At 40.1% G+C, this 72,089-nt stretch overlaps 3 protein-coding genes across 7 annotated transcripts in view; all 3 read left to right on the top strand.

The window, feature by feature from the left end:
- LOC105917279 (Wilms tumor protein 1-interacting protein) overlaps positions 1 to 10,278 on the top strand; it is a 26,083-nt gene extending 15,805 nt beyond the window's left edge. Inside the window, exons 5-9 of the mRNA XM_021310318.2 lie at positions 1,951 to 2,013; positions 2,562 to 2,692; positions 6,108 to 6,159; positions 6,763 to 6,831; positions 8,909 to 10,278. Of these exons, the coding sequence (XP_021165993.2) occupies positions 1,951 to 2,013; positions 2,562 to 2,692; positions 6,108 to 6,159; positions 6,763 to 6,831; positions 8,909 to 9,043 (450 nt within the window). The 3' untranslated portion in view covers positions 9,044 to 10,278. The remainder of the gene's footprint in view (positions 1 to 1,950; positions 2,014 to 2,561; positions 2,693 to 6,107; positions 6,160 to 6,762; positions 6,832 to 8,908) is intronic.
- Positions 10,279 to 15,059: 4,781 nt separating this feature from the next.
- On the top strand, positions 15,060 to 50,738 carry deptor (DEP domain containing MTOR-interacting protein). 4 transcript variants are annotated; one of them, XM_012852039.3, is made up of 10 exons: positions 15,060 to 15,422; positions 15,637 to 15,726; positions 18,573 to 18,751; positions 21,082 to 21,205; positions 32,561 to 32,739; positions 38,383 to 38,565; positions 39,669 to 39,806; positions 40,589 to 40,659; positions 40,848 to 40,952; positions 45,993 to 50,738. In XM_012852039.3, exons 1-10 carry the CDS (start codon positions 15,409 to 15,411, stop codon positions 46,119 to 46,121), a joined length of 1,212 nt encoding a protein of 403 aa, XP_012707493.2. In that variant the 5' UTR covers positions 15,060 to 15,408; the 3' UTR covers positions 46,122 to 50,738. The 4 variants fall into 4 exon arrangements, with proteins under 4 accessions (XP_012707493.2, XP_012707492.2, XP_021165991.2 ...); XM_012852038.3 differs by having other exon boundaries at positions 15,634 to 15,726; XM_021310316.2 differs by having other exon boundaries at positions 15,060 to 15,461.
- A 17,799-nt stretch (positions 50,739 to 68,537) lies between these two features.
- col14a1a (collagen, type XIV, alpha 1a) overlaps positions 68,538 to 72,089 on the top strand; it is a 201,746-nt gene continuing 198,194 nt past the window's right edge. For both annotated transcript variants that reach the window (XM_036131224.1, XM_036131229.1), the window contains exons 1-2: positions 68,538 to 69,055; positions 71,680 to 71,795. In XM_036131224.1, coding sequence (XP_035987117.1) covers positions 71,702 to 71,795 — 94 coding nt within the window. In that variant the 5' untranslated portion in view covers positions 68,538 to 69,055; positions 71,680 to 71,701. The remainder of the gene's footprint in view (positions 69,056 to 71,679; positions 71,796 to 72,089) is intronic.

Genomic DNA, 72,089 nt, shown 5'->3' with positions numbered 1-72,089 from the left:
GCTAATGAAATCCAAGAATTCAATTCAATTCAATTCAATTCAATTTTATTTATATAGCGCCAAATCATGAAACATGTCATCTCAAGGCACTTTACAAAGTCAAGTTCAATCATATTATACAGATTGGGTCAGATTATACAGATTGGTCAAAAATTTCCTATATAAGGAAACCAGTTGATTGCATCAAAGTCCCGACAAGCAGCATTCACTCCTGGGGAACCGTAGAGCCACAGGAAGAGTCATCTGCATTGTACATGGCTTTGCTGCAATCCCTCATACTGAGCAAGCATGAAGCGACAGTGGGAAGAAAAACCACCCATTAACGGGTGGTTTTTCAGCTTCACAGAGCTTTAGACATTTGAATAAAGACTTTTTTTTACAGCAGATTTGTATGTTAATGGAAAGTTGTGGAAAACAGATTGAGAAGGTGCGGGCGGTGATTAGAGTCGGTGCTTGAGGAGCCCCAGCACACAGCTACAGCCAGGATATGGACGGCACGGCTGCGTTCCCTGAGTTAAGAGCCACTTCTAAACACCGGCCCAACGTTTACATATGACCTAAAGACTGGACTGGTTTCCTCAGTGGTTCAAAGTCCGCTTCCCATTTCTATTTCAAATGAAAATGCAAATTTTTTTTTATTTGTAAATGAATGTCCTGGAGGAATAGGATTCTTAGCTGCTTGAGGTCAGATCATCTGCTGGCGATGCTGAGGTCCACTGTGTTTAAAGTCCAAAGTCCCTGCTGCTGTCTACCAGGAAGTTATAGACCACTTCAGATACCGTCTAATATTAATATTTTTTTTATAAGATTTCCTTTTCCAGCAGGGTCTGGCTCCCGACTACACTGCCAAAAATACCAATACCTTGTTTAATGACCGTTTTATCGCTCTGCTTTGATTGGCTAGTCAGCTGCCCTGACCTAAAACTCGCAGAAACTCTTTGGAGTATCAGAAAGAGGAAGAGGAGGGCCACCAGATCCAACGATGCAGACTGGCTGAAAGCTTCCATTAAAGCAACTGGGGCTTCTTTTAATATTTAGAAATATCAATAACGCCTTTATTTAGCCAGGATGGTCTCACTGAGCTACAGCATCTCACCTACCAGGGAGCCCTGGGGAACACTTCAGGATAAATTCTCACAGCTCTGCAGCGCTGCAGGAATTCATACAAAACGAGCCCCAAACAAACACCCAGGGGTGTTCCTGTGTAAAATTACAATTTCCTGAGAAATAGAATTTTGGATTTTCATTAGCTACAATCAGAATAAGCCATAATCGGACGTTTCACGGGAATTAAGTGTTGAAATGTGTGCGTCTGGGTCTCACAGCCCGTTGGGAAGCGTCTGCAGTCGCTACTTGCGGTGCCGAGGCCTCGCTGCATAAACCCCTGTCTAATTACCGCTCCTCCACAAACTCTAGGCCACACAATCCGATCATGTGTGGTGTTTTCCCTCCCCCTGTAAGACCTTGATTATGCATAACAAATAATACTCGGATTTCAAATTACATCGTTTATTTATAGCATGTGAAAAATAAACAAGCAATGCTTTTCCGGGATTTTCTTTTAACCAAAAAGTTAAAAGTATTTAATAGGTGAAACGTATTAAAAAAACACACCTGAAATAGATAAATTCTATAAAATGTTTGCATTAATATAAAGTCCCGAGCAAGCTAACAGCAGTTCAGCCTTTTAGCAGCTGGGAGGCGTGTTGTCTTGATGTTCTGTCCTTTTTTGTGGGTTTGGGGGGAGGGGGGGGTGAAGAAGTTTTTGAGATGTTATGCTTCGAGGATGGAATGCTTTCAAGCTGTTCAAAGCAGTAGTTTTTGTTTATTTTGACAGGCTGAAGCTCACAGACGGCGCTTGGTCGTTCAGATGTCAGACTAAAAGGTCTCTGCAACCAAATTCAAAAGAATGTGTTTTTTTTTTTTTGTTTTTTTTGTTTCCCCCTGCAGTACTCTGGCTTCCAGCAGTCTGCTGATAAGTGTAACGCGTGTGGACATCTGATCATGGACATGGTGAGTGCCTGTCTGTCCTCTGTCTGGCTGACCGGGTCTGCGACTCAGAACCAGACAGAAACCTCAGATTTCTTCTCCCCTCGGCGAGCTCGGTGTCTGCGCACATGTAGGTGTAAATCTTTGGCAGACAGGTTGTGCACGCAGACACAAAGCAGAGAGAGAGAGAGAGAGAGAGAGGTTGAAATGATGTCATCAGATGAGAAAGTGAGGGATTTCTCATGACGTAGATCCAGGTGTTCTCACTTCAGTGGATAATGTCCGGAGCTGGTTCTCTCTCTACCTCGTTAACATTTACCATAATCACACAACAACAGGGGCTTGTATTATGATCTGACTACAATATGTTCCTCTAAGATTGGCTTATGAAGTTATGAATTATTAAGGACCAAAGCAACAGCTTAGATATGAAGGTAGAATGTAACAATCATCTGATAATGTGGTACCAAAACGTTTTCGCCCGCTTGTTATTGATTATTTTTGATAGAAACCTTGAAGGTGATAGATGTGGGCAAATCACATTGATGTCCCTGATCTGATTCCCCGTGCAGATCCTGCAGGCTCTGGGGAAGTCGTACCACCCGGGCTGTTTCCGCTGTGTGGTCTGCAACGAGAGCCTGGATGGCGTGCCCTTCACCGTGGACACGGAGAACAGGATCTACTGTGTCAAAGACTACCACAGGTGAACCAGTAGGCAACTGGCATACACTTTTTTTTTTTTTACTTTTGTCACATGACAACCACAAATCTTTTTTTCATTTTATTGGGAATTTATGCGATGCACCAGTCATATTGTTGTAAAGTGGAAGTCAACAAGTAGGTCAATAATCAGACATAAACAAACGACCCATTGTGAATCTAGAGGAGCTGCTCAGGTGGGAGAGTCAGGCTTTCGCAATGCTATTCTTCACCAATTATTGGGCGGCGGGTCAGAGTGGATGGATGGAGCTAAATAACAGATACAAAGATTTACGATTGTTGGAAGGATTCCCCCCAAACAGACAGACACAGCTACACAGGGTCAGTTTAAATGGGGGGAAGTGGGGCATTAAGAGATTTAAAAGCAAATAGAAGAACTGTAAAAAGGAGCCTGAAATGTACTGGTTGCCAATTAAGTGAAGATAAAATGGCGGTGATGTTTTCAGACTTTCTCATTGCAGTAAAAAGCGTTTTGCACAACCTGCAGGTATTTCATGGATGCATCACTAACCACAAAATAATGTGTGTTGCAGTAATCCAGCCTTAAAGCTAGGGTCACCTATTTTTCCAGAAGTTTCCCCAAGTCCCTTTTTGAATAATTGCACATGCGCAAGACTATGTTAACTATGACTATGTTAATCTTCTGCTCCACAGAGTGCTCGCTTGAAAAAAAATCTCCCAAATCCACTCTGGTCCTATTTCTTTCTACTGAGTCCTTCCTCTTCTTCTCATAAACATGAACGTGCTTTTCCTCTTGTGACGCTTAGCAATGTTCAAAATCTACGTTGAGAGCAGAGGAGCTACAATGAACGGCTAACTGCTAAGCTAGCCGCTAAGCTAATCGGATACATAAACGCAGCCAGCAAGCGGAAACTCAGAAGGAAAGGGCACGGACAGTGGCGTTACATGAGCGCGTCAGAATGATTGGCATGTGTGACAACCAGTAGATAAGGCGACAGAGGAGGGTGAGAGCAGGAACAAAACTATGACAAATGCATGCCCTTCGGCCCAAACACCAAAGATAGGTTATAGTTTTTACTGGCATGCTCTCACAGAGGATGATTCTTTTTAACCTTTTTTCTCTGTAATGTATAATATATAATGTATTGGCTACTCTCAGAATGGATGGAGCGTTTTACCCAGTCTAGCAAAAACTGTTTCTGAGCAGGAATACCAACTATAGCTTCAATGTAACAAGTGCGTGGATTTTATGTTTCAAAAAGCTGCTCTGATAGAGTGATCTTCATTTTGGCTTACTGCCTCAAATGAAAAAAACTAGATCATACAACAGCCCTAATCTGATTTTCACGTTTAAAGGAGCTATAAATAAGATATTTACTGTAAAATCAACTTAAATCATTCTAACTTGTCACCTGGGTTGGAAGTAATGCAATGTCTTAGTCACGTTTTTCTCCTTTCAAACCTAGAGGTACGGTCCGGAACTACTGGTTCAGAGTGTAGCCGAGTTTACTTCCTGGTTAACTCGGCTACACCTGGTTAACCAGAAATAAAACAGAAAACAACATTATGTACCCATCCTGTGATGGGAAACATTCAGTGTAGGTTCACAGCCTCAGCACCGTTGGGTAAATGGCTGGCGTGTATGTGTTGTTCTGGTTTTAACCACTAGGTGTCATTATTACTTATTGTTCCTTTAAGATCTGGTCTCGACTCAGGGGGACTGAATACTACAGAAACATACAGTTGCCACCCTTGCAGAACGACAATAGAGCTGCACCACGTCATATTGTGAAAACATTTTTAACCACATGTCTTCCATGTTTAGGCAATATACCACTATGTTATCATGTTAGAAATATTTTACTGCAGTAACGTGATAATATATTGAGTGAAACATTTAAAAATTATATTGTTTGAACAATAAAGCTTTCACGTTAAAACACAACGCCTTTTACAAGATCATGAAGCTGTCGGCAGTGCAGTTAAGGAGCGGGGAAAATGTTTGGTCTGTTTGGACGGAGCCGTGGAGATCTTTAGCTGTTGTTTATAGGCTTAGACTGTTTTTTCTATGAGCGCAAACTGAGAAGGAACTTAAAACACACGGGACCGTGCAGGAGGAAGAACGAGCTGGATCCGACTGAGGTGGCATCATTTGTCATTACTTAACTGGAGGGGGTACGGTGGGCTCTGTGGGAACACACTACAGCCCCTGAGCTGCATTCAGGCGGTGTTGGCCCGCAGAGCACCCGTGAGACATTTACTGGACCCATACAGGGCTGAGCGAAGACAGAACCGGCCCAAATGAATGTGTGTAGATTCCCCAGACAGACCGAAGCTTCTTGAATATCTGTGGAAGTACAGACTGATGCCATATCAGAACGTGAAATGTTTCAGTGATAAAACGTTTTGTTTTAATGTTAATCAGTTTCCCGGTTATAACGGGATGTTCTTTCCATACAACACAAATGGATGACATGCTTGTTTGGATTTTCCATCCCCTTTACAGTCATTTACTACTTTGTTTTGCTTAATTCCGTCAAACGTAATAACATGTTTGGGATTGTAACGTGACTACATGTGAATACGTTTTTAAAAGGTTATGAAAAGCTTTGCGAGGCGCTCCGGCCCTGGATGCATACAGAGGCCCCCCGTCTCAGTTTTCTTGGGCCGGATGTCTAAAATGTGACCCCGTATTGGGTATCTGGGGCTTCTGGGGTCCCAGCACAAACTGTTAACTTTGTTATAATTAAACCGTCGGTGAATGGTGAGACTGTGAAGTCCCGACCGAGGGTTCTCCAAGGCCACGTTTGGCCGACACATGAGAACTTGAGTCTGGAATGGCGAGAGGGGGAGAAAGGATCACTGTTCAGTTGTAGGTGTGAGAGAGTGGCATGGACACCGCTGCTCAGGTCCTAAAGGACACATCCAGGTCTCCTCCTGTCCGTTGAAAATAAAATTTCTGTGTAGTTTTGAAGATTGAGTGAAACTTTTCGCAGCTCTTTAGCTGTCAGTGTGGACAGCGGGTCTAACGCCGCGTAAGCACGTGCCTGTCAGCAGCTCCCACGTCTTCTCCTCCCTGATTAAATCAGAACCTTATTACGTGTACAGCGAGTGATTGGAGCCTCGACCACTGGCACCGAACAAGCCTTATTTCCCCCGGGATCAGGTCACGTGTGGAGAAAGTCATTTGCTTTTCATTTCTCCCGCTCTTCCTTGGAGTGCATCTGCAAACCCGCCGTCTCGCTCTGTCAATTAGGAACTTTGAGTCGAGTCTGAGAAGAAACGCCAGGGGCTCAGTGAGTTAAAGGGTTTAGCTATATGAGTCTTTGTTTTATTAAAATTAAAATAAAAAACAAAACAAAGACTAATTGAAATGTCGTGGATCTTTTTGCAGTAATTTTCTAACAATGTTTCCATGTTCACGTTGCTTCTTTCAGGGTCTTGGCCCCTAAATGTGCAGCCTGTAACCAGCCAATCCTGCCCTCAGAGGTAAGCTGCTTCTTTTTTTTTCTTCTTTGTCACACCTTTTCTTCTTTTTTCATGATGTTTAATATGTACGGTCATGTCCAAAATGTGAAAACCCCTTTTTTCCTCATACACTGCAAAAACGGATCTAAAAAATAAGCGAAATGTTCTTAAACAGTGTATTTGTCCTTGATTTGAGCAGGTAAATAAGATTATTTGCCAATGGAATGAGTGTTTTGAGCCCTAAAATAAGATAATTAGACATCCTGCACTTTAAATAAGATGATGGAGATTAATTGTTCCTATTTTAAGTGCAAAAATCTTATTCTATTGGCAGATCACCTTATTTACCTGCTCAAATCAAGGACAGAAACACTAATTTTCAGAAATTTTTACTTATGTTTAGATCCGTTTTTTTCAGTGTAAATATGGTAATAGTATTTCAGAAGCTGTATAAATTTAAAGGTACAGGCAAACACTGATGTAGCAACAGGCGGTTAGCTCAATCCTTCAGCTCCAGCTCTGTTGGCCTTTGTCGAAGTTTTAGTCCATCTGACGTCCAGAACCGAACGCATCTTTTGCTGAGCTGGGCTCCAGCTGACTTCCTCCGTTTGAATTTTCTTCCAGGGCTCCGATGAAACCATCCGAGTCGTATCCATGGACAGAGACTACCACGTCGAATGCTACCACTGTGAGGTGAGTGGAAAAACCTTGTCTCCTCCCTCCCGCGGGGCTTAAAAATGAAGCGTCGTTCCAGAAGGCATGCTCGCTTGGTGACTTTGAGTGCTGGAGTCTGAGCAGCTCATTAAAAGAAGCTTTAATTGGTAGATCGCTAATCTTAATTACGGTGGTAGTAATTATGCAGTGCTGAGTCAAGCAGGTATGTAGAAGGTTTTTTTTTTTTCCCTCTAGTCTGATTGACAGCTGCTTTGCTCTGATTTTATCAGCAGTTCTATCATCTGCGCTGTAAGTGCTGATGATTTGTGTGCGAAGCTGCTGTTCATCAGCAGCAACTATGAACCCGAGATTCTTGTATTTAAAGGAAAGAATGATGCAGGAACATTCACCACTGGCCGGGAGTATCTTCATTACATTTTCATTGTGTTTTTCCAGACATTTAACACCAAAATGCTGTTGACAATATGGACCTAAACTCATTATGGTGGTTTTTGGTAGATATTGTTATGATTATTAAATATTTGTCATAGTTTCTGGCTCTAAAACTGTGACTGTGTGACAGAAACTGCTCCTAAGATAAAACTGCCAATCAGAAAGGCTGCTTCACCACAACAGTTACTGTCAAAGTAGCGCGTGATGATTGAATGAAATCATATTTTAACGGGATACACGGGAAAACGGCAATCCCAAGTCAGTTTTCAGGGCTTTGCTAAAATCAGCAGCATTTTTTTTTCCACTTTAATTTGTTTTTATGAAAACGATAAACAATGCTCTGGTTGCCCATCCTGAAGATTTTTTTATTAGTGTTTAGACTTTTATACGTAGGTAAAAACAAAAAATAGAATAAACTAAACATAACAGTAGCTCTGAAGCACTCATTGCAGAATGTGAACTATTTTTGCCGTATTGCTCTTCATAGAGGATTACAGATTTAGTGAGCGTAGTTTTAAAGCAGCAGGACCTCAGTCCAAGTGATGTATGGATCTCCTCTCGTTTCCACACCACAACCTGCTTGTGTTTTATTGCAACCGGCTATAAAAAGTTACCAAATTTGTCCTGGTTTTAAGGACGGGGGGATGATTTTTAGCAGTGACCTATTTTGAAACCTTCAGTCTCCTCATTCTTCAAAATATTACAAACAGAGGCCTCAGTCCTCCACGCTCGGGTCCCGGCCCGTGGACCTTCGCCATGTGTCTGCCCCGTCTCTCTCAACCCCATTTCCTGTCAGCCTGCTGTCAAATAAAGGCCAAAAAAATCAATGAAATAAGTGATCAGATTACAAGGCTTAGACGCATGTTCGACGCCTTTTGCTTCCCTCATCTTCATGTGCTGCTCTGTACCCTAAAGCAGGGGTCTTCAACAGGGGGTCCGCGACCCCTAGGGGGTCCGCGGAGGTACTGCATGGGGGTCGCGAAAGTTTAAGTTAAGTTTATAACAGGTATGTTTATGCATGTCAGTGGCACTAACAAGCATCACTTATTTTCCTTTTCACATTTATGTTTTAAAAATGTCCATTAAATAGCTTTTATGCATGATTACATGCAATTGACAGACATTGTTGATCTTGGCAGGTATCAGTTTATTGTGTTATGTTTATAAATGGCAGTGGCATGGCCACCCTACTCACTGTGCCTCGCACATGTTTAAAATAAAAACATGAATATATGAACCTGTGTATTATTTAAATATCTTAGTATTGAATGCACAATAACAAGGTACATTTACACATGGCACTATAGGACCAGTTTGATATAACATAATTTTATACAATATATATAATTAGGGGGTCCCCGCTCCATCTCGCCATCAGTTTGGGGGTCCTTGGCCTGGAAAACGTTGAAGACCCATGCCCTAAAGGGTTAAAGAAAATGAGTGTTTGACACCTAGTGCAAATTGTCAGTGTGAAAGTAGAAGAACCAAAAGCGTGCTATCCTTTGATTGTGTGAGAAGAGGCTGAGTGTCAAGGTGAGGGATTGTTCTTAAGCTGGAGAAGAATAAAACCAGATATTAGGACTTCTTTTCTGCCCAGCAGCTCGGTGCTCGTTCCAGTCTCGTTCCAGTCTCACTCAGGTCCGTCCCTCTTTCTGTTGTTCAGGACTGCAAGATGGAGCTGAACGACGAAGAGGGTCACCGCTGCTACCCCCTGAACGGCCACCTGCTCTGCCACTCCTGCCACCTGAAGCACATCCAGCCTGGCTGTCCTCCCTCCGTCGCCGCCTCCACGTACTGACAGCTCTGTGGGCGCAGGGCGACACCTGGTGGATCTGAGGAGGAACTGCCAAGCATGGCAGCAGGAGCGAACGCGTTCAATTCTTGTTGTAGAGGATTGATTGGATTATTATTCCACCGTCTGGTGTGGTGCTGTGTGTTTGGGATGGGAATACTGATGAAGTTACATCCATGCGGGACGTCTGGCAGGCAGGAAACAGTAATGAAGTATTGTGATACCGCAGAGCTCTCCTTGGGAAGCAGAGACGGCTTGCAGACTTTGCAGAAGTGTTGCCATATAGTTATTTTTCAAAAGATATCAGTTGCTTTGTCTTTGTAAATATTTTCTGATCTACTAGCTTTCTATCTGGAGTGCCTTCAAGTTCACATGCGTTCCTCCATAGCGTCTACAGAAAGCTTATAGCCTCATTCGGATGCAAGAGTTCTTCTTTCCCAGGTTTTAATCCACAGATTGTTTGAAGTCATTCATGAATTGTTTCAAAAGTTGCTGACTGTTATCAGAAAGCAAAGAACAATTTCAAAAATCTAAAGTTATGTTCCTAATCATTTTTCTTGTGCATCATAGAAGTCCTTCATCTCATCGACTCTGCGCCAGTTTTCTCACATTTCTGCCAAGCAGAACAACAGCTTCAGTTTTCTAGATATAAATTATATGCAAACCAAATGACTTCTGAACAACCTCCTCACATTGTTGTCAGAAAATGTCCGCTTGCTCCAGTCTTTGCTACGGGCTTCCTAACTCACACCATTACAGATCTTTTTCTCCTTTTTAAACCTGAGAAACGACTCTCTAAGATATCAGGTAGCACTATTTTTCTATTGAAAGGCGGCAGCCCTCATTGTTGTAAGTACTAATTGCTTCTCTTGGGTTTTTCTGTCTAACATTAGGCTGGTAGATCTTGGTATTTATTTTTTTGAAAGATGCATATAGTGTATTCTTGGCCTGTTTTTCCCTCTTTTACTTTGACACACCATAGTTTGATAATGTCAGACATATAGAAAATATGGTGAATAATTTATACCCAGCCCATGACCTAATCCTACACACACGCTAAGTGGGTTTGCAGAGTAAACAGTTTAGTCTTCATCTTCTGACTTAACTAACTCAGTACTTTTGTGTCTTGCCATTCAAAAACTTGGCGTCTAAACCAGCCTTTGGATAAGATGAACAGCAAGCAGATGCATTGAGCTGTGTGGTTATTGTAAAGATATTTAATAAATTTCAATAGACATGCACTTGTTTGTGTGTTGTTTTTTTTCTCTTTAAAAAATCCTGCAGCTTTGGTCTGCTGAAGCAACACCGGTAGCATCATCAATCCCCTCGCTCCTTAGGCCATATGCTGTATATGCTTCAGAGGCGTCCTGTAGTGTTGACATTTTCCAGATCTAAATTATTCAGAGAAGAATCTCTGATCCTCACCTAAAGGGCTGAAGGATTGTTCCTGCAGTAATGAGCTGTGGGTTCTCATTATTCGGTTCCACATTTCCAGCTTCCTATGGAGGCTCACACCACATTAGCTCCTCTGCAGTTGGTAACGTTGCTACCATAATTTCTGATGTAATTTATTAGTGTTTTATGTGCTAAACCCTAAAGGGTAAGCTGCAAACTTGGGTATGTAGACCCAGTGGCCTACATGCTGGTTCTGTGTGGCAGAAAATGAGGGCTTCAGATCATTCTGAACAAGCCAACCTGGTATTATGCTGTGGAGACATCTTGTGGAGAATCTGTGGCAAGACCTGAAACCTGATGCTCATAGACTCTACAGCCAGTGTGCCGGCTGTAGAGTCTATGCATCGGTTTGAAGAAAGGAAAATTTGTAAATGCTCAAGCACGTCCAGTTTGTAGGTCTTTTATTTACTTTCTTCAAGAGACGTGACTGGAATTCTGTGATGGACCAGCAGCCTATAAAGGGCATACCCTGCTTGTCGCCCAGTGACTGCTGGAGGTAGATCATTGAGGAAGTACTGGGGGGGCTATTAACTGGGTACAGCTAATGGATCGATAGGTGCAAGGAAATGAGACGGGTGCTTAAAGTTGACACAGAATTTGTCCAATCATTCAATTAATTGATTTGTTTCTAAAGTTCAAAAGATCTGAGGTCATTTTGTTTGAGATGCATATATTACAAAATGTCATAATAATAATGCATTGGATTTGTAATGCACTTTATATAAATCCCAAAGTGCTACATAGTAAAACTGGTAAGTGCTAAATAAAAACACATGGAGAGCATGAAAAAAAGATAAAATAAACAAAGACAATAAGTAAAAGGGCAAGAGTTCAATCAAAAGCTCTCCTTTGGGTTTTAAAGCCACGTTTAAAAGCATCAACGGTCTGTGGGGTCCTCAGGTGGTCAGGGAGAGCGTTCCACAGCCTGGGAGCAGCTGAGCAGAAAGCCCCATCTCCCATTGTATGGAGCTTCGTCCTATGCAATATCTCTCCCAGTACTTTCATGCATTTTATTAACCTCAGTCTGATCTTTTCATTGATGCATTTTCCTTATAATCACAGTTATTCTGTTGTTGTCCTGCTTAAAGAATAAACTGCCTGCGTCGATGAGCTGGAAGCAAGAGGAGAGATGCATCTTTATCATGAGCAGCATGTGAATCAGTTTGGATTTACTGTCTTTGCTCTGCACAGTTCATAAAGATGCAGTGAGTCAACCTCGCTGCATTTTTCATCCACAGTCAGTTGAGCAGTCAGCTTCAGGCCACTAGATGACACCAAAACATCTAGTTTACACGGGCTCCTCTGAGTTATCAAAAAAATATATGTTTAACACCAATTATCAACTAAAAGTAAGATGTGATTCAGTGCTTCACTTTAAGGACTTTAATACAAAGATCCAATTTAGTCTGCTTCACACAGTGAATTGTGTAAAAGAAGATCAGACTGCAAGAGGAACCATGCAAGTGACATTTTTGTATTTGTTGCATTTAATGCATTGCAGACATGTTTAGATAAAAATATATTATTCTGCAAAATAATTAGAAATGTATCCCCCTCTATATCTCAAATAAAAAAACAATAATTTTTTTGTTTATTGTAGCTAACTTGACTCATTTGCAGGGACTGCCATGGTGAACACTGTTACAAAGATTTAAAATGAGTTTGGCCAAATAAGGTTGTTATTATCTAATCTGTGGATATTAGTCAGTCTTCTAATGCCATCAAACACACAATATGCACATGTACTACCAACTTTAAACTCTTTGTTTATTCCTGAAGAATGAATCGATCTTATTATATAAAGATGATGGACATCTTGAGTCATTAATTTATGAGAAATCTGCATGACACAAACTGAGATGAAACGTTTCTGCGCCGTTGTATTCAGAAGATTTTTGCATCTTTTTTCCTCTAAATCTCAGAGAACGGACTCCTCGGGTTGTTAAATGATTCCTGCGTCAGTCCTCCGACAGGCTCGGACGTTAAACAGAAAGAAGCCAGAGAAAAAGATGGTTTTAGGTGGAAAATGACACCAGTCTGGACCATAGCAAACAATAGTATCACTGTAAAAATATATATATTTAAGATGGAAGAAGTGTACATCAGTACTGCAGGGCTTGAAAATGACTCCTGCTGAATTTCAACACACGAAGTGCAGCAACATGCCAGGAAGCACAATAAGCGGTAAACAAACTAAATGCTTTGTGGGGAAAAAACAGGCCAGCCTGCAGTGCCAGCCTCTCCCTGGGCCGCAGTAATTTAGCTGACAGCAGAACGCTCCCAGCAGGAGATAAACAACAAACAAATGTTAGCTTTATATGCACCGCTTATTTTTAAAATGTACTTGCAGGCTACTTTAGATTATCATTCAGGTTTATATTGTGAAAACAAATCTAAGCCATGTATACTTTTTTTCCTTACACTTTGGACTACTTTGTGTTGGTCTACCACATAAAAATCCTTCATTAAAATGCTGAACAGTTACATCGAAGTGGTAGAAATACTTTTGCAAGGATTTTAACCGAATCATTGCTTCAAAAACTTCAATGAGGGCTCTCTCAAAGAAATGCATATCACCAGTGGGGGAAAAAAAATCCCAAAACCATTTCATGTAAAAGGAATCATCAACAATCAAAGTCAGGAAACAGCCACATTCTGCTAAGAATAACATAAAATTAAACAAAACATTCATCTCAAAAGTCATGGCCACTTTATACAAACTCCGTCGATCAATCCTTGCATGTGCTCCACCACTAATGAGTAGAGTAGCCTCAAACTAACAATGTTGTGACTGGCAGATGACGGCTCCACCCACAGAGCCTCAGGAATTAACGAATGTATATTAAAATTCATCCATCCATCCATTTTCTAACAATTATCAATGGGCGAGAGGCAGCGTACACCCTAGACAGGTCACCAGTCTGTCGCAGGGCAACACAGAGACAAACAGGACAAACAACCATTCACACACTCTCACACCTAAGGAGAAATTAGAGAGGCCAATTAACCTAAATAGTTTACCTTTTTTGGACTGTGGGAGGAAGCCGGAGTACCCAAAGAGAACCCACGGATTCACAGGGAGAACATGCAAACTTCTTGCAGAAAGACTCAGGACAAGGGTAGGACTTGAAAATCACATTTCAGAAATCTATTTCAACGTATTCCTCATTAATTCACGTATATTTCAATCCACATTTTCTGCTTGTAGTCAGTGTACATTTACAACATAGAGCATTACTCTGCAGAATAAACACCCAAACTGTGACAGGAATGCAGTAAATAAAGAAAACAGACTTCAGCCATCCAGAGTGGAAGGATGGATTTCTTCACTGACATTTATACTCCAAACACTCTTTGAATTCTGCGTGAAAGTAAAGTGTGTTGGATGGTTTAGGCAAGCTTTCCTGTTTGTAACCAGTTCAGATATTATGGCTTTGTTTGCTGTTACAGTCAGCAGCTTTTCTAGACAAAAGGCATGTCTCTGCTTGCTCTGCTACAAGAATTATGCAATATAGCCAAGCAGAGCGCGTACATGTGCAGGGACATTGATGGGCTCTTGTTTAGATCACTCTACATGTCTCACACCAAATGAATTGGAAGATAGGATCAGATATTTCTGTGGTATAACACACTATATGAATGGTTAAAAAAACACATTTAGCCTTTTTTTGCATTTAAATACAGGTCATGCAGGATTTACTCTACTGTAGTATCAAAATAAAACTATTTAATGTATTTATTTTCACATTTTTATTTGTTTATGTTTTTCTTTATATATTTCTTTCTTTATATTTATTTTCATTTCTATTTTTTAGATATCACAGAAGCATGGCACAAGAAGACAATCTAAAATCCAGGACAAAAGTGAATGCAGCACTAATGCAGAGTCAATGCTCAATGTCAACAGTTCATTGTTGGCTGGAGGTGCATGAATGGCATGTTAGCAGCTTCCTGGCAACCTTTACTCAAAATCAGTTCAATTACTAAGTGAATGCATACTATAAATACTGTAAATTATTATAGTTATTAATATCAAGGAAGAATTGAAGTTTGGTGGCAAATTATATATAAACGACATATAGGAGATTGATAAGTATACTTAACAATAAACAAAATGCCATTCAAAGAACACCTAAAGTCCAGTCCTCAAGGGCCGGTGTCCTGCAACCTTTAGATGTGTCCCTTGTCCGACACCCTGAGTCAAATAATCAGGTTATTAGCAGGACTCTGAAGAACCTGACTGCATACTGAGGAGCTAATTGTACCATTTGATTCAGGTGTGTGGGACCAGGGAAACCTCTAAATGTTTCAGGACACCGGCCCTCGAGGACTGAAGCTTGACACCCCTGAATGAATATACTGATTATCTCAAAGTAAGTGACATAAAAAAATACATACCAAAAAAAATATAATAAATTTTATTGTATTTAAACGCTCTCTAAAAGTCAAATGAATTTGTCCCAGGCCCACCGTCCCGGCAGACGCACGAGGTGTCGGAATGGAGCGCGCCCTCGGTTAACCCCGCCCTCTCCGGGTAACTCCCCCGCTGACGACAGCAGAGTCCTCCCAATGCGGGGGCTTTGTGTGCGGCTGTGAGGGAGGAAAAGCGTGCTGCTGCCCCGCGGTGTGACAGGGCCAGTGACAGACGGCGCCCAGACAGCCGCCCTGACGGCACGGAGCTGCTCTGCGTCCAAACGGCCTCCGGATAAAAGGAATACGCGAGCTTCTTGGAGAGCGACGCGGGGAAAGCATTAATGAGAAGACTCTTGGGATTGCTCTCCGGGAGTTAAACGTGGATGTAGCTGCGGATGGGGCTGCTGTTTTCCGCTTGGAGTCTTCAGTTTTCCCCTCACGTGGAATAGTTTATTTTAATTATTTTAATTTCCATAATCCATAGGAGCATCCTTTCGCTCTCCATGGTGCTTGAAGGGTAAGCAGCAGATCCCAGGTGTGACCGCAGCGTCTGAAGGCACGTCTTTGTTACTTTCTTAGTTGAAACGCTGCTGGTGCACCTTTTTTTTTTTTTTTTGTTTGAGCTTTGCAGCAGTTCTTCATTTAACTAACCGGGGCTGAGATTATGAGGTTGCTTGGATTAAAAAAAGAAAAGGAAAAAGCTGTAGTCTGTTGCTTTGTGTCTTCAGCAGAGCGATGGACCGGATCGGGACCACCATGCAGAAGAAGGCAGCAGAACTGGAGCGGCTGGCTGAGGTTCTTGTCACTGGAGAACAGCTGAGGTCGGTCTCTCGGTCCTGCTCCAACACACTTGTTTCCTGGATTTCTGTTGTGTCTGCAGCGTGAAGCCAAAAAAAAAAAAAAAAAAAAACCTGATTCTAAATCACACATTGCACAATCGCAAATAATTCAGGTTTTGTCTCCTTCAACCTCCTGGATAGGGACGTAAGACATGCCAGGACAAGGCGCTGCTCTGTGTGGTAAACATGTTTTATATAATGTCCCCTGCTACTACTGGCAGATTGAGCAGCCTCAATGCAGCATGCTGAGTCAAACAAAGACATTCATGCATGCACACCCATGTAACTCTTGTAGCTCTGTAATCGCTGCCTTCTGCAGGGTTGCATAACTACCCCCCCCCCCCCCTTTTTTTTGGTTACTCCACTGATACAGTGCCCTTTGAGCTGCAGCAATATACTGAACCTGCTAACCCAATGTTATAATCACGGCCAGCCCGTTGCCCCTATCGGACGATTGCGTAGTTTTTACCCTGGCAGAGTGGTTAACAGGCTGAAACCTCAGGCCTGCAGTACCGTATGTAAAGAGAGGCTCCAGGACGGTGGCCTTCACAGCCACATGACCTCAGCGATGAATAGAGGCTCAGTAGGGAAGCATTGCACCGATGCCTGGAATTTCAGCCCCCAGTTGAACGAAAAGGAAAACACGCGGGCGAGAAGTCTTTGTCCAGCTGGGAGTAAAAGTTGCAGAAGCAGTCGCTAAGGAATTGCGTAATCTTGCAGAGATTGATAGTTTTTTTTTTGCTCTTTCTACAAGGTGCACAGTGTACTGTTCTTCAGCTCCTGGGAGAGTTTCTGTGTTTATCATTTTGTGTGTGTAAGTGTGTCAGGGTTTCTGGAACAGCTGTATACTGAAGCTGCCAGCTGGCTGCATCACTGGTGTCAGTGAAAGCAGAGCTGCTTGGGATGGCGGCCCCTGCTCTGGACACTTGAAATCACATCGTGACGTGCTGTGTGTTTCCATCTTCCTGTCTAAGATCTTGTTCCTTCCCTCTTTGAACCTAAACTTAGACTTTAAACCACTTGGTCTCGCTTTTGAATGGGCTGCTCGATCTCTTTCACACGCACTAAATACAGTATTAGCCATATTTATCGATACATCTGGTAAAGCTGTAGAAAGCCCTAAAATATATATATTTTTTGCACTAGAGTTTTCTGACAGTGCACAATAATAATTTAATAATCAAGCATATATTTCAGTAAATATTTTTCACAGTGGGGGAGGTGGATTAAGACACAAAGTATTGATTTAAAAATATTAAACGGAGCAATAATTTGAATCCTTTTTAAAATAAACATTTCTTGATTGTGTGTCCGTTCATGCCACTGGAAAAAAAACAACAACTTCTCATTGTTTTTAAAGCAGGGATTTGATTAAGATAAAGCATTTATCCCTGAAATTACATCCAGAGCCATCTTAAAGTCAAAGTTGCCTATAAATGCCTATAAATCAGAATGATGTTTAGCATGCTGTAATCCTAACTAGTGAGTCAGCGGTAAACATTTGACCTGCTTCATACAGTCGGGTTGTTTTGTCACTGTGAGCGTGGTAAAATGCTGATCTTTGCATGTAGCTCTAAGCTCTGTTTTGGTCGAATAGAGCAGGCTGTGTTGCTCTGTACAACACAAGCAAAAACACCAGACAGCTGGATGTTTCATGGGAGCTTTGCTGCAGTACGTAGCTCAGGCCAAAGTATGGCAAGAAAATTTCAGTCCCAGGTTTTTAAATTGGCCAATGCTGCGAAATGCTTTGTCCTTCAAGACAAAGAGTTGGCATGGTCCATAACTTTGTTCACTATTGTAAAGAGCAGACTCATGCAGCACGTGCCTCTCAGCTCCTGAGCGGATAACAGTGGAGTTGCTGTAGTAATCTGAGGGTGACTGTTTGCATGTCAGCAGATGGATCTCTTAACGTTGTGTTATAGAAAGCTGTCAGGGCTGACTGAGACATACTGGTCTAGGAAGTCTTGTGACCAGCTCAGGCTCTCGTGAAGAGCAGAATTGTTGCACCATAGCAAAAAGAGTCGGGGCGCAAGGTTTCATGGATGTTTTTTGAATTGGGAATCAAGACACTTAGGAGTCAGGTAGTCATCCACAGGCGTATTGATTATTATTTTTTAAACATTTTAATAAATAATTTAAGTTCCAGCTTTAGTGGAAGATATTTCCCAATAGGAATAGTCAGAAACTTTCAGAAGAGGGGTAAAGACTAATGAAATACCAGATTGGATGTTAAGCCTGTGAAGTGTTAGGCACATTAGTTTGCCCATCCTACGGCCCTGGCAGAACAGTCAGGCCGGCTGTCATTGTTAATTTGCAGCGAGGCCGGCCAGCTCCACACAGACTCAGCATGGAGTGGATCTGGCGAGCTTTGGGAAGCTTGGCGAAGGCTGTTTCACAACACTACAGTTCAGGTAGCGGACTCAGCGACGGTGGGAAACCAGCTGCTGAAGCATGATGAGCTCATTAATATCTCATTATTGTGACAGGTACATTATACACCCCTGAAAATGGTGTTTTAACAGCATACATGTGTAGTAAACTTTGAAGACATCTGCTCTGCTGGATGTTATAAAATCTTCAGGTTATTCTTCACTATATTGTGTTTTTTTTTTTTTTTTCCTCATAGGGTATTGTAGAATTTAGAAACCTTAAATGCTGTGCAACTTAAACAGGAAATGTAATGATATGGAAATATCAGACCGATCATGTTTTCAGGCTCATGAGTTGACTGGCTGTCAGACCAAACCCTGAATTGCCAAATGTTAAAAATAGAGCGGAAGGCTTCTTGTCTTACTTTCACATTTCCTCTGCTGCTTGTTTGTCTCCAGGCTGCGGCTCCATGAGGCGAAGGTGATCAAGGACCGGAGGCACCACCTCCGAACCTACCCAAACTGCTTTGTCGCCAAGGAGCTCATTGATTGGCTAATCGAACATAAAGAAGCCTCAGACCGGGAAACCGCCATTAAGATCATGCAGAAGCTTTTGGACCAGAGTATCATTCACCACGGTAAGGCTGAAATGTTTATGTTGGAGAAAGGTTGGGTGAGATAGTCTTGGGTATTAATGTCCAGTGTGTTCTTTCACAGCGAGGGCCTCACTTGACATTTTCTGGGAACAAGCTGTGTGTCCTAATGGATGATTCTGCATGTCTGCCCAGCCAAGTTGGCTTAAAAAAAAACAGCAGATTTTCTCTCTGGTTTACAATTAAAGAAACTGTAGAGATAGGAAATGACAGGAGATGTTATGTAGGGTCTACTTTATATTAACTTTATGAAATGTATTTTAAAAGTAGCCATTTTAAATAATTTCCTTTTTGATTTCCTTCAATTAAACAAGATTGGGTCATGGAGGTTAGGAGGGAATCCCAGACCTCTCTGATGTATATTGGGGTATCCCAAGGCATTCCCAGGCTAGAAGACAAATGTAGTCCCCCCAGTGAGTTTTTCCTCATTCCAGGGTTTCCTTCCGATACAGTTAGTCTCGTAAACGTCCAAAACGTACCTGGAAAGGAGGATCCTGATGAGTTGTGGACAAACAACCGGTCTGCCCTGAGCTGAGCAAAGTCCTCTCTGAAAAGATGTATGTTTTAGATCATTGTATAGTTTTATTTTTGAGCCATGTCTTATGACTGTAGGTGAGGCTATGAATGTAGACGGACCCTTAAATCAAGATATTTGGTATTTGGCTCAGCTCACTTTCACAAAGATAAATCAGAGCATGCTTCCATGCGAGGTCCTAATCAGTCTATCGCTGCTTTGTTTTACCACTAGTCTTGAGTTATCAAGATGCTTTAACTCAGGCAGAGACTGTCTCAGACTCATCAGATTTGACTCTCAACCCAGTGGCTGATCCTTGTAGTCAGCCAGTCAGCTTTCATTGGTCGTTCCAAGCACTGAGCATAAACGCTAGGTGACCGGGCTTTTTCGGTGTTTGCCAGCCACACTCTGGAACCAGCTTCCTTTGGACCTTTGCGCCATCATCAAACCAGGCCCTTTTTAAAAGCAAATTGAAGACTTATTTATTCAGAAAGGCTTTTAATGTTCCTTAGCACATTCCTTCTTAACTGGATTATTTTTTTGTCTTGCGTATATTGTTATGCACCGTCGTCTCCTTAATTGGATGTTTCAAAGCTCTTTTTATAAATAAACGAATGAATGAAGATTCCAGAAATCCCAGTTTGGGGCAGATTTGTTTCATGCTGCTTGTAACATAAGAAGGATGTCCTGTGCAGTAACATAGCATTGTAAACCCGGAACCCCCCCCCCCCCTCCCCCTATTTTACCAAGCAGAAGCGTTTTTCTGTCTCTGCGCTCCATTCTAAAGTGCTGGTAGGATGAAGCGGGACATGGGTAGACAAACGGGGGCCCAGAGCGCAATCATTCCTCCAGTCTCTTGTGGTGAAAATGGAGCTGAATCAAAAAGCTCATATCTATATTTACCTGTCTGCCTATGTTCCAAGAAGAATCCTTTTGAAGGCTTCCTGGATGCATCATTTTTGGAGGAGATCCCAGAGACCCATAACAGCCCTGGAGGGACCGGTATCCCTTCTGGCCTGGTAATTCTTTGGTATCCCCCATAAGGACAAGGAGGGTATCACTGGAGAGAGAGAGATGTCTGTGTTTAGTTCATGGACCTTTCAACCCTGTGAGCCAAATTTAGATAAGCAGAAGTCAGTGGATGGACAGAGTATTGTAGCCTACAACAGTTTAGGCTGTAATGGCTTCCTTTTTCATCACCCTCAACACATTATGGGATGCCTCATGTTTCTATACCTGCTACCAACTATTAGCTGCTGTAAACCTTCATTCTTGTGGGAAACATTGTTTTCTTGGTATCTCAAACTATTTGTTCACTTTTACCTCACTTACTACTTATTTTTTTGGACACACTTATTGTTTCGATTTTTGGTGTATGCTCTCCTCAACACTGTGGATAGATGTTGGGCACTGAAACTCCAATTTCCAACATTTTGAGATTATTCGTATAATTTTCTTTGGTTACAACATTGCCACAGGAGGCATTTATTAACCTGAACCAAAACAGCAAAATCATCACTGTTTGAGTTACAAACAACAATATTACAATTTCAAGAACTTAAATCCTCATTTATGTGGGGAGCCATAAATCAATCAATCAATCTTTCTTAATTAGAACAGTTTGTACACTTGTGTCTGTCCTTGTTGTGGTTGTTGTTCTCTACATTAAAAGTTGAAATTACTATTTAATAATTTGTGGCTTTCTCTGGTTCTCAGTTTTTCTCCCTAATAATTTAAGATATATCTATTTTTTGCCATTGAAGTGTTCTTACTGAAGTTTCTCGCCACTGTGTGTTTTTAGTGTGTGATGAGCACCGGGAGTTCAAAGACATGAAGCTCTTGTACCGCTTCAGAAAAGACGACGGCACATTCCCATTGGACTGTGAAGCCAAGGTCTTCATGAGGGGACAGAGGATTTATGAAAAGTAAGGACCCACACAGGAGGGACGATGAGAATACATGCACACGTTAAATGAAACCACTTCTGTTGCACCGTCAAAGAGGGAAACGAATGGAGAATTAGCTTTAATCTTTTCAGCATATGGATGTCCTGTAATTGTGCTATCTGGGGAAAATAGCATCCCTGTTTTCATTGTTGAGAAGGATTATGAAAAAAAAAAAAAACATCAAACAACCGATACCTGTTTAATAATATGCTTCAAGTTAACATTTTTCCAAATTTAGAATTAAAACAGGGCAAATTACACAATGTCTGAATTTTTATTTAATCCAAGGAGATGTGTTTCAGAGATTAACAATTTCCTGCCATCGAGAGCATAACTAAGGGGGTTGAGGTGTTAGAAACTCGAAATGCAAAGACCAGAAATTTGCGGCAGATTTCTGATCTCCTGTTTTTATAAAACTTTTGCACACATTGTTGGGAAATTATGGACTTGTTTGGCTATCAGTAACTTCTAATAGTGCCAAAAGGCAATTAGAAATAAAACTGAGTGATTTGTGATTAAAATTACAGGGTACCACCCTGTTATCAGGAATTAATAGCCAAACACTTTCAGTCTAGGTCAGTTATTCCATAAGTACCAAGCTAAATGAGGTGTGGTATCATGGAGAAATGAACGAAGGAGTTAATGTAAGCACTGGTGTTATTAATCAGCAAACACCACATACACTTGTCTCTCACTGCTTTTCTGAGAGTTTGTACCATTTCATTTACAGAACATCCCTACAACTTTGAAGATGTATTATTCTTTTATGGTGAAGCAAATAACAAAGAAAAATAACAGAAAACCTTGGCATGCATACCTGTTCACCCCCCACTCTATAGTCAGTGTTTTGTAGAGCCACGTTTTGCAGTAATTCAGCTGCAAGTGGCTTTAGGCCAGTCTCTGAGGTCACCACATCTGGCCACTATGAATTTTGACCGTTCCTCAAGGCTAAAGACCTCCAGCTCTTTCATGTTGGATGGTTTTTGCTTGTGAACATCAACCTTAAAGTCTAATGACTGGTTCTCAATTAGATTCAGGTCTGGACTTTGACTAGGCCATTCCACCTCATTAACCCCCTTGAGTGTTGTGTTACCAGGATGCTTCGGGTCATTGACCTGCAGGAAGGGGAACCTCTGTCCCTGTCTCAATTCACAGCTGCTAAAAACCCCTCCCTGCAGCATGATGCTGCCACCACCATGTTTCACTGTGGGGATGGCGTTCTTGGGCTGGTGGGATGTGTTGGGTTTGCGGCAGACTTAGCATTTTTCTTGGTAGCTGAAAAGTTAAATCCTAGTCTCCTCTGACCAGAGCACCTTCTGTCATACATGTTGCCAGCATGCCTTTTGGCAAACTCAGAACATGCCTTTTTTTATTTTTTTCTGACCACTTTTCCATAAAGCTCAGCTCTATGGAGAGTATGTCCTTCAGTCTGTGCTGTGGAGCTCTGCAGCTTCTTCAGGGTCACCTTTGGTCTCTGTGCTGCCTCTCTGATTAATGCCCTCCTTGCTCGGTCTCTGCTGTTGTGGTACCATGTGCTCTCCATTTGAAGATGATTGATTGTTGGTGATCTGGAGGAACTTTAAAGATTTGGAGACTTGTTTATAACCTCAACCGGACTCCAAACAAGTCAGACTTGTTTGGAGAGCTTCTTGGTCTTCATGGTGTGATGCCTCTTGCTTAGAATATGTGGTGAACACTTTTACAAGGCACTGTATAAACAATTAATAGACAAATCTTAGTTTTTTTTTTTTACCCAATACACCATTGTTACAGTTACAATGCTTCAGTCAATAAACTTTGACTAAGCTAATAGTTACTTTCAAGAGGCTGCAAACATTTCTAAATACAGCATGTGTTCTTTTTCCTTTTGTAGCCCGAGTAAACTGCAAATGTGTCTCAATGTGTTGTAGAAAATACCTCATCGGAGCTGGAAAATATCAGCTTAAATCTTTACTTAGTAAAAGTGTCCAGACCAAAGAGGGTTATTATTTGTGCAACTTTTTAGCAGTGGATAAAATATTTTTGAGGGGCGAACTAGAGGTTGTAGATTACCACACACAATAAACACTACTTTAACATAAATTGCCGACTTGCTTGCTGCTAGATCTTAAAGTACTTTACTTGCTTTTTATTCATCTAGCGAATGCCTTGTAAAATGATTTAGTAAATTGAATTTCAATATTTCAATGTGCGCCTTTGCTGACGCTCTTTTGCTTTGTAATTTACAGTAATTCAGTCGCTCTAGAATTTACCGAGCTTGAATATGAAATGAGCCTTTCCATTTCTTTTCTAATGTTTCATATCTTTGAATGTACAGCCTCTTGTTAAAGTTTTCTTCTAATTTAGAGAATACAAAAGCAGTCTGAATATTAAATTAACTATAAATCCTTTATTTGAACTTGGTACGTTCAAAATACAAGAAAATGTCTCACTGTGTGTCACCCACGTCATATAAAGCTAGAATCTCCTATAAACCTACATCTCTCTCCTAATGAAGATGTTTTTCTACCGAGGGCTTTCGGGGGACGACTAAGTGCAGCAGATCAAATGACTCAAACAAACAGGAAGCTGAAGCGGCCATTATAGTCTTCCTCCCAGTGGGAACATCATCAGAAAGGTTTATATATAAAATTAAAAAAAAGTAGCCTCTAAGTGGAAAATAAATGATCACCAGCAGAATTGAAAATACAGTTTTGCAATTCATGCCTATGAAAATACTAAACAACTCCCTAAACTGATCATTTAAAAATCTGTGATGGATGCTCCCTACTGATACATGGCTTTATATTGGGACATTCCTTATTAAATCATTAGATGCTGAGCTGTAGGATGCAAGAGTCTGTCCTGGAAAATGATCTGATTAAGGGTGTTTAAATGACCCGGCAACCGCTCCATTCCTGCCGCTCCTGCTTTTAAAAAATATTTTGTTCATCTACTCTAGGTGCTGCTCTGCTGATTGAGTACATGAGGAATAAAAACCACCATTCATGCATTTCTGAGAATTTGTTTTGCTCGTGGATAGTTTCCATTAAATCAGGGAACAGGGAGCCGATCACCCCTGCGATAAAAGCCTGCACATTTAGGGAGAGCCAGAAATAACCAGAAACATCTTCACCGAGCGTTGACTCACTGGTTTTGTCCACACATGAGCTTTGTTTACAGAACGCAACAAATGGGGATGCTTCTGCTTGTCATCAGCTTTGGGTCCATTGTACAGTTTTGGACGTGGGAGTGACAGAGAGTGGATCTGTGTCCGGGAATACAAGCAAACTGTGTTGCTTTGCCTCTAGCTCAGTGGCACACACCTTTAATTACAAACCTACTTTTAATTTTAGAAATACATTTATTCACACCCATACATTCTGGCATTGCGTAAGAGTACGAAATAGTGGAAGAGGACGCAGCTGTCAAGTTGGTTCTTAAAGCTATGTAGTTATGCAATCCTTACTGTGCAGCACACAACACTCACACTCATTTACATGGTTATCTATTAAGTCAAATTACGCTACAGCTGCAATTAAAGTCTTGGTAAACATATAGAAAAGCTTTCAGTTTTGAGTTATTAAGTGCAAAGTGCACACATTTGTCACTAATGTAATGTTCCTACGCCCTATTGTTAGCTGCAGTGTTGAAAAACACCGCCAACATTTCCAAATCCAGCAAAAGTCTCTCTCTCTCTCTCTCTCTCTCTCTCTCTCTCTCTCTCTCTCTCTCTCTCTCTCTCTCTCTCCTTTTCTCTCTCTCTCTCTCTCTCTCTCTCTCTCTCTCTCTCTCTCTCTCTCTCTCTCTCTCTCTCTCTCTCTCTCTCTCTCTCTCTCTCTCTCTCTCTTTTAATGAACCATTTGGATTTTGCTCATTTATTACAATCCCAGCTTTTGTTTGCTTATGTAAACAAGCCACAATCAGTTGGTTTATAATGACTCAGTTTTACAGCTAACCAAATGGGAGCAAGGTAACACACTAAGCTGGAGAACATAGTAAACCACACTCCTGTTTGACATGCATTATTTTTATTTTATTTTTTTACCATAGTTCTTTCTTTACAGTAGCTGTTTAGTCTCGACCCAGTTAGAACTACGGCCAGTCTTAAATGCCATGTAAGCTACATCAGTTTGTTAGACAGCATGGAAAGCTTGAAACATAATCATTCAGTCATCATAAATGATGTGATTTTTTTTTTCTAACATTTGGTTTCTGCAGCTGCAAAAACCCCTAGCATGCGGCACATGGTGTATAAATTAGATGAGCATGTTTGGTATAGAGCAGGGGTCACCAACATGGTGCCCGCAGGCATCAAGTAGTCCCCGAAGACCACATGTGGTGGTATATAGATTTAAAAATGACAATATCTATAACAAAGCATGAAAAGTGTTTATTTTACAAAACGTTAGGGTGAACTCTGGCTCTTCTAGTTCAAAGGTCAGTACTGGTAGTCCTTCGTATGAGACGACACCAATGAAGTAGCTCTCAGTTTTAAAAAGGTTGGCGTTCCCTGTTATAGAGTATTTACCATTTCCACCCAACACTTTAGCATCTAGTTTTTCCACTGGAAAAAAGAAACAGTCCTCCTCACACTTGCATTTATGTCTTATTCTGTCAAAACAACTTCGTCTCCAAACACAGACAGCAGGCAGATGTGGTTCAGGCTGCTGTCTCTTGGGGAGGACTATAAAGCAGTTCTTTCACAATGTGGTCCATTTAGACGTATGTCTGTGCGGAGGCTGCTCCATGAATCCATCGTGTGTGTGGCAGCTAATGAAACGATGACCCTCTGATTCCTGTCTTGATGTATCAGAACAGGATGTCTGCTTATCTCAGGTCTGTGTGTCTTAACTCTAATGGTAATCTCATCCTCTGCCATAATCGTTGTAGCAAAATTTGTCTTGCCTTGCATATCACAGTTCCAGTTGTTTAAAACTTTTAGGCAGGTTTAATCCAAAAGCTATTGTCATGTTACTGTTTCCATGAAGGTCAACACATGTGGGATTTACCTGTTTTTAATTATACTATTAAAGCAAGATCTAATCATTTTTATGCAAGTATTTTATCACGTCTTTTCAATTGAATGATGATAATGATTAAAATACAACTTTAACATTTATTTTCTTTTGCTTAAACCTTTGTACTTAATATAAGTTAACTACAAATAAACCAAATTTTTTCTCATCTATTTCCTTTATTAGATAGCTAGAACAATTTATAATTTATAATTTAATTTACTACTGAAGAACATTAGTAGCATTATTTCTTTTTGCATTCGGTGCATGATATTTATCAAGATCAAGAGTTCCCAAAGTGGGGGATGGATCATCTGATGCTGATGTGCCAAATAGATTTTGGATTCTTTATATTTGTGAAATCGGTACCAAAGTATAATTAAACAAGGTGTTCAACAGTTCTCATTTTAACACTAGGGGATGGCTGCACTTTTTTGTAAGAGTTCTTATAAAAATGTCCCTTGATTCTCGTAATGTTGACATTATGACAATGTTATGACTAATATTCTAACGTGGTTCTCAAAATTATACACCCCCCCCCACAAAAAAAACAATAAAAAAATAATAAAAAATAAAATATAAAAGGTATTTTGGGGGTCTCAGGCTGAAAGGTTAGGGAACCCCTGATCTAGTCAATACATGTACACAAATGTTGCAAATCTGGGCTGCAAGACGAGCAGGGTCGGTTTTCCTACCCGTCCTGAGTAGTAATGCTACTCAAGGATTTACTAGAAATGTTTGTAAATAATCCAGTAGTACTGCATAGGCCAAGATTCGGTCCTGCATTAAGATTGTTTTCATCCAGGATAGTCTGACCCCAAAAGATGGGGCCACGCTCTCCTTTGGTTTCGTTCACTTTCTTACTGCACTTTTGAAAAACCGCCGGGTTTCATTCACTTATCGCTGCTTGAGACGACGTCCCAAGAATCTGCTCTGTGTGAGCAGCAGGTGAGACAGTGAGATACCCAGATGGGCTGTAGTTAAAATTAACTAGTATTTGCTCTGTGAACAAATTGTATCCATTACATTTGGTTGAATGTTTTGTTTCAGCTGTTGCATTGACAGTGGGGGGGGGAATGTACCATTAAAAATTTACTGTTGCAGTAAGTTGTTTAAATGCTTGACAACGGTCAGTTTCCACTATATACTGTTGCCAGGGGCAGAAATAGAAAGTGTTGTGTTTCAGTTCTTAAGGCTGGAAACTACATCAGTTTAAAAAATACTGCTTTTCATTCCTCAAGCTGCAATTTAGGCCGAGCCTTTGCTAACCTCAGGGAACCACACTCGCTGACAAGCTGCGCTGATGGTTGCTTGTTTTCCACTGGAGCTGGAAGTTGTGTTTGCTTGGAATTACTACTTATCATGGATGAAAACTAGATCCTAAAAGGATAGTAAGAGTTAAAGTGTAGGGTTCTGTGCACAGTTTAACCTTTGATCATGTTCTACAAATACGCATATTCAATTTATCCTTAAAGAGGACAGCTTTGCATGTATTCAGATTAGTTTAGACTTAAAGGTTTGACACAACTTTATCTGGATCTGTTCATGTGAACAGAGGCATTTTGGAGTGTGGTGCAGGAAAAGGTTGCAAATCAGACTAAGCTATGCAAAAATAAAACTTGCTTGATATGAGAAAATGGGAAAGACATAAAATACAGCATCTTAAACTATTTATACTCTGAGCTTTTGCATATCTGATTTCACTGAAATAAAAAATCCATATACATATATTTTTTGTATTTATGCAGTAGACAAACACAAAGTGGCAAATACTGGAGTAGAAGAAAGATGAACTGTATTCAGGTTTTTACAAATAAAATCTTGGAAACGTCTCAATTGCATTTGTATTCAGGCCCATTGTATCGAAGCTTTTTATTACCACCCCCTGCAGGAGTTACTCCTACAGGTTTTTGGGCATCTGCCTTAACTTGCTTTGTACACACAGAGATTGAATTTAAAGTATGATGTAAAATGCAAAGATTTCAGTCAGTTTTAGGCCAGGTTTTAAGAAAATGGCTAATAGGCAGTCTTGTTAAAATCACTGCAGCTCCTTCAACGTTACCATGAACCTCTTGACAGCTTCTCAGATGGATGCTGTCTTAGGGGCCTAGTCACGTATATAATAAGCCAACAGGACAACATCATTTAATCAGAAAACTTACGTATGCGACCAGAGTGAGCTACAGGTGTAGAAAAGTCTTAGTACATGACTAGGCCCCTTTTTAAAGGTTGACAGCCATATCATGGGAGATTTGCATCTGCCATTATGTTTTGTATTTTAATGCTTTGTGAGATGTTCAGTGCTTGGGATATAGTTATATAACCTAAACCTGCTTTTAGGTCTTCTACAACTTTATCCCTGAACTGTCTGCTGTGTTTCTTGGTCTTATGTTGCTGTTTTCTAACAAACCCCTAAGGCCTTCACAGCAGACCTAGATTCATAATGAGATTAAATTGCGTATAATGACATTAAATTACACACAGGGGGACTCATTTCAGTGACTTCTAAAGGCAATTGGTTGGATCAGATTGTATTTACAGGAGAAGGGTCTGAACGTAAATGCACACCACAGTTAACATGTTTTAATTTGTAAACCTGTTTCATGACATGTTGTCTGGATCCCTCCAATTTACAATTATGCTTTGCTTTGTTCTGGTCTATCACATAAAGCCCCTCTGTAATTGAAGCTTGTGGCTCTAATGTGCCAAAATACTTTTTTTTTTTTTTTTTAAGACATTGTGTGACTATAGAAAGTCTTTAAGCTTTTAAAAGTTAATATGTATAATTCTAAATCATTCATCCCTATTAAAGAGTTTAGGCATGAAGTGTTTATACGGTTGTGTTATCAACTATCAGATAGCAAATGCACGATACAATTAAGCTAAACAATTAAGGAAGAAGATCCAATGACATAATACCGCTTTTAATCATTTGAAAAAATTTACTTCTTGTCCTATCAAGAATAGAGAAAATGTGAGTTAAAGACATAACATTCCTCAATCTAAGCTTCTTGCTTCCCTGGGTTTAAAAATCAAGGTGCACTTTTTACTGAGGATGTTTAAGGGTTTGCTTTTAAAATTAAAATCTTGTCAACATTAATTTAAAGGAAAAGCTTCATTTTCTCGATTGCTGTTGAGACATCACTAAGTCTCGGTGACCGGCCCTCGGGCTGACGGAGCACCTATCTCCAGGTCGCAGATGTCCTATTTTCTGTTATCATGCTCCATTCATACAGTTTGCTCACTATTTAAGGTCTGAGGACATGAATAAATAAAAACATTGGCAATGCAATGTTTTTATTTAAAGTACAGGGTGTTGTACTTTGAGCTAATGCATTTGCCTTAGCACAACACAATCTGTTGACTTTAAAGGCTTACGTGACTCAAATAGCATTCCATCATTCAGGTTTCAATGTATTCTTGAACATACTTTTGTGTTTTAACATTAAAAAAAGTCTTTGTTGCATTTAATCTAAAAGGCTCAAGTAACTCTACATATGTCTCCCTGAATGTTTTCTAGCGCTTTTTTTTTTTTTCTCCCTTCTCAGCTCTGGGTTCAAATCTAGTGGATACATTTTGTCCCTAGGCAATGTTTAATGAGGGCATTGGTCTTTTGCTGTCATTAGGGCCTCTGGCTTTCTCTGAACTGTCGTTGCACAGTGGATCGAATCAAACTAAGAGGGCAGAACAAAGTGCCTGTGGTAATTTGAAGCTTTTTGCAGAATGAGTGCTTTTTAACTGCACCTGAGTAAGGCTTCATTTGGCTTTAATTAGATTTATTAAGACCCATCTCAGTTTAATAAACACTGAAGCTGGCCTTCTTTGACTGCATTAAGTCCGTTCCCCAAGCTAAACCTGCCCAGTGGATTCACTGATTAATGCAAATAAACATATATACCCATGAGCATCTGTCTTTATGGTAAACAATTATATTATCTGCTGGGTTAATGAAAGTATTGGTGAAACATTTTAATAATGCCCTGACAAACTTCTGAAAACCAAAAACTGATAAACCGTTATCTCATCTAAAGTTAATTCAAAGGCATGTTTATTAAGCCCAGTCCTCTTTTCTGTTTTTGGTGTTTTTATTTTATTTATTTTTTGTCTGAAAGCAAGACACCACAGGGGACTGCAGTCCTGTTTGCTTCTTTTCATCTCTGAAAAAGTCAAGGCCTTTTAGTAATTTATTTAGCTGTCACACAGGCAAAAATCAATGCTCATCGTAGTCTATTGGCTCTTTCCTATTTGGTCACAGTTAACTATATATTTAACTTCCTTCAATCACATCCATTAGAAACACTAACGAAGCGCTCCAACAACAGCTACAGTTTACTAGAATATGTTTCGACATGTACAAATGATCCACAGAACTCTGTGATCACTTGTTTAGCAGGCGGGTGAGTATCATTGTTTTTTAATGGCAGCAGAAGAAAAGACTCAGCAGTTCTGTGCTTCACAGGTGTGTGTGCCTGTTTATTTTTACTTCTCCATGTGTGTGACACAGAGCAACACAGAACACCTACTTCTACCTCAAGAACTGATTAGAAAAAAATAACCCCCTGAAGAGAATTGTTGAAATTAAATGTATTCAGTTAGTTTTGGCAGAAGGGCAAAATAAAATAAATAAAAACTACCACCCAGTGTTTTGAACCAAATGTCAAATCCGTTATTTTAATTTAGCCTATCACATGCAGATATTAGTATATTGCTAAAATAGTGCAATCATTTTCCTTGAAGTGTAGCACAATAATGTGGTGGTTAGCACTGGAGCCTTGCAGCAAGTAATTAGTGGAGTGATTGTAATCGTGGGTTTCTACCTGTCTGTGTGGCCCTTTTGAGCTGGGAAGGCCTTCCAGCCACAAGAACGTTACAAAGTGGGAAGGAATGCTTTTCAACCCACAGGTTCTAGAGACAATGTAAATTATTATTTTATTTTCCTTTTGGCTTAGCTTAGTTTATCTTAGTGTATCCTGTTTTAGTTTTAATCATCTTAGTATAGTTTTTTCTTAACTTTAGTATAGTGTATCTTTGCTAAAATGAAATAAGAAACTAAGGTAATTTTGGTTAGGCTCTGTTTATCAAAGCTCTTTATTAGTTTTAGCTTTGCTTAGCTCATCTTAGCTTATTTTATTTTTGTTTATCTTATTCTTACAATTTGTTTCTTAACCTTTCCATTCATTTTTAATTATTCTTATCTAGTTAAGTTTGGTGTAATGTAGTTATTTTAGTTAATGTTTTATCAGTTTTCCCTGCTATAATTTAGCATGTTATTGTTGTTCTGGGTGGACTTTAACATAACCTAGTTTACTGTTTTTAGTTTAACTCACCTTAGTTTACCTTAAATTGCTTTAGCATAGTTTAGTTTAGTGTATTTTAGGGTAACTAGTTAGATTGTTTTAGCTTAATCTGAATTGGTTTAGTTTATCCTGTCTTATTTTACTTTAGTTTAGCTTATCTTATCATTAGCGTTGCCCCAATGTCATTTTTTTGGCCCCGGTATCCAATACCTGGCTGTGCAGTATTGGCCGATACCATCTGTTTGAAATTGGTGTGTGTGTGTATATATGAAGAACTGCATACTACTTAGGGTAGTAGAACTTTTTATTACCTACCTGGAATGGGTGACAATAGTTGAATAAACTTTTGGCTGTCAAAGGCCAAAATAGTGCAACATTTGTGAAATTATAACATGTATAACAGTAGTGCAACAGACAATAAAATTACATTAATAATTGAATCATTTCTTTTAAATGCTGAGTTTTAGCTCTCAAATGCCAAAATAGTGCAATTTTCATGAACTTATATAACATGTATAATACTAGTTGGGAGAGAAAAGGCTGCGTTCAAGTGGTTAAGGCACCAATACCATCAAAATGGTATCGCTGCCCTATTTGTTGGTACTCACTGATACCGATACCACCATTTTAGTGCTGGATCGGGGCCCCTGTCCGATACTGGTATCAGTGCAACACTACTTATCATTTAGTTTGTCCTAACATTGATTTTACTTTGCTAGTTTATCACAACGTAGCTTATTTGACCTAAGTTCTTGTCTTGGTTTATTTTTGTTTAAACCAACATGTCTAACTCTCCACTTATTAGGCTGATATAGGAATATTAATGTATAAATGGTGTATTTTTGCATTTGAGAGAAAGTGGAAATAGGAATTGTTTTGTCTGTGAGAATTTACCTCTTATTAAAGGTTTTCCCTTTACCCTGTAAGTTTGTTTCTCCTCTTGAAAAGAGACAAAACAATAATAGGATTATGGTTATCATTGTTGGTGAAAGCCTTTATTTCACAGCTTGCCTTGATTTTTCTCTGTGTTTCTCCTACAGGCTGATGAACACAGAAAACAACCTGATACAGACCAGAGAAGAGGAGGGGGTGTCGTTTGAACGAGCCCTGGTCGCCTCAGAGTTCATCGACTGGCTGCTGCAGGAGGGGGAGATGCCCACCAGGGAGGAGAACGAGCAGCTGGGGCGGAGGCTGCTGGAACATGGCATCATTCAGCATGGTGAGGACTAGAGACACCTCCACTGATCTGTAGGACTCTGATTTAACGCATTTAGCCTTAAATCAGCTATTTTTTTTTTAAATCATTGCTTTTAGTTTCTATTCTCCCATGTTTTATTTTGTTTCTATATTTTTTCCAACTTGCTTTTATTCTGTTTTATTTTCCTATATTTAATCATATAAAGCACGTTGCATTGTCTTTGTACTGAAATGTGCTATATAAATAAATTTGCCTTTCCTAGCTGTAGATTGCTTTTAAATGGACAGTTTATTGAGAATAGGCCACAGTGATGAACCAGTGGAAACTGGGCTACTCCCACTGAGCAACTAGTCTCCACCTGATAGAAAATGTGTGCACACGTTAGAGTATATCCATTTTCAGCTCAGTTTTGGCTTTGTAATGTATAGGTGGAGAGCTCTGGTTCAAATGAATTGCCCTGATAAACTACAATATAGATTCAATACTGATGGGATGTGAGAAGAAATGGATAATGTAGTAAAGGCAGTTTTTTGGATAAAGAGAGACAGCTATGTCTGTCCTTTCATCTGGCTTCAAGAGCTTCAACTCTGGGGTCTGACTGGGAGGATGCTTTTGAAATATTGATGATGTGTAAAAGACACTCAGTGATAGTAAGCACGGTGCTCTTTATGGTCCGGCCCCACCTCATGTGATCCTATCTGAGTGTTTTGCTGTTGGAGCCACTCCTTTTCAGTCTGGAGGCCAAAACAAAATGTTTTTGTCACCTTATTTTCCGTGCAAGCTGATTGTTCTGGTCGATGCCGGATCACTGCCCACTCTGTCAAGCTTGTATTTGATGAGGATTGTGATAAAACCTGGTTAGCATGTAAAGCAGTCTTTTTGATTTGACCATTGTGTATAGATGGATCTTAACAGGGTTGTTGTACGGTTCATCAAAACATAACTTGCTTGTTCACAATACATAAAAAAACATTCATTATCTTGTTGTTGCTGTTTTTGTAGCGTTCAGAAATTCATCTTAAAATAATGAAATGCTAATTAAATCAACAAAGTGAGAGCAGAAATGGGCAGCTATCCAAAAAGCAGTTATTGGGAAGATTTGCCCATTTGTCATTATTTGTTTATTATTTGGTGGTTGAGAAGAGGCAGAAGAAATGAAAACAGCACTGCTCATTTTTATTCTAGCACATTGTAAGTGCTTCTGCTTTGTGTTGTGATAATCAAACTCATTCTTGTCTCATTGAATGAAGCTGCTTACGGACATAATGGGCACTTACTGTTTTAATATTGTCCTTCGGTGCGCCTGTAGGCCTTAGAGTTGTTCGCCTGTGTGTTAGGCTGCAGAGCCAACTTTTCAAAATGTTTCAGTCACGGATATGGGTTTGTTTGCACGTAGGCTTCTGTCCACCAGCTGCTTTTAACTCTTTTTGTGCACTCCATGTGCGAACATTCACATTTTCCATTATTTCACCCAACTGCTTGAATGTGTTCCTGTCAGAGCATCAAACAAGAGATTTGATTTGGAGATGGCATCTATTTAGATCTGACACTTCTACGACAGGAAATAAATATAACTCTTGGCTGGAAGACTGTACTAAAATCATTTTCCCGTTCATTCTTTTTCTTTTTTTTCTTTTTTTATTAACCCGATTTTTCTTCCATCATGGTCCAAATCTACTCAGTGTTATGTTTTCATCTTCTCAAATGAATCTTCTGACGGATACAGGAATCACATCCATCACACACTTCTACCTCAAATCGCTTCATGTCCAAAGGATAAATTATAGTCTGGGATATAAATGTGCACAGTATACATGCTTTACAAAGATTGCACAGTTATTCCCACATTCTTCTCTTCCAAACACAGGAAAGCAAAGAGAAATAGAGAGGGCTGTGTGCCTCACTGGTACTCTGGGCTGTGCTTCCATTCCCTTTTACTTCACAAGTTACACAAACCAAGAAAATGTGTAAAAAAAAAAGATAAACAAAGAAAAGTGTTGTCAAAAGGGCAAATGCAGCTTACTTCATCCATTTTCAAGTTAGAAAAATGACCCTGTCCCCAGATAGTTGCTATACATAAAGACTTTAAACGTTTAACACAGACCATTTGTATCTCTTGTATCTTTTACACAGTTAGTACTGTTAACCCCTTTCAGTGAAGATATTGATATGGAGTTAAAAAATGCAGACAGAGTAATTGCCACTGTGTGCAAATTGTAATTTGCTGTTTTTTGTCAGTTCACAAAATGCTATGCTCTCTCATACATGATTAGGTTCCCAGGAACTAATAATAATGGGCCAGCGCTGCATCATGTGAAAAAATGTATTTCTGCTCCTTCTTCTCTTCTCCATCTGTTCTCTCCGCTCTGACTCACTTCCTGTCCTCCAGCTCCTAAGTAGAGCTAAGTGTCTTGAGAGCAGAGGAATGTGGCGACCCAGCACAAACACGTGAACACACACACTCAAAGGGAGTAGTACATATATTGTCTCATCCTCCCTGAAAACCAGACTAAAACCTTACCACAGCACTAAACATCAGGCAGCGTGGATGCTCTCTGTAGCGTCTCGACGAGTTCTTCTGCTGTCCATGAAGAGTGTGCCGAGCTTCCTATAACGTATGATGGAGCTTGGGAGTTGATCACCCATTTAGGGTTTGCACCATGCTTCCATGGTTAGTTTATAGAGTTGCACCCTGGTGTGCGGTGGAGGATGCTGGTATAGCAGCGGCGGTGACCTATATGTGGCATGTGGCTTGGTTATTAGAGAACATAAAGCAGGGCTGACCTAAATGCAAAGCTTAGACCTCACCATGTCTACTCTGGGTTGACACCTCCATTAGCAGTTTAATGCAATGCCAAATTTATTTCACCAAGCAGGGGAAAACGAACGATCCAAAACACGCACACAAATACAGCATCATGATTGGGCCGCTTGCTCAAAGAGATCAGTGTGCTATATGTGCAAAAGGTCCCCCAGTTACGGTGAAACACACATACCCAAATCGGGCACATGAATGATTTTTAAGACGCCGAGGGATGCTGCGGGTTGTGAAGATCGAAGTTTGAATGTGAAATGCATTGTGTTTATGTTACTATTTAGTGATAGGTGTGACACAAAGCACAGCATTGGGTGATGCATGGCCAGATCTTGTTTGCTATGATGGATTTATATTCCAAATGTCATGTTTTGTGGAGCTGCAGGGCCCGTTCACAGGGAGGAGGGAGTCACAATAGTGGATTTCAATGAATAAGCCGAACAAAAAGCATGTCTACATGACTGCTGTGGTCGCTGAGGGGCAAAAGGACAAGGGAGACCAGTAGTTTATGGCTGCAGATTCTCAACATCACTCTATGGCCCCGTTGTCTGAAACCCATTTGGGCTCATGCATGACGCGAATTCCAGTCAGCTCTTCTGCGAAGTTTGAGTTTTCCTCTGTTTCATGACCCGTGACTGCGACGGATCATAAACAACGGCTCTGCACTTGAGTTCTTGCGAAGCATGAAATGTTCCGGCCAGAGAGAACTTTGTTCTTGTTCCTGCCACCTTGTGCAACATAACAAACATCTCTGTTGTAGCAGAGTACTGTCAGTATTTTCCTCAACGCGACACGGCTCAGGAACCACGTAAACGTTACAAAGAAACAAAGAGGAAAGCACTGAATTGAATAAACATGGGAAAATACAGGAAAAAGACAAGGACAATCCAAGCAGTTCATCTATATCTAAACAGGCTAGGCTAATGTTTAAATATGCTAATGATTTAACAGTGAAACATGTTGTTTTTTTCTTAGTTGTACAAAAAAATTTTTTTTTCCCCCATCAGTTTTTTTTGTATTAGCAAATCTGGTGGAAATAATCTCCGATCTGAGCTGCCTTTCTTGATATGTTCTTTAAAAAAATACTCTTGTACTGAGAAAATTAGGTCCTCAACTCCTGCGGCAATGTAATGTGGCACAGATGACAGAAGCCCTCGATCCCATAGGTTATGGAGTTGAATCATAGATAATATTTTATTGTGTAAAGCAGTTTTGTTTTTGTAAGATAAGCTGTTTATGTTGTTTGTGGTCAAAATATTTGTTTAAAAAATTTTATGTGACTGTACATGATGTTGTACTTGGCCCATTGAATGCAGGCTAAAATAAATGTTTTAGTGGAGCAGGATTGTCTCACTGTAAAAATGGTTAAGAGATCCCACTTTTAATGCAAATGCTCATTAGGGGATGATTGTTTTATACAAATTCACTGATGCCACATTATTCCTATCATTCACCAGAAGTTTTTTTTCTGTGTTCTTTCATGAGTAATTCATGACTGTTACTTAAAGGATCAAGTCTTTATTGTCATCATTTAAACCATGAAGATATTTTGGCGAGGTCGGTTGTATACATTAGCTACTCTTTAAAATAGGGAAGACAAGAGAAATGTCATTTAAGTAATGACAAGAAAATAACTACTTCCCTAAAGCTGTCCATAGCTAACATCTTAGCATTACAGAAATAAACAGCTTGAAAACATTTGGAGCTGTGAGGAAGAGCAGGTTTATTTATTTATTTATTTTTTTGTTAAGATTATGCCACATCTGAGTTTTAATGTATTGGGAGCTTTTTGACCTCTTTAGCAGGGCTACCAATGATTGTGCCAGCTTCTTCAGCGCATTTTTGTGTATTTTGCCACTAAAAAGTGCACAATTCAGATATAACTTTCATTTTTAAGGGATTATTTGACTTTTGGTTCAGCGCAAGTTAACAAACAATGTTGGTAGATTAGTAAATAGTGTGCATTTGTTATCTTGATTTAATCAGGAAGAAAATTGGGGAGATGTTTCTTTCTTGGTTAAGATATATAGAGAGGTGGAAGATAAACTTTAATCATGTTGCATCTATTACTCTAACATCTAGAATCCCATCTTTTCTGAAGGGGTTTTGTTCATGTTTTGTCACAATTGATCTAAATTCATTCAGAAATGTCATTAGAGCACAGTTCTGAACGAAAATAAACAAGTTTGAAAGGGTTTTACTCATGGGCTTAAAAAGGAGAGACAGGAAAACAACACTTTCAAGGTTTCTGGGAAATGTGGATGGGTCTGTGCTTATTAGGTCATGGTTGACGACTAACGGGTTTAAATGGCTGACGCGTTTATTTAGTCGACCGACCCTAACGGGAACAAAGACCCTGCATCCAACACAGGAGAGAAAACAAAGAAACGCAAAGTGAGGGGTGAAAGGAGCCATGTTGATCAAAAGAGAAAGTCATCACTGAACAGAGGGGATTGGGGGGGGGGGGGTCTCAGCTTCCGAGCATCTATAACCCTGCTTTTTTTATGCTCATTCCAAAATACATCAGCTGTCTCAATGAGGTTCAGGTGACCAAGTAATCCACTCACACCAAGCAATAGCCCCCCAACGACCCAGGACAGTGATGGGTTGGTGGTTGATTTGCATCTGACTTGGAATACGCCTAGGAGGATGGGCCTCCATGCGCTTAAATACAGCAGCACTCCAACTACAGGTTGTTCAAGCACGAGCCGCCAGAACTGAAAAAGACTCCTGCGTAGGTGTCGTTTTCATTCAGAAAAACTGAACCAGAATCTGGTTTCCATTAGTGTGTGTGTACTCTTGTCTGACAAAACATCCTAATTGTCCACGTGTTTTTTTTTTTCCTTCAGTCACCAACAAGCACCACTTTGTCGACGGGCCTCTCCTCTACCAGTTCCGAATGAACTTCCGGCGACGGCGGCGGTTGATGGAGCTGCTCCACGAGCGCGGCCGCGGCATCCCCGAGAGCCACGACAGCCCCTTCTGTCTCCGCAAGCAGCAGTCAGACGGAGGCAACACCTGCTTCCTCTCAGGTACCCAGCGAACCGCACACCCAGAGCCGCTGCGTGTCCGGCTGCTTTGCCTCTCCTGTGGGAGGATCTGTGGACACTTCAAGGTGTCACCGCATCTTCTGGGAAAGCTGTAAATTCATGAAAATTTAACCATCAAGTTGTTTTTGTGTCCGTATCAAGGCAATAAACTAGTTCTAAAGGTTGCAAATTACCCCTATCGTTGTGTTGTAAACAGTGCCATATTTGCCTAATTTGCCTTATCTTCTGTTGACTCCGATACCAGAACGGAGGCACATCCCCACTCAGTATTGCTGGTGTCTGTGGTTTGTGCAGATAACAGAGGAGTCCTGTTTGTGTTGCTGTGTAGAATTACACAGTAAGCTGTGCTCCTGTCCTGACATTTTCCCCAAAATGTAAGGAGTTTTAGTTTGGTCTCTCCCCCTGTTAGGGTATTGGTGCATGACTAAGGGTGCCTCGCCTTTTTTTTATTTTTTTTTTTATTTTATTTTTTTTTATAATGTTTAACAACAAACTAGCAAGTTGTGTGAAATGTTCTAACAACTTTGTATTAGCAGCTGTATTGCCATCTTAGAGAAGTTGTGGATAGAAAAGGTTTTTGGCTTTCTAATAAACTCCAACAGAGTAATATAGCTTGTTAGGACACCTTCTGTTCTGGTCAGACCTTTTACAATCTATATACAAGTTTTATTTTTTTTTTTATTTGCTCAGTATGAGGGATTGCTGCAAAGCCATGGACAATGCAGACGACTGCCCACTGTGGCTGTACGCGCCTTCAGGAGGAGTGAATGCTGCTTGTCAGTAGTTGATGACTACTGGGTTTCCTTAGATAGGAAAGTTTTTGACTAATCTGTATGATCTGATCCAGTCTGTATAATCTGATTGAATTTCACATTGGAAAGTGCCTTGAGATGACATGTTTCATGAATTGGCGCTATATAAATAAAATTGAATTAATTTCCAACTTTTTCAGTTGCTACACCAATTTATTTGAATCATTTGTTAATTTTCGCCTGTGACAGGCCGGGTTTAACGGTTGCGTTTTTAGCCTCTTGATCTTTTCATTCCTTTCACCTTTAACATGTAAATCTGTGTCTCTGTGTCAGTGAGCCCCACTAAGGAGATCAAGTTGGCCGTCGGAGTTCGACGAAGCAGCATGAGCAGCAGCTGTGGCAGCAGCGGTTACTACAGCAGCAGTCCGACGCTCAGCAGCAGCCCGCCTGTCCTCTGCAACCCCAAATCTGGTAGGATGGCATATCGCAATGTTCAAGTCCCGTGCGTTAGAGGGAGAGTCCGCTTTCCTAAAGCTGAGGGTTGCAGTTTACGCTCAGCTTTCCTCGTTAAATCAGGTCATTGGATTAAAAAAAGTTCAACCATTTTTGCTGCCAGTAAGAATTAAGCTTTGCAGAAATAAGAACGGCCTCGATGATGGCCTCGGATGGCATGCAGAAATTACACTTACTACCATGCAAAACGTTAAGGTCAACTTTATTTGATTTTAATGACCGGTCAGCTACACATGCATTTTTTTTTTTGCTAATTCTAGGTTATATTGTTTTGCAGTCAGTGTATTCAGTCACGGTTTAAGTAATAAATGTGTCAGTAGGACAGATTTAATAATGAGCATGCTGTGACTAAATTGCAATTAAGAAGTTCAAGTCATTCATATTAAGGAAATGGCCTGAAAACCTAAATGCATTGAACCATGCACTGAATCTACCTAAGGGATAGAATTCAGAATAATTTTACATACAGTTTTTTCCACATAACACTGAGATGTGCGTCATGAATTGGGGAAGTTAAAGAAGGGGACTCTTTCAGGAAGTAGCGTGCCTCAGGATGTCACAGTGTGACCCTTTCTCACATTTTCTACATTCAGACAAACACAAGCCTTTAAACAGATGAGTTACACTTGTATTTTCTGTGTATGTTCACATTCCTATAAGTTTGCAGGAAAATGTTATTGATCCATGATGTTCAGGTCGCTGGTCTCTGACACCGTGTGTTTGCTGTCTTTTTCCAACAGTTGTGAAAAGGCAGGTGACTCCAGAGGAGCTGCTGACACCAGGAGGGCCTTTTATAAAGAAGACATTCACTGTAGGTTCACACAAACACGGAGCACAGTTCCACCTTTTTCACACAACTGTACATATTAGTGAATAGATGTTTGACAGCAAGCCCTCGGTCTTGTCTGTGTGCAAGTAGCTCGTCTGCAAACATCCGTTTGGGATCAGGGGCAGTGAGATATAATTCCAGGATTGCATCTTTTGCTTTTTGTTTCTCAGGTTGTGGGTGATGCTGTTGGCTGGGGTTTTGTGGTGCGAGGAAACAAACCCTGTCACATCCAGGCGGTGGATCCTGGTGGACCCGCTGCTGCGGTTGGCATCAAGGTAGCATTTATTGAACTTATAAAGAACCAGCATTCCCTGCACAATCAACCCTGTTATGTATTACAAATAGGTTTGAGATAGATGTGTTTCAGCTTGATGCTAATGACCAGAGTCCCTAATTATACAGTCTGCAAGACAGGAGGATAGCCACATTAATCAGAACCGAATGTACTGTATGATTGGGTAAGGGAAACGTGCAAAAAGGAAATAATGAACCTCTGGACTGTTAAAAAAAAAAATGCATTTATGATCTTTGAGCATTGATTGTTTCCTGACATTCAGAAACTCCTCTGTTTCAATGCATTTAAAAGAAAAACATCCACAAAACTGACAGCCACACTTGTCTTGCATAAATGCAACCAGATTGTTTTGTAATTAAAAGCTGACACAGTTCAGCAGAAAGCAGTTTTTATTTTTTATTTGGAAAAACTAAACATTATATTTTCTCAACTAATCTTCACCAGTATTTACGCTGAATGCTCTTTAAATGTGTTGATGGGTGTTCTTTGAGAAATAAAGGTTTAAAAGAGAAGTGTTAGACAGGAATTGAAAAAAGGAAGCGTTCATGTGGCTTCGGTCTGCAAAGCGAGAACAGCAAGGACGGTGGCAAAGGACTTGTGTTTACTGAGGGGAATAACCAAGAAAAATGAAATGTAAACAGAGTAAGGTTAGCTCTGCTGCCTCAGCTGGTATGAAAACATGTCAGCAAGAGCTAGGAACTCTGGGAATACAGTGTCTGGGGGCTTTAGCCTCAACATAGAGAAAGGACAGAAAAAAGAACTGAAAAAAATTTGATTCTCTAAAAATGTTTTTAATTAGATCATGTCAGCTAAATTGAGTTGACAATGAAGTCTAAGTACCAGCACTGAAAGAGGAAACGGTTAGTTCTCCTTAGGTCTCTGTTATTACCATGGAAATATTCTGCATGATGGTTCATGTCAGCATAGAGGCCTCCCTGCTGAGGGAAAGCACATGTAATCCTGCACTGTTGGTACTGGAAATGTATTTGTTAATATATATCAATTCAAAGAAGTCCGTATCTGACACTTGAACAGAAGAAAAGTCACATAATTTGACTTTTAGCTATTTAATTCATTATTTGTTAGTAATTATGAAATATAAAGATATAGTTTCAAAGTCAGCATTTTGACTTTAAGCTTGTAGTTATGACTTTAAAGTCAAAAACGGATTCATTTTATAATTTTAACTTTGATTCAGATTTTTGCCATTCAAACATGTGACTTTTTACTTTTGATTTGCATTATTGATGATTTTGTAAATTGTGAATTTCCTTTTTAAAAGTCAAAATGCGCTTTGTATGTCAAATCATTGCTTTTAATTCCTTGAGTACAATTTTGAATGTTGAAAACAATAACATGCGTATCTCATAATTACAACTATGAAACAGATTTTTATAGCACTGCACACCATAATCCTGACTTCCAGTCTGCCTAGATTATTAAATCTTATCTAATCTGTTGTTGTCACTTGGCAAGTAAAAATAATGACTTTGAAAGTCAAAGTTCTGATGTTTTTCATATCAATATTTCCACACTGAAAGTGAAGATTATTACTTTATATGACAAATTGTGACTTTTATCTCATAGTTTTGACTTTGTATCTCATAAATGTGTCTGGGAAAACTCATAATCATGACTTTGAAAGTCAGAATTATTATTCTGATCTTCATAGCTGTAAATTTGAAAATCGAAGTAATGATTTTGAATGTCATAATTATGACTTTAATATCACATAATATATCCCATTTTTTCTTTTCTATGTGGCAGAAATGAGCTTTCCTACAATTCAGCTTGTAAGATCAGAGCCTAAATGAGGACAATGAGGGAAATCCGTCTCACTTCCCCAACACTGACAGATGAAATTCCTTGTGTGCTGCAACCTGCCAGCTTTATTTGCTTTTCTCCTCCAGTTTCACTTCACCTGAGTAGTTCAGTGATGTGTCACGACTCTGATACACAATCTAGGGGAGGGATTTCTGAGCTTGTAAATTGATGGCATTACGGCTGAGGCAGGAGGTCAAAAGAGAAGGGTGGAGTGGATGTGCAGGTTGTAAAATCATTAACAGGCTCCTCTCATGTCACGTTAATCACCTACCTGTGCTCTCAAGGTTTGCATTTTTATCTTTCTCCCAACTCGTCTAAGCCCCGTTCACCAGATCTTTTTGGGTGTACAGAACGGTACGGTACGTCCTGTTTGCTAAATTGCTACAGTAGGTTTGGGCTGAAATTTAAAACATTTTAAACACAATGTAAAAAAAACTACAATGCAGATTGTCTTTGTGAAACTGGATTGTGGGGACAAACAGAGTCTGGCTGCCTGTTAAAGTTACAGTTTGACATTTTGGTAAACAGTCGTGTTGAGGCTCTCCTGGATTCCTTTTTGTCCCTTCAAGGTTTCCAGGAAACCTCCGCGCTCAGCGAAATCCCTGCTGCTGGCAGAGGTTTGTGTTTGTACCTCTCAGTGAAAACACAGGCTGTTTTTAGACTTTATTTCATGTATGGGTTTAACAAACGTCACATTCTTTAGTAATGAAACCTAATGTTGCATACACCCATTTCTTTGAGCACATGTTTGTCTTTATTTGATCAGTCCAGAGGATCTGCAGCGTTAGTCAAAATAAAATTAAAACTTCCATCAACTCTGTTCTGTCTCAGTAACCAAGAACTCCTATTAGTTTGCAGTGGAGCATTTATTTATTCCTGGTTACGGTCTTTACTGAGGCCTCGGTTCCTCAACGAGCCGACTGGTTTTGTTGGGAACGGTTCTCCTCTCCCTGCGTAAAACTGATTTTTAACTCACTTGGTGCAAAAAAACCGTGGCGTCCAGCTGGGCCCCTGCCAACACTAATAATCCCTGAGCTTGAAAGAAAACAGCAGGGGGAGTGTCCAAGAAGAATATGTACAGAGATAGTTAAACAGGTTGGAAGGAAGAAGCGGTAGCAGCACTAGAGCTTGCCTTGAAGGAAGTAGTCCTTCCACACATTTTGGCTAGTCTTTTGTTTTTTTTTTTGTTTCATTTAAGCTACTTAATAATGCTGAGAGAACCACCCAGACTTCATAAACAGCAACTGCACAGATGAACCAGCACTGTGCCTGCGTGAGGTAGACATTTATAAAATGCTCTAAAATTATGTACTGAAACACAAGATTGATCATCTCTCTCTCCTCTCTGCTGTTTCCTTACTGCCCTCAGCTGATTTATATAATTAAATGGAAAACTACAAATGGTCCTGGTTCTATAATTTTAAGTAGCATGTTATCATAACTTAAAAAAAAAAAACTCATCGCCAACAAGCACATGTATCTTTTTTTTCAGGTGTACTGGTCATTTCTGGCCCGTCACCCAGCTTTTTAAATTCAGAGAGCGGTCTTAAGCTGGAGGTTTTGCCCTCACTATAGGCTAATTCATGCCTGCCTTTGGGAACATGTCACCCATCTTTGACAACCAACTATCTGAAGTAACATTTATGTAAATACATGCATCCAGGATACATAATCATCCATCAGGAGGAAGCTCAGACTTGTTTTAGTTTGATCAGAAAGGTGTGCTTTGTCTATTTAACTTAGATAGTTTAGACTGTCACCATTGTAGCTTACGTGTCAGCTTTTCCACATAGGGACAGCCACAATAGGAAGAACGTTTGATAGCTCTTTAATTAAAAGGTGACATCACAGCCCTTTTGACGTTCGACCTGTTCACACAACATGATCAAAACATCTTATAGCCTGAAAGGGTTAAACGTGCAGCTGTGTTATCAGTCACTGCTGTGTTGGAGCTTTGGTAATATAACGATAAGAATCTCAGGGTGTATGTGAAGTGTGGTTGGGGTGTGGCTGCCTTGTTTTTATGGCTCCGTTGCTGATAACAGTACTGGCTCTATGTAGCTGCTCACTGGAAGGTTTGCTGGTTTTAATTAATGCCCCATTAATTACTTTCCATCCCACAAGATCTCTAACCTGACACCGCCAGATAGATTTGCTTCGCATATCCATCTGGAAACCTTCCGTTGAAGTAATTTTGGGAAGGGGCGAAAATACTGGTTAGCTGATTGGCCTATGTTGGTGATAGACAAGCCAAATAAACCAATCAGATCAACGAAGCATATGACGTACTCGTCAACATGCTTCGTCGTCGCGAAAACACAACCACAAGCCAAGCTACTCTTGCTGCTGCAGGTAAAGGCTCGTTAGCTCAGCAAAGAAATACTCTGTAATTCCGATAAAACTTGCTCGATAGCCACGCTAACGCTAGTTTCATCGGCTGAAGCCGCCATGTTCTTTAGACTGAACTGACGCGCTTCCCGTTGCGTCACACCTCAACCCGCCTCAAAGCCAACGCTGATTGGACGTTCGTTTGGTGAACGGCTCCAAATTTTCTTTAACGGAAAGTAGCCAGACTGATCTGCGAGTGAAACCTTGAAAGCTCGCGAGATCAGGATGGTCTCACGAGGCTACAAGATCTCCTGCCTTTTCAAAATAACCGTTAAAATTCAGGATGCTTTTATCATCTGCACAGACTAATGCCTTCCTGTAATTGCGCTAAAACCCTTGTGTCTAGTTTCAAAAATAACGAAAACAATCATTGATCAAACATGTTACAGGAAAGGAAAAAATCCACCACCTGGTTGATACAGAGGATAGACGGAAAACATTTAATCAGTTTTGCACCAGCCATTGTGATCTTATAGAGTATTTAGTACATTTTCCTCAATTTTTTTTTTCTTTCATAGCACACAAGAAGGAACAACATTAACTATAAATGAAAGCTCACATGCTAAAACATCTTTTCTCCGCTGGGAATGAAACTAAGCCACTCTTTTAGTTTGCAGAACATTGCCGTCACCCTCAGATTTTGCACGCTTATAAAACACCATCTCTAAAGCATCTCTTTGTCATTTATAACTACCAGAATTCTTGTTGAGGGAATGAGTCCTGAATTAGTTTTCCTCATTTTTATTTATAAAAGAATGTAACCTGAAATCACTTAAGGAAAAATCTTGAAAAATCTGTCTGCCTCCAGGTGTGTCAGTATGTGGTGTCTGTGAACGGCCTGAACGTCCTCTGCTACGACTACCGGACCGTCAGCAACCTGATCCTGACCGGGCCCCGGACCATCGTCATTGAGGTGATGGAGGAGGCGCTGGTCTGACGAGGGCTACCACAGCAAAATCTGAAACTGAGAGGGGAGAATAAGACAAGGACGTCGAACTCCTTCAGCCGACAAACACGGATGACTTTCAGCGCGGCTCCGATTCTGTCATGGTGGATGATTGAGACGCCCGATTTTGGTAAACGGCTCATCCTGCTAGCAGTTGCCCTTTTGTTTATATTTCTCTTCAGAAGGGAAAATGAAAAAGCCACATTAACCACACTTTAAGGATTGTTCCAGTTATGAGGTGTGGAGGAAAAAGCAAAAATTAACAAACTGTATTCCAGGTTTTTGCTCAGGCTGAATCTGTTTACTAATTACAAGAGTTTGAAATGGATGTTACAGGTTTTGATGCAAAGCCTTTTATCAGAATGTGCAGATGAACAATCGCGAGGGAGACGAGGTAGACGTTTCAATGGGATTGTATTTTTAAAGACTGTATTTCATGACCTTTGCCCCCGTAGGACTTTAACTAAAGGCTCCTGCTGTTCAACACTGCCCTCTACTGAAAATAACAGGCAGATGCACATGTTACGTGCCATGTTTTTTTTTTTTTTTTGCCTTCAGTTTTATCTTTACTCAGATTTTTGATTTGTTTGTTTAAAAAAAAAAGATGATTTTAAATGCGACCCGTTTTAAATGCAACACGTGTTAAATGTGAGGTGTTGCTGAGTGGAAACCTTAAAAAGAGGCTGAAGTCTTGTAAAGGCTGTCTTACATTTAGCTGTTTGTTAAAGATACACCGGCAAGTCGTGTTCTCGAGGGCAGTATGCTCATGAAACAAACCGTGTTGTTTTGCAGTTCAGTCAAATAATTTGATAGCTTTAACACTACACACTGAGTTATGGACCTGAATCTGATTTACAATGCTGGTTGATGTAAATAACACTGCTGCAGCACCATGTGTCAAGGTTAAACCATTTATGTCAGAAATGAATGACCTCTAATAATGTGTCCAGGTTTCTATATTTGTTTATTGAGGGTTTCTTATAGCTTATCGACACAGAATGTCATAATTTGTGAGAATCTAGTGGAAAAAATATCAAAATGCAAAGTGCTGCTTCCATTACTCAAAGAAACAAATAAACACTCTGGATTTGTTTGTATACTACACCAAAAAGTCTAATTTGCCTGAATAATTATGCTAAGCAGTCAATGTTGATTCTTTTTACAAGGGACTAAAAGATGCTCCTTTGAACTTTTATTACTGATAAAGCTAAACATGATTTGATCAAGGAAAGAATAAAAACAGTGACACTGGGGAAGAACATTAGGGGAGGGTGGTGGTAGTAGTTACTTCAAAAGTATTCATACTCTTTGAACGCCCATGTCACCACTACCTTATGTGTTTTATTTGGATTTTATGTGATAGACCAACGCACTAATGCACAATTGTAAAGTGAAAGGAATAGGATATGGGTTTAAATTTTTTTTTTTTACACAAAAAAAATCTGAAAAGTCTGTTTGAACCCCTCCCAAGTCAAAACTTTGCTACAGTGACAGCTACAAGTCTTTTTACGTTTCTACCAGCGTTGCTGATCTGGGGATGGATTTTGTTTTTGCCCATTTTCTAAGTAGCTCGATCTCAGGTGGATTGGCTGAACAACAATTTTCAAGTTTTGCCACTGATTCTCAACTGGATTAGAATCACTTTTACTTTGGGTCATTCTAACCAATAAATATGCCTAAAAGCTAGGGTCCAAGTCCTTTCTTGAATAATTGCGTGTGCAACACCATTTTACCTGCTAACTTCCACTCCTCAAGGGATCACATGAAAAAAAATCTCCCAAATTTATTCTGGTCTTATTTCGTTCTACTGAGGTCTACTGCTTACTGTCCTGCGTCGTTGGAGGCTATTCACACCAAGCAATAGCCTCTAATGACCCAGGACAGTGATGGGTGGGTCATTGATTTGCATCTGACTGAGAATGTGCCTAGGAGGAATGGGCCTCTATAGTCCCGTTTACACTACTCTTTTTTTTTTTTTTTTTTTTTTTTAATTATGCCGAGAATGGTCCGAACTCAGTAACTGAGATAACTATCGAGTGTAAATGGATCGCAAACTGAACTGAACCGAGCCTGACACAACCGATCTGCGCTAAATCTAGACCAGTTCGATGGGTCTTGGCACGGGTTTTCAGTGGCTCGGTTCTCTAACAAAGAGCGCATGAGCAGACCGGGTCATCTCCTTACAGCTGACTAATTTTGCGGTTTCAGACATTCCTAAAAATACTAGCTTCCCTACCGTGCCACACGGTTTTCAGTGATGATTCTGCTTAGCAGTGTGATGAACCTTAACGTCTGTCGTTGTTTCCTGTGCCTGTAAGCTCTGATTAGACTATCGTTTGTCTTATCCGCTTCCCAAAAGCTGACTCTCTCTAGTAAATTCACCAAAGGTTGTCTTCCTTGCCAGACTCTCTGCAAACAACAAAACATCACAATTGTAACCAAGCATAACTTCCTGAATGTTACGGGCGCTGCCATTTTGATTTGCTTGAGTCCCTCCTTCAATCCAAATATTCATATATGTGGCTTGTGCCAAACTTAAATTGGACTTGACACCTAAGCTCCTCCAGGGCTACCATAAACCTGTCTGATTTATGGGAATCTTAATAAAGATGCATGCTGCACTTTTTAGATTTTTTTTTTGTGTGGTCTGTCACATAAAATCCCAAGAAAACAGAGGTTTCGCATTGTGACGTGACAAACTGGGAAAAGGTTCACGTTTGCATGGTACTCGTACATTGGCAGTATTAAATAATGACCTCACTCAATGTCTTATTACGCACAACCACAAATGTTCTCAGTGATGGGTGTAATGTCATTTTGGATTACTTCACACCTGATGGGACTTAATCTTTCCTAAATAGTTCCCGTTCCACCTTAACTTGTTGTTTTCTCATTCAGTTCATTGCAATCTACTTGAAAGGACCTTAACAGGGAAGCAGCAGGAGTTCAGCTTCTAACGCATCAACACTTTACTGGATGTTTTCAGACCTTGCCAAATGACCGTGTTTAGACATGCTGCCGTCAATACATGATGTCTGTAATATTTACCGATTTAGAAAAGTGTAGCTAAGTTTTTCTCCCTGCTCATGCAGAGGGTGGTAATCTTTAGTAACGTGTTTGTGTGTTTGGTTCAGCTAATACCACACTGCCAGTGTCCATAGATAGATACTTAGTTTAGACCTTAAAAACATTACTGCAAAACAAATTCAGATAGCTCTGCTTTTTAGGCCTCTAGCATCACAAAGCTGTGCAATTACTGTGTGAACTGCCCTCAAATGTGTTTGTTCAGTTGTTTGCTGTTTAGATGTGTTTGGCAGAATGCTATAAATATGTTCATATGTAGCTCTTCTTTAGTCACAGAAATGATTGATCTGCCATCTTTGTCTGTTGTAGAGATAACATTGGCTGGTGTCATTTAACATCTACAGTAAGCAATGATTTGATTTAAGTTTTTTGTTTTTAATTTGCTGTTTTAATCTAAAGTAATCTGGTGAAAGGCATTTGAAAATAATGGCAATGTTGGGCCAGGTTCGTCTGATCACGGTTTGTTTGTCAAGGGGAGAAAAGGTGATGTAAACCATTGCTGGATTTTCAGGAAACAGAAATATGCAGAGCTTTAACTTGTTATAATGGTTTTAGGGGGGTTTATGGTGCTTGGCTGATTTAAATGAGGTTCTCTGACTGTTTTAGATAGAAATGTTTGCCTTAATACCTTTTATTTAGCTGCTAATTATGGTTGGTTATCATCTGATTTCCCAACTTATTGCATTAAAACTTCCACTGACAATCAGTGTCCTTTTTCACTCAGCAGTTATGCAATATGGAACCAAAAAAAATACCCTTTTCATGTGAAGATGCCATTGCTCCTCCGCCACAGTTTGTCAAATTAAAACTACAAACTTTGGTGTATTTCAGGGGGATTTTATGTGAGACCAACAAAGTAATGCATCGTTGTGAAGTGAAAGAAAAATGGAACATGTTTTTTTCTTCTTTTTTTTTTTCTTTTTACAAATAAAAATCTAAAACTGTGCACATTTGTATTCCCCCACCGAGTCAAAACTGTAGACTCACCTTATGCTACATCTAAAGCTGCATGCCAATAGGAGTTTGTCTCTACCAGCTTTGCACATTTAGAGATATATATTTCTGCTCATTCTCCTTCGAAAACAACTCTGGCTTAATTGTTTTGGATGTAAAGTATCTGCAAAGACCATTCTCCATGTCTTGCCCCAGATTCTTAATTCACTCTAGTGACGAGATTACCAGCAGGCTGCGTGTTTCGACCCACCGAGCAAGAAACGCACACATCAAGGGCCGCACCTGTCCTGACCCAAACCTGCTGGGTGAAAATGTAGTTATCCTGCCTTTTTATAAAATCAGTGTGACAAAAAGGACTTTCTGTATTCTACATTGTGCGGTCAATTTTAGTTGTCCATGTGAATTTTTACTCACTGAGACTCTTCACCACTTGTGCTTGTTTTTCTCTGCTACCAGAAGATAAAAATTTAAAGACAATATAAGCATATTGCACCAGCTTGTTTCATTACAAGGTTTTAATGTTGAAAAAGGCAAAGTGTTTAATAAAACAAACTTAATTTGGTTCTGAAATTGTCACATTATTAATGCTTGTGCATTTTGCTATGCAAAAGCAGTCCTCTACTCACCCTACGTCATTCACATTAAAGAATAAAACTATTAAAATCCCCAGAAATTCTTCTTCCCGACTGAGCATAATTTGGCTCTTTGTACTGTCCAGAGCCTACATTGCTTTACTGTTCTTTGCTCTGTGTAGTAAATATATGAATACTGATGGTTGACCAAATGGAGCCTAGATACTTTTTTTTTTTTATAGATAAAAGATTTGAATAGTTATTTAATGTTGAAATGACTGAGCCTCAGAAAAGTTTAAGAAATAATATATAATTTAAAACGTTTTGCTCATGTAGTAATTGAGCATGTACGGAAGTAAAGTTGTAACAAAGGCATGGATTACTGTTTTAAAGTAATCTTTCAACATGATGCTTTTTATTTTGACCAGTTACCTCTGGTGGAAAAAAATTTTAGGATTTCACTACATCCAGTCTAACATCACTATCCATTTAGATTTGTGACAATATTCTCCCAGACAGCCAACATCTACACGAGAACAGACACGGGTGACATTCTAACTAAAAACAATCACCCCAGTCTTACTGTCGTTGAATCCAAAATGTTAAAAGAAATCCAAGCTTTCAATTCCTCAATACGTTCTTTTAAACCTTGCATGCAGCAGTCATCCTGTTTTTGGGGCACATAGACCCGAGTATCATGTGAATAATAATAATAATAATAATAATAATAATATAATAATAATAATAATAATAATAATAATAATAAAGAGCAGTTCTATGCTTTCTAAAAAAAAAAAAGAGATGGAAGGTGGCAGAAGCTACAAGGAAAATAATGGAGCCCTGCAGGACCTTGAACAACAAACATGGGAAGATCTGCAGTTATGATTAACACTATAAGTTATCTCAACCAGGTGCAATCTGGACCACTCTAGTGCAGTAACCTGGGTGCCTACACAATGCTCTAAGTAGGATGTCAGAATGGTATGGTCCATCGTGTCGCAGTCAGCTGTTCAATCTAAGAGAACAAGGACTGCATGGTTCCTTAAATCTGCAGCTAGGCAGATGCAGAGTAGCCTCAAATTGTACTCAGGAGTAGCACTACTTCAGCATATTTTTACTGAATTGCAATGCAAAATGACAAATGTTAGGGAGAAGAAACTTTTCAAAATATTTTTTTTCAACATTGAACTTGAAAGGAAAACTTACAGTAATGTGTATATATGTTAGAACTACTTCCAATGACAATATCTACTGTTTAATATCTACCTGTGTGTTAATTTGACTTCCAAATAGCTCAATGAGCTCAGCAGGTAGAAAATAACATTAAAACAACAAAGCTCCTGTACAAATAAGAATTCTCACTTTAACATAAACCTTTTGGTTTTTGTCTGTTTAGTGCAGTTTTGGTTAAAATAAGTATGTGCTTTATTCAGGAAGTTACTCACAGTAGGTAGAGTAGCCAGAAATTTTACTGAAGTAAGAGTAGCGATACTTGAGTAATAAGACTCAAGTAAAAGTGAAAAGTATAGTGCAGTAAAACTACTCCTATGTTTATTCATATATATATATATGCTGCATTGCTGTACTGCACTCACATTTGATGGTCATTCTGAACAAAGACTATGCTTGGTCTTGGATACAAATAAAAACGTTCAGTCTCTCATGTAATGCCTTTCCAACAACCTTTCATGCTTTATTGTATCTCAGATTTCTCCACATCGTAATGAAACAGAGCTGATAGTCATAAAGGAAATCGTTTTTCAGCCAGGGTGCTGATTCAGATGGCTGCATCTGAAATTTGAATACAAGAGGAACAAAGACTCTGTGGCGTTTGCTCTCACGGCCCTCTTCACTCTCATCGGTGATGAATCATGGTGACCTTTGTATCAACTCTCAATGCCTGATTGCACATCCAGTCTCTTTCTTGATGCACTAACACTCTGCTACCAAAAGAGGGCAATCCTGTTCTGCACAGCTCAACCTGCACACTCTCCTGCAGCAGATTGAGCTCAGACATTTTTGCCTTCTTAAATTTGGAAGGAATAAAATCGCACATTGTATAGCAGCTATAAGCTTGTGGGTGGACGCAAATACATGTCTTTATGTTTCCTATTGTTAGAAATGCTGACTTTTTTTCATACCTTATTCGTTTTGTGCTCATGCAACTCACTGACCTTTTCCAGTACAGACAGATAATCATCTCAACCCTCTGACACCTTTGAAAGGTTTCCTGAAGCCTGGTCTTTCTGATTTCTCTGATGCACGACGCATTTATTTAACATTCTCTTTGGTAATATTATGGAGGCATTGTGGTACAGCATACTGTATGTCAGAAACTCTGTTAGCTACAAACGGAATAACAGTGAATTTTTCTGTGCTATGGAATCATATTTTACGTCATGCAGTTATCTTCTGTTTTTACTTCTTTTGCCACACATGTTTAAGATTATCAAACTAATTTTAATATCAGATAAAGATACAAAAGGCTGGTTTTGAATTATGATTACATTTATGAAAGGGAAATAAAGCAGTCCAAATCAAGCTGGCCCTATGTGAAAAAGTAATTGCCCCCTTGTTAAATCATGGATTAACAGGGATTAACCCTTTTTTTAAATTAAATTAATTTCACCAGCCACATCCAGGCCTGATTAGTGTCAAACATGTATAATCCATGAATCACGTAATAGAAGTAGGCTGTAATATGTAAAAAATGCAACACATGATTGCCAATCTGAATAAATTGAAGAATGGAGGGGAATCAAAGTTTGAAAAGCGATACAAAGCCGTTTCCAAAATTTTGGGACTTCAGTGAATCAAAGTCAATCTGGAGCAGTGGCGAATCTTCTCAGGATCAAAATGATTTCTACGATTCATTCAGGAAGTCATAAATGAACCCACAACATCTAAAACTTCAACCAAGACCGCTGTTCAGTTCTCCATTCCAATTCAGATTTTTATTACATTTACCATCAATATAAACTTTGTTGCAGTGACTTGTTCAATCCCTTACAGATTTCTTCTCATAGCTTTTGTTCCTCGTTTTTCCGATCAGCACGCTCTCATTTTAATGTCAGAAAAACTGGTGAGACAACAGAGGACGATGGGACTATGAATCCTGAAGAAGAACGTCAGACCATCAGTTTGTGAGCTTCAAACTTCAAAGAACTCAAGCTGACCGTAATGCAGCCGGACGATGAACCAAACTGAGCCGGCAAGTTTACATCTGAACGACACACAAAACCTTCCCAAGTAGCAGAGGAAAAGCAATTCTCCAAACAAAGTGGGTCAACAATCCTTCACTGCAATGTAAACCTCTCCCCATTCATAGGCTTAGTGGAAGTTGTTGTCCCAAAGATGGCCCCAGCTGCTTTTTGTTCGTTGATGTACTAAAACTGTCATTTTAAAAAAAGCTTTTATGTTTAATTAAATATGTTTCATGATCATTTAAATGCGACAAAAAAAGCACAAACGAGAAATTTGTAAGAGGGTAAATACTTCAACTGCTTCTCAGATTAGAAGGAGGAAAATTACTGAAAGCTTACAAGATGAGGCATAAAAGTCTACCCTCCTTCGATTTTAATGTCCTCTATCAGACATAAATAGCGTGAAGAAAGGCTAATGAGTTAAAATAGTGTCCAACCATTAAATTTTATGATTCCCTGTTACCATCTGCCATGTTTTTATTAAAGTTATTTTTTTTTCCTTTTATTTCCTGCATCAGAGCCGATGAGGCCCCCATCACAAGTTACCATGGAAATAAACCCTGGCAAGAATCGAAACAACCTCATGGCATTAAAAACCCTAACTTACCTGGTGGAGCTATTATCAGACACGCACTGCAGCGCTGAAAATGTTCTGGCAAAAAGCTTCTAAAATCACTCTGTGAAGGTTATTTGCCAGATATAAACAAAGTTATGTTTGTATTATCCCAGATTTTCACTCCCCACAAAACAAATAAAAATATGCAAAAGCCTGACAAATTATATACATCAAAAATTTCTACATATTTGAGTGAGGACAAGAGTTTTAAAAAGCTGCTTTTTGTTAAACTGTTGAGCTTGGAGCCTAACCATTGATAACCTTGGTGTATACACCACAAAAGTGTCCATTAAAAACATAAAAAACTACAAGAAACCAGAAAATAAAGATAAATACTTTTCAAGACGCTAAAGTGGCCCCTGGAAGGCCTGGGGGTCTTCCTCTTTATGTGTTTCTGACATGCATGTGTGCATTTTCTCGTTTCCTAACTATGTTAACTTTCTCTTCCTCTCTTTCCAAGTTCTGCTATAATTCCTCACGAGTTTTATTTGTTTACTCATTTATTTTAACAAAACCAGTCCACTAACTGTCAAACATAGATCAGAATCAGATTCATTTCCCCAAAATGCCCTTTATGTTGCCCAGGGTGCATAGTGCAGGGATCTGGGCTCTAAGTCTTGGATCTTTCTTTGTGGTCCTGGCTTCAGTTCAGGTGAGAAGTGGATTAGACGGAGAACTCTCTTTCAGTCCCGCTGATGGAAAGCAATTTTTTTGCACATAATGAAACATATACAGAGTCTAGTGGGCAGTGTTCGGCGCAGAAAGAGGAGCAGGGAGCTGCGGGAGAAGAGATATATTTCTCATCTTTCTGTATTATTTCTGTGGTGTCCAGAGGTGTAGGCTACCCGCACCTTAGCAATAGACTCTTTGGGAACACATGATTGCAGAGTGGGGTTTTCTGCAGCTGTAAAGTACTTCCTGCAGGTTCCATCAAAACCAATCAGCTCGTGGACTTTTGGAGTCCCAGTGAACCCTGCAGACTCTTTAAAGCTGTTCCTAAGAAGCTTTCTCAACATGCAATGTGTGTATCTGTTATTATATGCCAATAATGCAGTTGCGTTACGGTATAGTATGTTAACTACCGCCCTGCCTGGACTTTGTCAGAAACATAATTGACTCCTGCAGCTGTTTATCTCACCCTTAATTCACATTGATAAGGTCAGCAGCCGCCCTTCCCTTGGCCTCCATCCACCCATCTATCAGTCCAGTCCGCTGTACACATCTGTAGTCGGTGTACAGAATGCTACATACACACAGGAAATTAAAAGCCGCTACGTAAAAACCTCAGAGCCGGTTGGACAGTTTTTTTTTCTTCGCTTTGGGGAGAGATGAGCAGAAAAAGAGCACAGAGGCTACCATTCAACACAATGCAAGTAGGGGATTTAATTAATGGAGTCAGCCCATTTGGATCAGATTGATTGGCTATCAGGCAGGCTCTGAAGGAAACTTGAAGTGTTGTAATCAGTTTTCTTTTTTTAAAAGTCATTAAAGAGAAAATTGAATCGGACACCTTCTCTAAGTTTATGGTCCAAATTGTTTTAACACATGACGTATGAAAAGCATCCATCCCCAACCGGCATTCAGCACCTTTGCAAAAGTATTCCTTCCCAATGAAATTCTACACATTGTATCACATTACAACAAAGTGACAAATTGTGTGTGATTTTCAACAAAAACAAAATACAACAAAGGGTGACCCCACGTGTACTGCACCCTGTTTACTTTGATTTCCCTAAATGAAAAAGCAGCACAACCAACAGCTTTTTAACAAAGAAGAGACCTGCATAGTACTAACACTTCACCTGTGTTGAACACGAAGGCCAAGGAACACAGCAGGGAATCAGGTGGAGAAGAATAAAGCTGGGTTAGTTTATGTGAATTTCCCACAGAGCTCGGTTCATGGGACAAATGTGAACCTATCCATCTACCAGGAAGGGCGGCATGGACAAGGAGAGTATTTACCAGAGACTGAGACAGAAATGGGCAGAAATGGAGGAAATGGAGGAAAACTAACCATCCCCCACTGGGACACACGATGGCAGCAGCATCATGCTGTGGGGGTGCTTTGTTTTTCAGCAGCAACGGGGAAGCTGGTCACAGTTAGTGGAAATCTAAATAGAGGTAAGGACAGGGCAAACCTGGAAGAAACCCTACCGGAGGATGGAAGAGAGAGGCTCATCTTCCAGAAGGAGATACAACATACAACACGAGCTGCCAGGGAATGGTTTAAATAAAACTTTCTGCAGTTCTTTGACATCAGATCCCAATGAAAATACAAACACGTTGAATTTTGTGGCGGAAACAGGACGAAATGCAAAGAAGGTCCAGGATTATGAATACTTTGGAAAGGATCTGTATCCTACAGGGCTGTATCTGGTTCCAAAAGCCCAGTGGTTCCAATTAAAGTAACCCCAGAACAGGTGGCATAAGCAAGAATCGACTAATTAAAACACAAAGAAATCTCTCACGTGGCAATGATTGCAGTTGAAAAAAAAAAAAAAAAAAAAAGCCCCACACACAACAGGATAATAAGAAGATCTGTAGAATTCCTCTGATCGTATGCTGAATTAATGCCCCGCTGCTGAGTGTTCGGTTACCGTCTGTATAATTAAAGCAGCGTAGGTCCTGAAGGGGCTTAAGAGAATTAGGCTGCAATGGTCGGTGCATAAAAAGCAGTTTGATTGGTCCTTGGATCCAGAGACCAGGAAACGACCAGGAAATGTTTTTTTTCTTTTTTTTTCCCACGTTTAATTTCTTCCCAAGCTGATAGGTCTCCAGAAAAAAAAAGGACAACTTTCTTCGTGCGGATGATTTGTCCACCAGTCCGCCTCCCCCTGCGTCTACTCTCACATGCAGAATATCTTCAGGTTATTACTCGCAAATTTCTCTCAGGATTAACAATCGCCTTTCCAAACACTCCCTGTGCAGGCTAATGAAAAGATATGGCTTCAGGCCGTTCATATATTCTTTTAACATTTTATCATGGTGATATGTTACATTATGACAGAGCACATATTGTAATACCGGAGAAATTCTCCGGACCAGTTTAATTAGCTTCTTGACACACAGTGCCAATAAGTGTGACAGCAGCTTTGATGATATAGAGGTCTGCGGTGTACTTGCTCCAGGGAAATAAGAAAGTCTTTTGATTGTCAAGAAAAAAAAGAGAAGAGAACAAAAAAAAAAGATTTGTGCAGTTAGGGACATGTCTTTTGCACATGATTACAGTGTTTTTGGTGATTTCAGCTCAGGACGGGAAAAATGTGAGCGTCCTGCTGCCAGATACTTCCTGGGCTCTGTGGTTTTAAACTCTGTGAGTTTAGGCAATCTGCTTTTGCACAGAGCCAGCTTTTAAACCAGATGTTTTATCAGTGAGAGAAGGACCAAGAAAAATGTATCCCAAGTAATATTATATGTCATTTAAAAATAAAATAAAAATTTGTGCAGATTTTAAGGGCTCAGCCAAAGCCAAACAAGGCCTGTGGGCCAGAAGTGGACCCTTACAAAATCCACATCAGGTTGTTAATGATCAGTGAAAATAAAACAACTAATAATTAATCAAAGAAAAGAATCATTCCAATTATAAACCATGTGGCAAATAAATAGTTGAAACTTCAAGGACATCTAAACACAAAACAGGCCCAACCAGCATTATTGTTTAATTAAGTAACAGGAGAGGGTCTGTTGTCAGAACCAGATTAAGGCTGCAGGCTTAAAAATGTTAAGACAAACCAAAAACACAAAATTTATGGCAGACATTTAGAGATTTTGTCAGCACACTGGAAATTTGTTTATTGGTGTTTATTTTGTTTATTCCTTCTTAATTGCAATGACACAACAGCGCTCTGCAAAATTGCCTACAGTTCTCTAACAATGAGCAGGGGAGATTTTATCGCTTTCATATTTCTCTCCCTAAAATAATTCAAAAGTTCCTAAACATCCTGATAAACTTTTTAAAAAGACTGTATGAAGTAGAAAAATGCTTTTGGTTGCATTAGTTTATTTTTTTTCTATCGGAATTGGCTATAAATGTGGCTATAAGAGTGACTTTTCAGAAAATGATTATTTCTCAACATGAGTACTTTTCCCCCCCTCTCAGAATAAATGCACTCAAATTAGAGATTGGGTTCCACTGAATTATTCAGTGTGATCTCACGCTCCTGCAATAAAAGATTCATTTATTTTAGTTTCTTTTGTTTACACATCCTTACCTGAAGGGGGATAAAGATGACATCCCTCAACTTTATCACCACTGGAAAATGAAGAAAAAGCTTTGAAACCCTCTCTGCATATATATTGTATGTTGTTGTGAAAACAGCTTTTTCATCTGAACTGAAGATGTTGCCTGCTCACTGTTATTAACACTTCAGAGTTCTCCCATCCAGACAGATCATCATCATCCTTAAAAACTTGTTTCCTTGCTTTATTTGCCAAAGCAGCGAACCTTCAGAAATCAGCAGCGGATTGTGATCGTCATGACTTTGTTTCTGCTGCAAGCCGAGATCTATTTTACAGGTGGGCAAAGGAACATTTGTTGATTCCAGACAAGAAAATGCAGGGCTGGTTTGTTCTCCTCTGGGGCTCAAACCAACCGGCCCGCGGTGAAAGACAGGAATGATATTACAAGGTGGTCTTTTTATTACTTTGGACCGTAGGATTACACTGCAAAAAAAAAGTGTTCTTAAAATTTGTGTTTTTGTCCTAGATTTGAGCAGGTAAATGAGATTGAAATGAGTATTTTGACCTCTAAAATAAGATAATTAGATATACTGCACTTGAAATAAGATGATGGGGATGAATTGTTCCTATTTTAAGTGAAAAACTTATTCTATTGGCAGATGATCTTATTTACCTGCTCAAATCAAGGAAAAATACACAAATTTTAAGAACATTTTATTTATTTTTAGCTCAGTTTTTGCAGTGTAACGGGAGTGGTCAAAATGTTTGTCCACTCACTTGAATGGTGAGCGCTGCTTCACTTTGATCAGCGTTTTGGTTTGGCTTCTAAGTCTGAGCTTTAGAAGAGGAGAGGTTTCTATGGCAAGGATTTGGATCTAAAAATGTGGACCAAGCTCCTTCAAAGAGCAAATGAATTGGTTTATTTTGCGTCAGCGTTGCAGGTTTACACATTTTAAATAAATCAGCTCATTTTGCTTCTCCTAATGCCCTGGAGGCGTTTGGTCAGCGGCGGTCCAACCTCCCTGCAGATACCAGATGACAAGCGGACTAATAGCCGTGACCAGTTGGACTAATCAGTAGGTCTGTGGTTCAGCTCGGTTCACCGCTGCCCTCATATTAACCTGCAGCTTGTTATTAACACATAGCTCAAGAGGAGTGGGGAGCAGGTTAACATTTTCAAGTGTGTGTGTGTGTGTGTGTGTGTGTGTGTGTGTGTTTGGGCATGATTCTGAATGTGTCACTTTGAACTTGTGCCAGTCTTCTGTTTCTGTTAGCGCAGCTGCTCACATAAAGACAAAAGCCCCTGCGAGATCCGACGTTTACAGTGCAGCATCAGTTAGTTAGTGGCCGCAGGAGAGAATAAATGTCTTCAAAAGCCTTTCCCACGAACAAGGCACAGAATAACTGCATTTATAAGGATGCAGTCAGACTGCGTGGAGCTAAATGTTTTTTATTAAAATAAACCTGTTTGCCCAGGGATGTGCTTCGAGAAAACATGTTATAAACCAACACCATTCGAACAAACTGAAGTGAGTTGAATTTCAAAAAGTTCTCTTTTAAAAGTTGAATTAAGACCCATGCAGTGAGAACATAATCCTACATGCATGTGTGTGTATATTCCTGCCTGTCATAGCCAAACAACTTTGCACATCATTTTTTTTTTAAATTTACCATTTACACCTCTTTCTTGTTGCACGCCGCTGTTTGTGATCCTCCCTCCGTCTCTCGCTCACTTCCAGTGTAAGCCGGCGTACTTATAAAGCCTAATGGCTAGGCTCCTGCTTCCTGGGAGAAATCCTCCTCTGCTCAGGAAAGGAAGCTTTCTCTCTTTGTGAGGGGAACAATGATGGCTTGCTCCCAACAATTACTGTAAGACAGAGGAAATGCGTGTGTTTTTATTGTCTCAAACTGATGTCCAACTTCAAAGCGTGAAATGATTGGTCATCTGCAGACATCCCTAAAGTAAGGCTCATCGGGGCGAAGGTTCCTGATTACAGGGTCATGCTACAGCTGAAGGTAAGACTGGATTTTTACGCAGATGCACTTGGAGTTGGACAAATTTTACTGTATGGCATGAAAAGATTTTCTATGTGGCTCTTTGATTTTTTTAATCACTTTTACAATGTAGTTATTTGTTATTCTTTCACATAAAAGCATGTGTTTTAGATTGTCTTGTAAACTTGTGTGTGTGTGTGTTATTTGCTAAGACATGGGTGAGAAGGTCTTCAGCAGTGGGAGTGAGCAGTATTTTTTTGTGTGAATAGATGTGGTCTTGACCTGGCTTCACTGGAGTCAATAAGTCGTAGATCAGTTCTTCTCCGTGAGCAATGCATTCATTCTGCACAACCGCGCTTGGTTTAGGATGGAAGGGAGGAGAAAAAGACTGAAGGAGGCAGGAATTAGGATTTGAAAAAGGAAAGAAATGATGTTTGAATTAAGAGAAATGTTTGAGGAAAAGTCAGGCAGGCGTCCTTTTAATGTGGACAAATTTCAACATGTCGTTCATGGTTTTAATGTTCTGATTTGTTTCATCAAGGTGGTTGGACGTTTGATTAATAGTGCTACATCTTAATACTACAAACAGCCAAAATAGATAAATAATTTTTTTTTAAATAAAATGGGATTGATCACATTGAATCATGTCTAATGGAGGCAAAGCGTTGGTTTGAATCAAAAGTTTTGAATGTGAGTTGCATTTTCTATCTTGAAAAAACATTTAATATAAATGTGCTCATCAACAGAAAAATACTCTCCGTTTGATTCTGTTCTGCTCAGAAAAAAAGAGCTGCATGTTTTTAGCAGACTCTGAACCTCCTAAACCATTCAAGAATCTCTTAAAAATGCTTCTGATGGATGATAACAATGTTGGGATGTGCTTTCTATTTCAGCTTAAGTAATAATCTGTGTTTTTAATGTTCAAAAATGAATACAATATTTATTAGTTATGGTTTCAAACTAACTGGTTTTACATTATATACGTTATATTATATAAGTTAAGAATGACTGGGTGTTTATTTGCAAGTTTTTGCAAATGAAGTTGTTGCTGAGTTCTTAAAAAAAACATAAAAATTACCTTCAGAACGGAAACAGGAGTGTTACTGACTGTGATGTTGAGACGTGTCCAAGAACCAACCAACACCAAACCGTAAATATTCTGCTAGATCAGCTCAACGAAGGAGGCCAAACGTTGTGATAGTGTGTGGTCGGCTGCTACTGGGCAGCTGATAAATGAAAAAGGTGATGACAGGAGGACAGGAAAAGAGGAAGAGGAAGGAGGGATTAGCACAATCCTTCTTCACCTGATTATAGTGCTTGCAGCAGCTGGACAGTTGTTGGAGTGAGGCATGCATGTGTATACGTTTGGACTCAAGAGACACACCTGGAACGGAGCTGTTCAGCGATTTAACTCAGCCAGACATCGGCACATTTCAGTAGCCTCGCTTTCCCATGACCCCCCACTCCTAACCCCCTCAGGGCGCGTTACAAAGTCTCCACAGCAGCAGTGAAGCCATGTGTAGGAGCAGAGTTACACAGCCGGAACCAAGCGTCTGTCCCAGACCCAATGAGGAAAACGCTGATTCACTACAATTCCCGTTTTTATTTTAAAAGGAAAAGCAATACAGAAGGGTATATGGTTCATTTTAGTGGAGGCTGACAACATCATAATCCAACATATAAGCCGGCAACTTCAATGAGTTAAGAAAAAAGAGATACAGAATAAAAGGAGACGTTGTGACGGACTGGCGACCTGTCCAGGGTGGTCCTCCGTCTCCCACCCCAGTGCCTGCTGGGAAAAGCTCCCCCTTGACCCTGAGCAGGACAAAGCTGGTGGAGAGAGTGAAACAAGAACAGAATCAGCTTTATTGGTCAAACATGTGAATCCCCAAGAGACTGGCTCCAGCTGTCAGTGTCTATAGGACCAGTATTCTGCTTTTTACTGAATACAGAACAATGCACAGCTAAAATACAACACAAGCCCGAGTAACAAGAACTGATATGTGATGCATATTTTTAGGAGAAAAGCTAAATATTTTAAAATTGACAGACAAGATATATATTGTAATTTATGGGTACTTAACAAAAAGCCAAGTTTTTCTTTTTTTTCATTGTTCTGATATATAAATCTCTCTAGTTATTGTCAGGGAGTTATTGACAGGAAGGTACTGGCAGGAGCTCGTCCAGGATGGGAAGCAATGAACTTCCCTGCCTCTTCTCCAAGGTGAATAAATCTTGCCGTGAGAGCAGATGTTTTTTCCTGTGATTCTTCAGTTCAAGGAAGTCAATTCCCAATATTTTGAATATGATTGGATTAGCAGAGTTTAGAGGTTTTGTTGGTGGGACTCCTGAACTTTAAATGAAGTCTGTCTGCATATTGAGGCCTGTTCTTGTCTCGTTCTTGCGTTATCAGCATCCTTCCCGTTGTTTAGAAAAAACTATTTGAAGAAAATGTGCAGAAAATAAAGGGGTGTGAATACTTTTAAGGCATTGCATGGTTTTTGGGGTTTCACAAATGTCATCCTTGTTAATAAAATACCGTTCTACAGTCGGTGGTGTGTGGTTTTGTAGACTAGAGATTGGATTTAAAGCCGTTCAGAACCTGGTAAAGACCAGATTATTCACACGTTAAACGCCAGGAATCGAGGGTGTACTTTCTTTCTATAATCAACATAGCTTCATCAACAATGGACAGGCAATGTACAAACAAATGAGTGGAAACTGCTGCCGTTCTTCAAAGTCAATCACTGAACAAAACCATTAAAAAGTTCCGAACTGAAGGAAGACTGGTGGCAGGATTGTTGGATGAACTCCTGCATTCAGCTACAAAAACCCTGATTTCATCCATTTACGCCAAGGTTTTGTTAATATAAATGCATTTAAACAACTTTTACATTTGACAAAAAGCTGTTATGAAGGTGACACTTTAACTGTGGGACGATGCCTAAGCCGTTAAACCGGGACGCGTCGGCCTCTGTTTTAAACAGAATCTAAACCTGCCACAGTATATTCGTTGTATCATAATCCGCTGCGCTCTATTTTTGTGAGGTGATTATTTTTTTGTTTTGCTGTGCGTGGTGATCCAGATTTAGCTCCTCACTTCTGCGCGCTGGGTTCTGTTCATTTGTTGTTTCCGTGTTATTCATGTTTCTGTTTCTATGTCACCTTTTGGTTATCATTTAGTTTGTGCCGGATTGTCTTCTGGTTATTTGTGATCTGGGTTGCATAGATTCCTGTGTTTTCCTTTCTGTGTATAATCTTCCCTTTGCCTCACCCATTCACTCGGTCCTGCTCCTCTCACAGATGACTTTCATTAATTACAAATAAACTGTGAGGATTCCCATAATCAGCCTCCTCCTCATTGAAGGACGCGGTTTCTTCACACTGCTCTCTGGTTCCTGGTTCCCCTGAAGTCTCCCGTGAGGTTCCCTCGTTCTCGTACTGCAAGAACTTGATACAGCAAGTTTGGATGTTTTGTTATTTTCATATAAAATCCCTCTATTATGAGCCACATTCCCCCTCCTGCCAGTGATCTGTGCTTTGCTCTGACCAGTAAGTAGTCTTCAGTGTTTCCTTCATGTTGCTTTTCTGTGTTTTTCCTCTTTCACCACAACTCCTGTCTCTGTTCCCTGTCCTACTCTTTGATGGCTCTCTTCTATTTCACTATCTCCATCTCATGTGAGCCAAAACGTCTGTCCCTCTCCACCTATAGGCAAGGAACTGTCTCTATTAAATCAGTAACTGAAATAGGATTGAAAACTAGGCAGAAAATGAACTGAGAGATAAACCGATGTTCAAACTTTGAAAATACTTTCAGAAGACCTGATGATAGAATAACCTGATTAATGATTGATCAAAACCACCAAAGAAAGTTACAAGTGAGGCTCTTGGGAAGTGAAGGACTGAATAAATGCACAATACTTTTGTATATTATAGTTCATGTGTTTACCTTTTGAATATATTTGGAAAAACTACTGCAATCAGTTTCATCTGTTTGCACCCATTTACACAAAGGTGATTTTGAATATAAATGTTCTACTCAGCTATTACAGTTTTTATTGATTGCTTTGACGCAGCAGTCAACTCAAAACCCACATTTTTTAAAATAGTTAACGCAGAGGCCTAAACAGTGGCAACAATGGTCAAAATTAAACATTTTGTTTGCAAAAGGCTCCAACTCTGCCAAAACATTTAAAACATGAACCAAAAGCAAATTTTGCCCTCAAACAGCACAACCTGCACACAAATGTTTGAGCCCTTCCAATCATTCATAACACAGGGGGCAACAAAATACAAAATACCATAGTCAATGTGAATCAGTGCAGCATTGCTGGTTAATTGTAGCCAAAGACTGTACACAGCTTACATGTCAGTGTCATTTATAGTCAAATTTTCCTTCTTGCAAATAAATGAATCCAGAATCAGATGTGCTTTGATCCAAATTTTATTGATTTATTCTTTTTTTTTGTCAGATTGTGGCTCCAAATGAAATATTCCAACAGAAGATACTAGAGCTGTCTGACTCTTTTAGTCTCTTCTCTCTTGACGAATAGGCCACATGGCCTCATCTTCATCACACTCAATATTTTCCCTTGCTATGCACTTAGGGAAAAATCTTCTTGCATGCCTGATCCATCCTTGACATGCCTCTGCATCTACATCTTGTGCAGCAGCAGTCATTGCATTGAGCAAGGGCATCTGCTCATAGGGGCAGTGATCATATACCTTCCATCGCCATGCACTGAAGAATTCCTCTATAGGAATAGATAGAGATGTATATACTGTATAGCAGCAATACCTGCTCATCGAAAAACTCTTACAATGGATGCAACCGTGTTTCTATTGAGAACAGGTTGGACTCTTTATCCTGCCCCTCCAAGTGAAAGGCCATGATTTACCACATGATCCATCACAGTTGCCTGAATTTCATCTGTAACTTGAGCCCTTCCAGCTACATCGCCACCTCGCCACCTCGCACATGCATTCCTCTTCCTCATAATCTTCTTCCCTTGACCCATCTACCTCCTACTCTGACTCTCATCTGCCTTAGACCATCCATGCTTGCAAAGAACAACACACAACATGGCACCTTTTACGTAAATCCTGCAAACTGATTGCAAATTCTGTACGTGGTTTTCTGTTTGTGTGTTTGGGTTTGGACTGCCCCCTCATCTCAAGTCTCCACTAAGTGTGGAGCCCATCCCCATCCCCCCCATCCTGTTCTCCTCTGTTGGCTGGCGCCTTGACCCGCTGGTGCGTTGGTGGTCCTCGGTGTTCGGGGCTGGGTGCTTGGGCGGGTGCCGGCGCGATCCTGGCAGCTGCTTCGCAGGGCCTGGGCCCCCATGGCTATGTCAGGAGCCGCACCGGGGGGTGTGGCGCCCCTGGGCCTCGGGTCCCTGGGGTCAATGGCTGGATCTGTCCCGGCGTAGCTGGCTGCCAGCAGAGCCCACAGGCTAGTCCCCGTGGTTCCCAGGGGCTTCGGCATTGTGGCTGTTGGGGGGTTTCTTGGGGCCTGTCTCTCCTCTTCCCTGGGATGGGAGAGGCAGATTTCGTGTGTTGGCCCTTCTTGGGCACCTTTGCTCTGGGGGTTCCTTCGGGCATCTGAGGTTTTTGTTCTCCTGGCATCTGCCTTCGTGCTCTATTGAGCATTTTTTTCATGGATAAACCTCACATACACAAGTACACTCTCACAAACACCTACAGGTGCTTGGATTCAGGTACTTACAGATTAAATTCTATTCAGAAAACACCTATTATCTTTAGCTGTCACTTTATACATGTCGTATTAATTAATACTGTATATTCTTCAGTAATGGTATCAAGGCGTTGGTGGTTTGTGCCTGTAATACTTTATCTGCTGGGTTTGCTGTTCTTTCTATATCTCTCTTTGCAGGTGTAGAAACAGACTCAGAGGATGTTATATTGCTCTCTCCCTTTCCTCTCCTCTTTCTCTTTCACCTTTTCGCATTTTGTCTCATCTCTTTCTCTCCTTTTTTCTCTCTTTTACCTTCCTGTTTTAGTGTCCATTGAACATGAAATAGTCCCAGCATAAATTATAATAAAGCTTTTTGCATATATAAATCAGGCTGAGCACTATGGCGAAAGAATTAAGGCTCCGCTTGTGAAAGCAAAATCTGTTGTGCTCTTTTTGGCATTAAGACAACAATTCTTATCGCCACATTTCCAGACAGATTCTTGTCTGACAACCAACCTTTATAGGAGGTCAAAGATGCAAACCTGAATAGTTACAGACTGGATAAAGAGACCCACTGTATAACTGTATATTTTCTTAGCTGCAATAAATCACAATAAACATATTAAGGTTTTCATTCAGTTATATTTTCAAAATTTCAGAACTTAGGTATTTTGCAATTACTTTTTCAAAGTAGAAGTTTAAATATACAAAAAATAAATATTTTGCCTTTCAATGATTTGGAAAGCTCACGTGATGGTGTCACTTACTGTAACCTTCTGTTTAACCTTCAAACATCAATTTGAGCTAAATGAAGGTAAACCTGTGGGTGTATTATAAGGTAACATCTCAACACTCAATTTCTTGATATGAAATCTCAGATATCATATCAGGAAGAGAACTGTGGATCTCCTCAAGCCTGGATCATGCTTGGGCACAATTTCCAGATATCTGATGGTGCCACGTTCATTTGTTCAAACTATGATATGCAGCTATAAACACCATGGGAATCTTTGGGAAGATGTTAGATTCTCCCAGAAAATAACATGTTTTGGTGCAGGTTGTGTGCATCAACTCCAGATCAGAAGCTGCTGGGTGACACTGGTAAGAGAGTGTCATTATCCATATTTAATGGACCATGAGAGAAGAAAGTTTCATTACTCCAAAAATGATACAAAAAGTCATATTACAGTTGGCAAATGCATTCAGGAACATAAAGATTCCTTTATATATATATATATATATATATATATATATATGGACATTTTGAGTAAGCAAAACAACAAACAAACAAAAAACCTCCTGACACCTGGCAGGATGTTAAAGACAACTGGGGTCTTTCATATAAAAATTACCTGAAGTATACAGCTGAATTAGTTGCAAACTGACTTAGGGTTTTTAGAGTCTCTATTAGAAAGCTGTGACCTTACCTGCCCTCTAAAAATATGTGTGAATCCTTGAACAGATGTGTGCATGCCAGGCGACCTATAAATGTGATCCAGTTACACCTGACCTGTCAGAAGGAATGGGCAAAAATACAGCAAACTATGGGAGAAAGTTGTGGAAGGATACCCAAAACCATTTGACCCAAGTTGTGCACTTTAAAGGTAATCCAACCAAATACTGAAGAAACTTCAACTAAAAAAATAAAATCAAATAAAAAATATTTTTCTGGCATTGCAAGAATAATTTAAGTCACCCTAAATGCTCTTAAAACGGAAAAGCTCGGTCGAGTTTATTTTGGACGGTGAGAATTTTTTTAAATTTGATCTTTTTATGCTCATCCCATTTTTCTATTAACTATTTAAAACAAATACAAATCAATATTTCACATGGCAAGATTTTTTTAAACTCAAATAATAATAATAAAAAAAAAAACGGACAATTTTTGCTCATTTCGCCACTACCAAAAAACAAACCTCGTGGATTATAGATTTCTTGTTATTGAAATCGTTGAAACAAGCACAATGTGCACGTTTAAAAAAAAAAAAAATCTACTTTAAACCAGCCACGTGCGTGCGCGCGCGTGCGCTGTGTGTGTGTGTGTGTGCGTGCGTGTGTGTTTTAGTTCCGACTGGAAAGCAGCGTCATTGCTCCTTTAAAATCAAAGCTCGCAGTTGCAGCGCAGCAGGGCATGGCCAGGCACCTGCTCCGAGCGCACGGAGCCATCCCCTGAGTTTCCCACCCCCCTGCAAGTCAACGCAAACAAGCGAGCCTCACACAAGTGACCTGCTGGGTTCTTTTGGAGCCACAGATTAGGGATTGAAGACACCTGCGCCAGGTCCCACTGCGTCCGAGGAAGCGCACCAAGGAGCCCCGGGGGGGACTGAGAGCGATCTGAAACCTGGAGGGAGATTCTCCGCAGCGCCGCTGCCTCCTCTTTTTTCTCTCTGAGATGCACCCTGCAGAAGGAAAGGGTTGGGACGAGGAGGATCCGCCGAAGGGAGGGATGTCTGAATAACAAGGAGAGAAACACCCACTTCTCCAGCCTGACTGGGTCCCAAAAGGAGTGAGAGAAAAGAGAGAAAGGAGCGCTTCAGGAGGAAGCAGCGGCAGCTCTCAGACGTCTTTTGGTATTCAGACGATCTCCTTTGGGGATAGGAGGACGCTTTGAATTCATGAGACCAGAGGTAGGAACGCGATTTTATTTATCATAAGCACGAGTCTTTGAAATGCGCTGCACTCAGAATGAAAACCAGATTGTTTGGCTCTGATTGTGCCTGGAAACTTTATTACGAACCAGTGAGCCGTAGGCTGAGGAAAACCTCTGATGCACCTGTGCGCTGATAACAGTTCAAATAATCCCGGGTAATTAACATCGAACTGAAACTTAAACAACCGATGTTATTAAAATTAAGACATCATTTTTGCACAAGAGATGAACACAAGTGTTGCCTTGTAACAGGGGCGGCTTCAGAAAGTTTTCAGAAGGGCTGGCCAAATGATGGTGGTGGGGGGGGGGGGGAGTCTATAAATAATCATGGGGTGGCACAACACTTGGATTGATTTTAATATTTTTGAGAGAACAAAGAGTACCTTTTTTTTTTCTTTTTAAGATTTTTGTAAAACAGCAAGTTGCTACACATTAAATCTCAATAAATCTCTTTTCCTGTTTTTACACAAAGAATAAATGTTTCACTGATCCTAAAATGTGTGTTATCAGCAGGGAATTATTCAGTTGAGGTTTGGCCAGTTTAGATTATAACTTGTTGGACTACATATATTTAAATGCAGCCCAGCCTCCTAAAAACACATCAAAAAGTGTTGGGAATATTACCTGACTACTCTTTAAATTGAAAAAAAAAAATTTTCAAATCACAGCCTAAAATCAGATGTTCTGCTAAAAACCATCAGTTCTATTTGAAATGATCCTCAATCTACAAACGTAAACTGACAGACTCTGATACTAACGATTTCCATCACTCCTTTGTTGATGAAGTTCAGTTCACCAAGTCATTGATGTCGTATTCTGTACACAATCCATCTATCTTTGCTGAAAAATTGTTCAGAAATAAGTTTTTAAGCAGAAATTGGGGTTTGGAGATTTCTCAGTGTGGTTTTGAGCATCTATATAGCACTGGAAAGGCATTGTTGAAGATTTTTAATGATGTTCTATTGGTAGTTGATTCTGGATGTTTTGTGATTCTTTTTTTTAATTTATATTTTTGGCACTTTATAGACCTAAAGGCAGCATTTGATTCAGAGAAACTTTAAATCCATTTCAGCATCTTTTTCCTGTGGAGTTTCTCAAGGTTTAATACTCAGTTTAAGAAATCATGGCATCCCTGTTATGCAGATGATGGTCAGATTTATCTCCGTATAAAGCCAAACAGTCCACGCTCCAGCCAGTCTCTTCTAAAGTGCTTAACGACATCAAAGCCTGGATGGCCATGAATCTCCTGAGCTTTGCTGAATTGAAACAGAGGTGATTTTAATAAGTCTTAACAGTAACAGTAGTTTCAAGTTCAACAAGCTGCTCACCAGTGTTTTGCTGACAGGTTTATTTTAATTACTCCTAGTTGTCAAACTGAAACCAGTCCTGACACAAAGATAATAATCCATGCTTCTGTCACAACTCGACTTGTTAATTGTAGCTCACTTTTTGCTGGGATCAGTCATGCCACTATTTCACACCTTCAGCTTGTTCAGAAAGCTGCTGCTCATCTTTTTTACGGATGCAGGCAAACACAGTCGTATCTCACCTGTTCTGTCTTCTCTCTAGTGGCCGCCTGTGTGCCAAAGAACTGATTTTTTTAAAATCCTTCCCTTGGCTTTTAAATGCCTTAATGGTCTTGCTCCTCCGCCCCTCTGCGTCTTCCTTCAGCCACATGTTTCACCACGCTCCCATCGATGAGCTGACCATCTTATGATGGTTGCACCAAAACTAGGCTGAAGCTCAGAGGAGATCGGACCTTTTCAGTTATGGCTCTAAAGTTATGAAACAAGTTACCATTGAATATTAGGCTCCTTCCCAGGCTGATTGTAAGTCTCTCTTAAAAAGACACTTATTTGCAGTGGCCAGTGGCTTTTGACACCAAATGAGTTGGTTTGTTTCTGTCATTTGAGTCTTTGTAGTCTATTTTATCTGCCAGGTTGGGTTGATCCCTCGAGACATATGATAAGATGTCTTTAATATGTATCCATCCCTTCTGTAATAATGAGAAGCGGGCAGGGGAAGAGATAAGGCAGGTGACAGAGAGGATGCAGAGAACAAAAAGAGAAAGGTGAAATGGGGAGATAGGGGGAAAGAGGAGAGGTACTCTTGTGTTTGCTCTTTTCGTCAGACAATAGGACTCAACAAATGTTCCCTCTCTGGACTGTCAATCAAGCTACGACCCCTCTCTCTGTCACTGTGTCCCTTCTTTCTTTATTTCTTTCTCTTTTTTTCTTCCTTTTGTTCATTTCTCAGCTCTTCTCTTCTTTCAAACAAGGTCTTCAACTCTTTCTCCCCCCCAAACTGCTCTGTGTAGGCGGGAAGCTCGACCACTGCTCTGCGGTGAGTCTAGACTACAGACTGCTGCTCTGTAATTGTAAAAAAAACAGGGGGGATTTTGGCATAAATAACTGATTCCAGATCAGTGGGTCGGAATTGGGTGGGTAAGGTGACTCTTGACCCCCCGGGAGTCTCAAGCAGCTCAGTGGCTTTCAGGGTCTTTATGCTTCCGCTTTTTCCAGATTTTTCTTTCAATTCTGCTCTACGTCATTCTTTTACCGACTCAAAATGATCCTTTCCTTTTCCCCCCTCTCTATGCAGGTCTAGACTGCTAATTTTGAGGATGTTGTTTACGGGAGAGGTCAGGTGGTGTTTACTGGTCCCCCTGGTTCTACTAGCCTTCGTTTCCTGTGACCCCAGTAAGGCTCAGAGTCAAGGTAAGAGCTCCTTCCTCATTTTTCACTGTCTGCTTTTCACCATCCCAATAACTACCCCCCCCCCCCCACCATACCCAGTCATTCAGGTCTTCCATATCATGTTCAGTAAACCCCCTCACTCCTCGTGTTTTCCTCCCACCATTCCTCACCTTAATGACCTCCAGCACCTACGCATCAGGCTCACTCCCCTCTACTGTTTCCTTCTCCTGTGCTTTTACCCTCTCAGGTCCCTTTGTCGTCTCTCTCCCTCTGCTTCTCAGACTCATATCAGATCAGATCACATCAGGCTGGTGA

The sequence above is a fragment of the Fundulus heteroclitus genome, chromosome 3 (genome assembly GCF_011125445.2).
Source record: "Fundulus heteroclitus isolate FHET01 chromosome 3, MU-UCD_Fhet_4.1, whole genome shotgun sequence".
NCBI classification, from domain to species: Eukaryota; Metazoa; Chordata; class Actinopteri; order Cyprinodontiformes; family Fundulidae; genus Fundulus; species Fundulus heteroclitus.
Note: the sequence above shows the minus strand (reverse complement) of the source record. Positions and strands in the feature narration are given on the sequence as shown.

Excerpts from the sequence above, each read along its gene's own strand:
- deptor (XM_012852038.3), top strand. Across the intron at positions 18,752-21,081 it reads CCAGAGTATCATTCACCACG|TGTGTGATGAGCACCGGGAG; the intron begins GTAAGGCTGAAA and ends GTGTGTTTTTAG. Across the intron at positions 32,740-38,382 it reads ACATGGCATCATTCAGCATG|TCACCAACAAGCACCACTTT; the intron begins GTGAGGACTAGA and ends TTTTTCCTTCAG.